The sequence below is a fragment of the Phocoena phocoena genome, chromosome 7, assembly GCF_963924675.1.
Source record: "Phocoena phocoena chromosome 7, mPhoPho1.1, whole genome shotgun sequence".
NCBI classification, from domain to species: domain Eukaryota; kingdom Metazoa; phylum Chordata; class Mammalia; order Artiodactyla; family Phocoenidae; genus Phocoena; species Phocoena phocoena.
The window spans coordinates 11,834,843-11,905,692 of record NC_089225.1 but is presented as its reverse complement, the minus strand read 5'-3'; the positions used below and the strand labels follow the sequence as shown (position 1 = coordinate 11,905,692).

General features: G+C 50.7%; 1 protein-coding gene across 1 annotated transcript; it reads left to right on the top strand.

The window, feature by feature from the left end:
• The first annotated feature begins 21,140 nt into the window (after window positions 1-21,140).
• STEAP3 (STEAP3 metalloreductase) lies at window positions 21,141-66,845 on the top strand. The gene is made up of 5 exons (XM_065880641.1): window positions 21,141-21,267; window positions 49,634-50,133; window positions 52,077-52,604; window positions 57,867-58,031; window positions 66,311-66,845. The coding sequence occupies exons 1-5, from the start codon at window positions 21,168-21,170 to the stop codon at window positions 66,590-66,592; spliced, it is 1,575 nt and encodes a 524-aa protein (XP_065736713.1). The 5' UTR covers window positions 21,141-21,167; the 3' UTR covers window positions 66,593-66,845.
• The last annotated feature ends 4,005 nt before the right edge of the window (window positions 66,846-70,850 follow it).

Genomic DNA, 70,850 nt, shown 5'->3' with positions numbered 1-70,850 from the left:
GTCCTCTTGTAGCCTTGGGATCCTTAGCCACTCACTGCAGAGTCTGGGGGTGGAGAGAGCACCTGTCACTTTGCAGAAGTGCCCTTCTCTCCTGATCAAGATCTTTTTGGTCCTGAAATCTGTGGGATGCCTCAGAGCACAAAGGTCAGAATGTCCACTAAGACGGTCTCTGGAGACGTTGGGCTGTACTGAGCCAGACTCACCTTTCCGGCACTCCTGGAATGTGAGGCCAGTCCTGGGCCCAGGCTGGGGTGTTGTGGATACTCAGTCTCAAGCTGCCTTCTCACGGACCATGAGCTCTTTGAGGCCTGGACCACATCCTACACAGGGTGCGTACAGGGAGGCCAGGAGAGCACAGAACACAGTGTAGGAGGGACCCAGTATCTGGACCACTTCCCCATGTTTCAGGAATGGGCCGCTGAGTGAGTCTTGGAGGAGGTTAGCCCTGCCTGCTCCAGGAAAGCTTAAAAGGCCGTGATTTGCTCTCTTTAGCCTGGACAGCCAGCGATAGCAGGTGCCTGAAGTTCAGACGATGGGATTCCCCCATCAGGGATTTAGGCTAGAGTGAGTGACACCTAGAAGCAGGGCAGGTCACAAGTACTGCTGGGGCTTCCCTGGTGGTGCAGTGGTTGAGAGTCCGCCTGCCAATGCAGGGGACACGGGTTCGAGCCCTGGTCCGGGAAGATCCCACATGCTACAGAGCAACTAAGCCTGTGCGCCACAACTACTGAGCCTGTACACCTAGAGCCTGTGCTCCACAACAAGAGAAGCCACCACAATAAGAAGCCCATGCACTGCAACAGAGAGTAGCCCCCACTTGCCGCAATTAGAGAAAGCCCACACACAGCAGTGAAGACCCACCACAGCCAAAAATAAAATAACTAATTTTTTTTTAAAAAAGACATACTGCTGACCAGGGTGGCAGTGCCGCCCCCAGCTGCAGAAGAAGCAGAGCCAGTAATGACAACTGGTGTCCACACTGATGGCCACAGTGTCCTGTCACATGACCTCTGCTGTCTTTCTGGCCGCCTGTTGTTCCAGCTCATTTCTCTTGTGCCTCTCTAGATTCTGTGAGGGCCCACATCTTGCTCCAGAGACTCAGAGCCCAGGTCCGTTGTGGGCAACCCGGAGCCCTCATGGTCACAGAAGGGGAGGGAGGGACATAGACAGAGAGGGAGGGAAGAAAGAATATGATGCTAGCGGACCCCCTGTGGCATCTGGGGGAATTTAAGACTTTGTCCAGCCCATCCCCCAGAAGCCTAAAGAGACTTCATCAGCCCTCTCATTGTGCGTAGGTTCCCAGCACATATCCCTGCTCTAATGCTTGTCACCTTGTACTAGTTACACATCTGCCTCCTTCGTTTGCTTATAGGTGTTTGGAGGGCAATTGAAATTTTCTCTCCCTGGGACTCAGTTTCCATTTATTTATTTATTTTTACATCTTCATTGGAGTACAATTGCTTTACAATGTTGTGTTAGTTTCTGCTGTATAACAAGGTGAATCAGCTATACATATACATATATTCCCATATCCCCTCCCTCCTCCGTCTCCCTCCCACCCTCCCTATCCCACCCCTCTAGGTGGACACAAAGCACTGAGCTGATCTCCCTGTGCTATGCGGCTGCTTCCCACTAGCTATCTATTTTACGTTTGGTAGTGTATATATGTCCATGCCACTCTCTCACTTCATCCGAGCTTACCCTCCCTCCTCCCAGTGTCCTCAAGTCCATTCTCTACATTTCTGTCTTTATTCCTGTCCTGCCCATAGTTTCTAAATAACCATTTGTGGGTTTTTTTTAGATTCCATATATATGTGTTAGCATACAGTATTTGTTTTTCTCGTTCTGACTTACTTCACTCTGTATGACAGACTCTAGGTCTGTCCACCTCACTATGAATAACTCACTTTCGTTCCTTTTTAGGTGGCTGAGTAATATTCCATTGTACATATGTGCCACAGCTTCTTTATCCATTCATCTGTTGATGGACACTTGGGTTGTTTCCATGTCCTGGCTATTGTAAATAGAGCTGCAATGAATATTGTGGGGCATGACTCTTTTTGAATTGTGGTTTTCTCAAGGTATGTGCCTAGTAGTGGGATTGCTGGGTCATATGGTAGTTCTATTTTTAGTTTTTTAAGGAACCTCCATATTGTTCTCTATAGAGGCTGTATCAATTTACATTCCAACCACCAGTGTAGAAGGGCTCCCTTTTCTCCACACCCTTGCCAGCATTTATTTTTTGTAGATTTTTTGATGATGGCCATTCTGACTGGTGTGAGGTGATACCTCACTGTAGTTTTGATTTGCATTTCTCTAATGATTTGTGATGTTGATTATCCTTTCATGTATTTGTTGACAATCTGTATATCTTCTTTGGAGAAATGTCTGTTTAGGTCTTCTGCTCATTTGTGGATTGGGTGGTTTGGTTTTTTGATATTGAGCTGCATGAACTGCTTGTATATTTTGGAGATTAATCCTTTGTCCGTTGCTTCATTTGAAAATATTTTCTCTCATGCTGAGGGTTGTCTTTTCATCTTGTTTATGGTTTCCTTTGCTCTGCAAAAGCTTTTAAGTTTCATTAGATCCCATTTGTTTATTTTTGTTTTTATTTCTATTTCTCTAGGAGGTGGGTCAAAAAGCATCTTGCTGTGATTTAAGCCATAGAGTATTCTACCTACATTTTCTTCTAAGAGTTTTATAGTGTCTGGCCTTACATATAGGTATTTAATCCCTTTTGAGTTTATTTTTGTGTATGGTGTTAGGGAGTGCTCTAATTTCATTCTTCTACATGTAGCTGTCCAGTTTTCCCAGCACCACTTATTGAAGAAGCTGTCTTTTCTCTATTGTATATTCTTGCTTCATTTATCAAAGATGAGGTGAACATATGTGCACAGCTTTATCTCTGGGCTTTCTATCCTGTTTCTTTGATCTATATTTCTGTACCATACTGTCTTGATGACTGTAGCTTTGTAGAATAGTCTGAAGTCAGGAAGCCTGATTCCTCCAGCTCTGCTTTTCTTTCTCAAGATTGCTTTGGCTATTCGGGGTCTTTTGTGTTTCTATACAAATGTGAAATTTCTTGTTCTAGTTCTGTGAAAAATGCCATTGGATTGCTTTGGGTTGTATAGTCATTTTCACAATGTTGATTCTTCCAATCCAAGAACATGGTATATCTCTCCATCTGTTTGTATCATCTTTAATTTCTTTCATCAGTGTCTTATAGTTTTCTACATACAGGTCTCTTGTCTCCTCAGGTAGGTTTATTCCTAGGTATTTTATTCTTTCTGTTGCAGTGGTAAATGGGAGTGTTTCCTTAATTTCTCTTTCAGATTTTTCATTGTTAGTGTAAATGGATGCAAGAGATTTCTGTGTATTAATTTTGGATCCTGCTACTTTACCAAATTTATTGATGAGCTCTAGTAGTTTTCCAGTCGCATCTTTAGGATGTACAGTATCATGTCATCTGCAAACAGTGACAATTTTACTTCTTCTTTTCCAATTTGGATTCCTTTTATTTCTTTTTCTTCTCTGATTGCTGTGGCTAAAACTTCCAAAAGTATGTTGAATAATAGTGGTGAGAGTGGGCAAACTTGTCTTGTTCCTGATCTTAGTGGAAATGCTTTCAATTTTTCACCATTGAGAATGATATTGGCTGTGGGTTTGTCATATATGTCCTTTATTATGTTGAGGTAAGTTCCTTCTATGCCTATTTATGGAGGGTTTTTATCATAAATGGGTGTTGGATTTTTCAAAATCTTTTTCTGCCTCTATTGAGATGATCATATGGTTTTTCTCCTTCAGTCTGTTAATATGGTTTATCACATTGATTGATTTGCATATATTGAAGAATGCTTGCATTCCTGGGATAAACCCCACTTGATCATTGTGTATGGTCATTTTAATATGCTGTTGGATTCTGTTTGCTAGTATTTTGTTGAGGATTTTTGCATCTATGTTCATCAGTGATATTGGTCTGTAGTTTTCTTTTTTTGTGACATCTTTGTCTGGTTTTGGTATCAGGGTGATGGTGGCCTCATAGGATGAGTTTGGGAGTGTTCCTCCCTCTGCTATATTTTGGAAGAGTTTGAGAAGGATAGGTGTTATCTCTTCTCTAAATGTTTGATAGAATTCGCCTGTAGAGCCATCTGGTCCTGGACTTTTGTTTGTTGGAAGATTTTTAATCACAGTCTCAATTTCAGTACTTGTGATTGGTCTGTTTGTATTTTCTATTTATTCCTGGTTCAGTCTCAGAAGGTTGTGCTTTTCTAAGAATTTGTCCACTTCTTCCAGGTTGCATGTCCATTTTATTGGCATATAGTTGCTTGTAGTAATCTCTCATGATCCTTTGTATTTCTACTGTGTCAGTTGTTACTTCTTTTTCATTTCTCATTCTATTGATTCGAGTCTTCTCCCTTTTTTTCTTGATGAGTCTGGCTCATGGTTTATCAATTTTGTTTATCTTTTCAAAGAACCAGCTCTTAGCTTTATTGATCTTTGCTATCATTTCCTTCATTTCTTTTTCATTTATTTCTGCTCTAATCTTTATGATTTCTTTCCTTCTGCTAACTTTGGCGGTTTTTTGTTCTTCTTTCTCTAATTGCTTTATGTGTAAGGCCAGGTTGTTTATTTGAGATTTTTCTTGTTTCTTGAGGTAGGATTGTATTGCTATAAACTTCCCTCTTAGAACTGCTTTTGCTGCATCCCATAGGTTTTGGGTTGTCGTGTTTTCATTGTCATTTGTTTCTAGGTGTCTTTTGACTTCCTCTTTGATTTCTTCAGTGATCTCTTGGTTATTAAGTAGTGTATTGTTTAGCCTCCATGTGTTTGTAGTTTTTACAGTTTTTTTCCTGTAATCAATACCTAGTCTCATAGTGTTAGGAAAAGATACTTGATATGATTTCAATATTCTTAAATTTACCGAGGCTTGATTTCTGACCCAAGATATGATCTATCCTGGAGAATGTTCCATGAGCACTTGAGGAGAAAGTGTACTCTGTTGTTTTCGGATGGAATGTCCTGTAAATATCAATTAAGTCCACCTGGTCTGACGTGTCATTTAAAGCTTGTGTTTCCTTATTTATTTTCATTTTGGATGATCTATCCATTGGTGTAAATGGGGTGTTAAAGTCCCCCACTGTTATTGTGTTACTGTCAATTTCCCCTTTATGGTTGTTAGCATTTGCCTTATGTATTGAGATGCTCTTATGTTGGGTGCATAAATATTTGCAATTGTTATATCTTCTTCTTGGATTGATCCATTGATCACTATGTAGTGCCTTTCTTTGTCTCTTGTAATAGTCTTTATTTTAAAGTCTATTTTGTCTTATATGAGTATTGCTTCTCCAGCTTTCTTTTGATTTCCATTTGCATGGAATATCTTTTTCCATCCCCTCACTTTCAGTCTGTATGTGTCCCTAGGTCTGAAGTGGGTCTCTTGTAGACAGCATATATATATGGGTCTTCTTTTTGTATCCATTCAGCCAGTCTGTGTCTTTTTGTTGGAGCATTTAATCCATTTACATTTAAGGTAATTATCAATATATATGTTCCTATTACCATTTTCTTAATTGTTTTGGGCTTGTTTTTGTAGGTCTTTCATTTCCTGCCTTGAGAAGTTCCTTTAGCATTTGTTGTAAAGCTGGTTTGGTGGTGCTGAATTCTCTTAACTTTTGCTTGTCTGTAAAGGTTTTAATTTCTCCATCAAATCGAATGAGATCCTTGCTGGGTAATATTGGTTGTAGGTTTTTCCCTTTCATCACTTTAAATATGTCCTGCCACTCCCTTCTGGCTTGCAGAATTTCTGTTGAAAATCAGCTGTTAACCTTATGGGGATTCCCTTGCATGATATTTTTTGCTTTTCCCTTGCTGCTTTTAACATTGTTTCTTTGTATTTAATTTTTGATAGTTTGATTAATATGTGTCTTGACGTGTTTCTCCTTGAATTTATCCTGTATGGGACTCTGCATTTCCTGGACTTTACTGACAATTTCCTTTCCCGTGTTAGGAAAGTTTTTGACTATAATCTCTTTAAATATTTTCTCAGACCCTTTCTTTTTCTCTTCTTCTTCTGGGACCCCTATAATTCGAATATTGGTGCATTTAATGTTGTCCCAGAGGTCTCTGAGACCTCCTCAATTCTTTTCCTTCTTTTTTCTTTATTCTGCTCTGTGGTAGTTATTTCCAATATTTTGTCTTCCAGGTCACTTATCCATTCTTCTGCCTCAGTTATTGTGTTATTGATTCCTTCTAGATAATTTTTAATTGAATTTATTGTGTTGTTCATCATTGTTTGTTTGCTCTTTAATTCTTCTCGGTCCTTGTGACACGTTTCTTGTATTTTCTCCATTCGATTTCCAAGACTTTGGATCATCTTTACTATCATTACTCTGAATTCTTTTCCAGGTAGACTGCCTATTTCCTCTTCATTTGTTTGGTCTGGTGGGTTTTTACCTTGTTCCTTCATCTGCTACATATTTCTCTGTCTTCTCATTTTGTTGAACCTACTGTGTTTGGGGTCTCCTTTTCTCAGACTGCAGGTTCATAGTTCCTCTTAGTTCTGGTGTCTGCCCCCAGTGGATGAGGTTGGTTCAGTGGTTTGTGTAGGCTTCCTGGTTGGGGGGACTGGTGCCTGTGTTCTTGTGGGTGGCACTGGATCTTGTCCCTCTCGTGGGCAAGGCTGTGTCCAGTGGTGTGTTTTGGGGTGTCTGTGAACTTAGTATGACTTTACGCAGCCTGTCTGCTAATGTGTGGGGTTGTGTTCCTGTCTTGCTAGTTGTTTAACATGGGATGTCTAGCACTGGAGCTTGCTGGTCGTTGGGTGGAGCTGGGTCTTAGTGTTGAAACCAAGATCTCTGGGAGAGCTCTTGCTGATTAATATTACATGGGGCCAGGAGGTCTCTGGTGGTCCAGCGTCCTGGACTTGGCTTTCCCACCTCAGAGGCTCAGGCCCGATACCTGGCTGGAACACCAAGATCCTGCCAGCTGTGTGGCATGGAAGAAAAGGAAAAACAAACAAACAAACAGAAAAACAGCAAACAAAACAAACAAAACAGACAGAACCACAAGACAAATGATAAAAGCAAAACTAAACAGACAAAACCACACAAAGAAACATACACACACACACTCACAAAAAGAGGGAAAAAAAGGAAGAGAGTAACCATACCAATAAACAAACCCACAGATGAAAACAAACACTAAAAACTAAACTAAGGACTTCCCTCGTGGCACAGTGGTTAAGAATCCTCCTGCCAATGCAGGGGACATGGGTTTGATCCCCGGTCTGGGAAGATCCCACATGCCGTGGAGTGACTAAGCCCATGCGCCACAACTACTGAGCCTGTACTCTGGAGCCCACAAGTCACAACTACTGAACATGTGTGCCACAACTACTGAAGCCCACACGCCTAGAGCCCATGCTCCACAACGAGAGAATCCACCGCAATGAGAAGCCCACACACCATAATGAAGAGTAGCCCCGCTCACCGCAACTAGAGATAGCCCGTGTGCAGCAACAAAGACCCAACACAGCCAAAAATAAATAAATTGAAAAAAAAAAAAACAACCAAACTAAGATTAACATAAAACCAAAAACAAATCAAATGCAGAAAGCAAACCCCAAGTCCAAAGTTGCCCCCAAAGTCCACCACCCCAGTTTTGGGAACACTTGTTTTCTATTCAGATACTCCACAGATGCAGGGTTTGCCACGCCCGCTGCGGGGATTTAATCAGCTGCTCCTGAGGCTGCACGGAGAGACTTCCTTTTCTCCTCTTTGTTTGCACAGCTCCTGGGGTTCAGCTTCGGTTTTGGCCCTGCCTCTGCTTGTAGGCCACCCTCAGGCATCTGTTCTCTGCCCAGACAGGAGGGGGTTAAAGCAGCAGCTGATTAGGGCTCTCTTGCTCACTCAGGCCGGAGAGAGGGAGGGGTACAGTAGTCATAATTGGGCTGCCGGGAATGCCTGCGTCAGCAGAGGTCAGCATGTAGTTGCAACAGCCTGAGACGTGCCGTGTGTTCTGCGGAGGAAGTTGGCCCTGGATCGCGGCACAGGCTCCCGGGGGCGGGGGGTGGGGGTGGGTAGCGACCTGCATTTGCACACAGGACTCTTGGTGGCAGCCGTGGCACCAGTAGCAGTCTGTGCCCGCCTCTGGTGTCCGAGATGGTAGCCGTGGCTTGCGGCCATCTCTGGAGCTTGCTTAGGTGGCGCTCTGCTGTCTGTGGGCACACGGAACAGGAAGCTCTTCTCCTCGTGTACCCTGAAACAATGGTCTCTTGTCTCTCTAGCAGGTCCAGAATTTTTCCCAGACTCCCTCCCAGATAGCTGTGGCACACTAGCCCCCTTCAGTCTGTCTTCAAACGCCAACTCCGGTCCTCTCCCTGGGGTCTGACCTCCAAAGCCCGAGCCTCAGCTCCCAGCCCCTGCCCGTCCCGGCGGGTGAGCAGACAAGCCTCTTGGGCTGGTGAGTGCCGGTCGGCACCGATCCTCTGTGCGGGAATCTCTCTGCTTTGCCCTCCGCACCCCTGTTGCTGTGCTCTCCTCCACGGCTCTGAAGCTTCCCCCCTCCGCCACCCACAGTCTCCACCAGCGAAGGGGCTTCCTAGTGTGTGGAAACCTTTCCTCCTTCACAGCTCCCTCCCAGAGGTGCAGGACCCATCCTTATTCCTTTGTCTCTTATTTTTCCTTTTTTCTTTTGCCCTACCCAGGTACGTGGGGAGTTTCTTGCCTTTTGGGAGGTCTGAGGTCTTCTGCCAGTGTTCAGTAGGTGTTCTGTAGGAGTTGTTCCACGTGTAGATGTATTTTTGATATATTTGTGGGGAGGAAGGTGATCTCCGCGTCTTACTCCTCTGCCATCTTGAAGGTCTCCTTAGTTTCCCTATCTTTAAACAAGAGATGGGGTAAGATTATCTCCAAGGCTGCTTCCACTGATTGTTTTATGGGTTGGTTCATGCATTCAACAAAGCATGCCTTTCTGGAAAAGCTCTACTGGGTTAAAGACATGGGCAAATTTAGGTTCAGAGAGAGGAAAGATGAATTGCCCAAGGTTAAACAGAACCAGAAGTACAGACACAGAAAGGAGAATCCATATTACTGTAGGACTCCAAATTCTATAAGAACTGATGCTCGCTCTTTAAACAGAGCTCTCATCTCTTGCACTTAAGACTTTGTTTGCAGATCGATACCCATTAACAACTGGGGGAGATGAGCCAAGACTCCACCAAAGGCCAGGTCTTCCTTGATGTGTCCAAAATAACGGGGACTCACCCTCCAGGTGGTGTAGTAAGTCAGTAGAGGCACTCTGAGCTGGCCCTGCCCACCCTCACCCCCTACCCCCCACCCCGCCCAGCTCTCTAGGACTTCATGGTGAATCCCTCATGCACAGGCTGCCTTCTGAAGACACGTAACTTCGCTCTCATTTTACTGTAATAAAATGGGCATAGTTGTTGAACAAATGAATACATGAACCTCAATTTTCCCTGTGAGAAGGTTGAGCTAGAATTAACAAGGGGTCTTTTTTTTTTTTTTTTTTCTTTGCAGTACACGGGCCTCTCACTGTTGTGGCCTCTCCCATTGTGGAACACAGGCTCCGGACACACAGGCTCAGCAGCCATGGCTTACAGGCCCAGCCGCTCCCGCAGCATATGGGATCCTCCCGGACCGGGACATGAACCCGTGTCCCCTGCATCGGCAGGCAGACTCTCAACCACTGCACCACCAGGGAAGCCCTAACAAAGGATCTCTGAAGCTCTTTCCAGTTCTGACATTGTCATCTGTTGCTCACTCATTGTGAAACTGGATTATGTAAAGTCCTGGCCTCACCAGCTGTTTGGAAGGATTTTTCTTTCGTCCCCAGCCAGACAGTGATGTGCCTGAAGGCAGGGCTTATGCCAACACTCACCAGGTATGTGTGTCAATGTCTGCGGATGGTGTGATGGGGGTCTCAGTGCTGGCCCACTGCGTCTGTCCCTTGCTGTACCTCTAGTGCCCCATCTCACACTCCCTGAACATCCCCTCTGACCACAGCGACGCCCAGGCTGCCCCCAGCTCAGAAGTGCAGGATAGCTAAGGATCCATGGAACAGCTCTCAGTGGCCATGAGGCTGGGGCGTCTGCAGAAGAACATAAACTCCCCAGAAGCTTCCAGCAGGATGGAGAGCGTGTCAAACAACATACCCTTGACTTGGCTTTTCCTCCTTCTCCATTTCACTCCCTCAGCCCCTCACTCTGCTCCCTGAGCTTTCCCCGCAAATACACCACATGCACACCAGCCTGAGGTGGCACTCCAGGCTGAGACATGCCCCAGGGATCTGAGCCAGAGCCAGAGAGCAAGAGAGCTGTGGGCTGCAGCTCATGAGGGCTTCCTGGATGTGGCGTAGGATCTTGGGCAGGAGAGAGGGGATGGGACACAAGGAAGGAGAAGAAACACCAAGACAAAAACAACCAAACAAGAGGGCTTCTGACAGGTTCAGAGGGCCTTTGGTTAATCCAGGGTTTTTCAATTTCTTGACTTCTTGGGCTGGACAGTGCTTTGTTGTGGAGTGGCTGTCCTATGCACTGCAGCCTCTCTGGCCTCTACCCACTAGATGCCAGTAGCACCCTCCCAGCTATGACAGCCAAAGATGTCTCCAGACATTGCCAAATGTTCCCTGGGAGGGGGGAAGGGAGTACAATTGGCCCAGATGAGAACCACTGAGTTAATCAGAAATGATTCAAGAGACATACTCCAGTTTGAGAGCTATTCACTAGAGAGAGTGGTGACGTCTATGGCACCGGGGAGTGCCTCAGTTTCCTCATCTATAAAATGAGGGTGATAGTCATGGAGCCCAGTTCATGGGTTGCCCATGAGACTTGATGAAATAATGTATGTCAGGACATATATATGACAGAGTCTCGCACCTGTAAGCGTTGTGTGAATGTGACCTCTCATTACTTGTCTCTTAAGAAGAAAGGACCCTAAAGGCAAAATAAGACAGTAAGTGATTCCTTTAGGGGATCGTGGCTTTTCATTACTGATTTCCCAGCTTAAAGAAAAATAGGTAGAGTTAGCAAACACCCAGCGAAGGACAGTGGTAGGCGAGTCTGGTGGGTGCTGCACAAGGCATGACCACTCTGCAGGGCTGGTGGGAGAGACGGCCATGAAACCCAAACGTTCCGGGACCAGAGCATCTTGAATGTTCAGGGGCTCATGTTGTCCTGACCAGTCGGCACAGCGGCCTGCTCCCAGCCATCAGCGGGGCTTCCACAGCTCTGGCTCCATGTCCCAGGCGCCTGGCATGGACATAGCCTGCTCCCCTTTCCTCAGTCCCCAGAGCCTGCAAACTACACGCAGGTGTTCGAGACACGCGCTCACCGAAGTCTCAGAACACAGCCCATGGAAAACGCTGAGCAGAAAGTCCCACAGCACAGTCTCCAGAAAGAAGCTCCTAGATGCCATCCTGTTTCAGGGACCCTTTTCTCTCTAGGTCTGCCTTCTGCCTGAGTTTGAGCTCTGGCTCCGAACCCTGTCTCCCAGGTTGCCTGAAAGGCAAACTTCCTGTTATTTAAAGTACAAGAAAATGTATCTCCCATGAGTCTGGTCCCTCTTCTCCCAGGTGTGAAGTGAAGGCTTAGAGAGGAGTTTGCCTTTCATGGCAAAGGTGGCATCCCAAAGGAGCAGGCCTCTCTCTCTTTCCCCCCCTGAGAGGAATTCTGCCTTCCTTCTAGCCCAGGACACTCAGATTGTAGCCTGTCTTTAAAAATAATATACTTCTCCTCCATATTAAAGAAACATCCCCCTGTTCCAATACAAAAGAGATGGAATTGCCCACTAAGTGATGAAGAGCTCTGAGAACAGGGTGAGCGGGTCTGAAGCTTGGCTGTGGTGTCTAGGTGTGTAATCGTGACTACGTTCCTAGATGCTGACATCCGAAGGGTTGGAGGAGGCCCAGAAAAGAGGGGCATATCAGGCAGCCTGACTCCCCACCTGCGATGCTTCCTGAGTGCCCAGAACAACAACAGGAGGCCTCAGACCTGGCTGCCAGCCCCCCCAAGGCCTACCCACTTCTCCATCCTTCACCTTTGCCCAACTGCCCCTGCAGTGCTGCCAGCCCCTCTCGGCCCCTGGTGGCTCTTCCCTCAGTGCCTCCAGCCTGAGGGAAGGCAGAACTTTACAGCCTAGAAAGTCAAGTTAAAGTTGGAGCAATCCCAGAACATCCAAGCTGGAGCAGCCCATGGGTGTTATCAACTACAGCTGTCTCAGTGCCCTGATAAGAAACTGAGAACAGAGAGAATGACTAAGTCAAAGCCACCCAGGCAGGTTAGGGAAGCTGGGTCCCTGAGAGATGCAGAGTAGATGCCTCAGACCCCAGGCACTCCCTGGGCTACAGGCTCGAGAGTCACGTGGCTAGGACAGTCTTCCACCTGTTTCTCACCTACACAGGCCCCAGCGTACGGATCCTGAAATGCCACAACCTGCCACCACAGCGACCAGAGCGTGCTGGCGGCACCACTTCCTGACCAGGTGTACGTGGCTGCCTGCCGGTGTTTGCAAATTTCAGTCTACACCTTTATTAGGGGTTGGGTCAACAAGGTTTTTATTTTTAAAAACATTTTTTTTAACATCTTATATTGCAGTATAATTGCTTTACAATGTTGTGTTAGTTTCTGCTGTATAACAAAGTGAATCAGCTATACATACACATATATCCCCATATCCCCTCCCTCTTGTGTCTCCCTCCCACCCTCCCTGTCCCACCCCTCTAGGTGGTCACAGAGCACAAGCTTTTTCTTTAATGAAGCGGAAGAGAATAAAAGTTTAAATATCAGGTCTTATCCCACGTGGTGAGGCTAACTTTTGTCTCCTAACACTTTTTTAAATTAATTAAATTATATTTTTATTCATTTTGGTCGCGTTGGGTCTTCGCTGCTGTGCGCGGGCCCTCTCCAGTTGCAGGGAGCGGTGGGCACTCCTCGCCGGGGCGTGCGGTCTTCTCCCTGCAGTGGCCTCCCCCGTTTGCGGAGCACAGGCATCCAGGCGTGCGGGCTTCCGCAGTTGCCACAGACAGAGCGCAGGCTCAGCAACTACGGCGCACGGGGCCCAGGCACTCCAAGGCCTGTGGGATCCTCCCGGACCAGGGATCGAACCCGCGTCCCCCGCCCTGGCAGGCAGACTCCCAACCACTGCGCCACCAGGGAAGCCCTGTCTGCTAACCCTTTTGTTTCAGGTGTGGATCTATAACCTATATTTGAGTATATATGTACTGGGTGGATTCTACGACCCTGTGAAAGAGCCTGAAAGTCATCGCCTTGTACCCATTTGACAAACCAACCACCCATCAAAAGCTTTCCAATATGAAATCTGTCAACTGAAAGGGGAGAGCTTGAGCCTGGAAGAAACCTCGGGTCTCAGGTGCTGTCTCCCTCAGCAAGGAGAGGGTTGAGGCCAAATTCGCACTCAGTGCAGCCCTGAGCTTGCCTGTTTGTAGCACCATCTGCCACGTGGCTTCTTCAGCTCTCACTGCTGGAGGATCAGTGTTCTTGCTTGAGAAATGGGCAGATGCTGAGGGCCGGCCTAGAAGGGTGCTGAAGACGTTAGAGATAATGAAAGTGGAGCAACCAGCGCACGCACGGGAGAGCTGGCTGGCAGGTGAGGGGACCCAGCGCCAGGCAGAGGGAACACCAGGGCCTCCTGGCCTTTCACCCGGGCTCTCTCCTGCCCCAGCTCAGGTAGGATCTCTGCCCAAGAGAGTTTCCAACCGACTGGACTTCCGCCTTAAGAAAGCACCTTTGGGGGCTGACTGGGGAATGTGGGCCTGCTTAAGAGTGTGTGCCGCAGGGGAACGCCCTCGAGGTGAGAGAACAGAGCCTTGGAGGAGGGTCGAGGATGGCTTCCCAGACCTGAGTCTTAAGTGGGGACCATGAAAGAGATGTCCCAGTCCTCAGGGTCACTGCCTCAACCACACTCCTGGGAAAGGCTCTATGAGGCAGGATCCATGTCTTTCCACTGTCTCTTCTTTTCCAAAAGCCCTGCCCATCACTGGCCCGTCTCTCGGGCCCACGCTGTGCATTGGAGCCCCTGAGGGGATGTTCCTCTGCAAAGTGCATTACCTAGGCCTGTGGTTAATTTTTCAACAGTTGCTCGCCTTGCTAATGGTCTGGGAAACGGACTGGGCCTCCAGCCCTACCTAAGTGCTCAGGCACCTCACTTCTGCCCTGCTTGGGCAAGAAGCCCAGCGCTGCCCCCAAGCCGGGCTCACCACACTGCCAGCCACTGCCGTTTGCCCTCTGCCAAGGACCTGAGCCCCTGCTTTGTGGTTTGGCAGCTTATTTTACCAGTAACTTACCTGGTCCCTGCATGAAAAGCCTGGGAAAGTGAAAAGCTGTGTCTTATTTCACTTGGGGAACCAGTCAGATTCTGAAGTAAATGCTGCTTGAGAGGAGATTCCAGTGCTCAGAGGTTGGCAGTAAAAGGGGGCTGGACGCTGGGCCCAGGGACCCCAGAGCTGCCACCAGTTCTGCCTGGACTCCCCAGCCCCTGCCAGCTCTGGCCACACCTTGTGCCATCATCGCACTGGCCTCCGTGGGTGTCTATCCATGCTGTGTCTGACCAGTCCACAGGGTTTCTGAGCCCATCAGCCTGTGATCCCAAAAAGAAAATACCCTTGCTGTTTAGGCTGAAGTCTTTGTACCACAAGTCTCTACCATCATCTACCCAGAAAGTTATCCCCTCTCAAAGTATACCTGCCATCGCCCCCCATTATTTCTGAGTATTTCCCAGAAAGCTGCCTCCAAGGGCTCCTGCATGAGGCCCTTCCTCCAGCCTCTGGTCTAACCACCACGTTGCAAATGACCTTATGAGATGGCCATGTGTGCACTTGTGTGGGCACAGCTGTCTCACTGGGGACCACTGATGACCCCACTGGCTTTGGAGAAGGAATGGGATCCCTGATTGCCCACGGCACAACTAGGCCCAACCATGACTCTGAGGAAAACATCCCTCAAAGTTTGGAGTTAACCCAAGTCCGGCACTCTTAGCTCACACAGATCTTACAACTCACACGCAGTTCATAACCTTACAATTGACTGACCTTACAACTCCACTCTATTCTTGCCCTTGCCCGTGTGATCCCCTAGCACTGAAGTTGGAATGGGGAGGGGCTGGAGAGGGGACAAGGGAAGTTGCCACTCAACGCCCACTGGCTGGGACCCTTGCCCCTCCTTCTCTGACCATTCAGGTCAACACTCTCCAGCCCCGGGACGGACCTCCTTTGCCCAATTCTGAAGGCCCCTACTTTCCCACAGCTGCTTTGCCCATGACCTGACCAGCTAATAGAAATCCATTCTCTGCAGAAAGAAAACCCCACCCCCAGCTATCCTCCTGGTATGGCCAGGCCTGGACCAGGCTGACTTAAGGGCAACAAATACCTTGAGTAGCTGAACTAGACTCTAAGTACCTACACTAAAGATAAACTTTCAGGCATTCCTGAAAACATTAACTGAGCACCTACTAAGCTCTAGGCTCCGAGTCTGGGAATGGGGACGTGGCCCAGGGCTACCACGTTAGGCGGGCCTGGGTCCCAGTGCAGGGATCTGGAGACTCTACGTGACCCCATTCCCACATGTATGCACACATGGAATAGTATTTAGCTGTCAGGTAGCACAGCACTGTAGACTGCGGTCATGGTGAAGGGGCATGCAGTCAGAATCAGACAGCCTTGGACTGAACTCCAGTCCTGTCACTTCTAGCTGGGTGATGGGGAAATTCACCCCACCTCTCCAAGCCTCACTGTCCTTTTCTATGGAATGAAGACATTGTCCCAAATCAGACTGTCTGCAATCTTCCTCTCCGGTGCCCCCTCGGTGGCCCTGGTGCCTTCCTACACAGTGAGACCTACTCATGGTAGGCACTCCATAGTTGTTTGTCTTTGGCTTAAGCCCACTGAGAAGTGGGATTGTGCAAAGGCAAGGCTATGGGCCTCTCCCTGTGAAGTCCTCAGGGGCCTGAGTCAAAGTCAGAAGTAAAGGGGAGGCACCCCATCCCAGCTGCCATCCCAGGGAACGCAGCCTAAGGCCAGCTTCATACGCGTGTTATTTGCATAAATTTGCGTAAGCACCATATCCTGTGCCTTGTAGCCAATTATTTCATTTCTGCATCTCTGCTTTCCAGGAAAGGGCACCAGCAGAGGTGTGGCCCCCTGGGCTTCATGTCAAGAGGGTACCCAGAGTCTCTGCCCCACCTCCAGCAGAAAATGTCTCCCACGGGCCTGCGCTTCCCCTCCTCGCCCTCACCTACCTGCTGCCCCGAACCCCCATCAGGTCCTACTACCCACTGCCTTTAGCTGTGACCACCAGAAGTTCCCAGTACCTGGGAAAGGCAGGTCTTGGCAACTCCAATCATTCCCCACTGATCAGTAGCCCTAATTTAACCAGATTAGAATCTTAAATGTGGAGGGGACTTTCCAGATGTCTAATCCAAGGTCATTCAACTTGATTTCACAGAGGCAGGTAATGGTAGCCCTGCTCTAGAAGAGGGGTGGGCACAGCCTGGAGTCCCACCCTTGGACTAGTCTCTCACCCCGTAGAGGCATCTGCAGGGACTTCAGGCTCCTCAGAGCATTTGAAACCCACCCTCATTTTATATCTGGACAAACAGAGGCCCAAGGAGGGGAAGAGCCTCAGCCAAGGTCACAGTGGCTGCAGCAGAGCTGGAACCAGAACCAGAGGAGCTGGCATGCCTGTGGTCCCATTGAAACTGAGTCCCCCTAAAGCCCAGTTCCTCTACCAAGTTCATGATTAACCTCTCCATCCAAGACTTCATTCCCTTTCTTGTCTTGCACATGTTCTCCTCAAGATGCAGGAGTATCAAAGAAAAGGGAGGGGGGGCTTCCCTGGTGGCGCAGTGGTTGGGAGTCCGCCTGCCGATGCAGGGAGCGCGGGTTCGTGTCCTGATCCGGGAAGATCCCACATGCTGCGGAGCGGCTGGGCCCGTGAGCCATGGCCGCTGAGCCTGCGCTCTGCAATGGGAGGGGCCGCAACAGTGAGAGGCCCGCGTACCCCCCCAAAAAAAAAAAAAAGAAAGAAAGAAAAGGGAGGATTGAAAATTGAAAAACTGAGCAGGACCCTGCAGGGCCCTCCCACGTACAAAAGCCTTTCCATGTCCTCCATTTCTTATTTGTAGAGAAAGGCTTCAGCCTTCTAGACCTTCTGTGAGTTCCAAAGGGCAGATTCAAACAGTTACTAATTAGAGAAGTAAGGGAATGCAGAATCAGAGGAAAAGCAGTCGAGAAACAACAGTGCAGTGATAAAGCAGAGTCCTAGCTCCTCCTCAAGGGATACCAACCTGATACACATCTTTGAGTGTTCTACAGGAACTAAGCCCTCACCCCTTCCATGTGGAGGATGGTGACTTCATGCTCAGAGCAAGATTCTGGAACACCACCCTGCTACCTCACCGCCAATCAATCAGAAGAAAGTCATGTACCCTGCAGCCCTCACCCCAGTGTTGCCTATAAAAACTACTCCCTGAAAACAATCAGGGAGTTCAGGTCTTCTGAGCATGAGTCCCCGGTCTCCTTGCTCGGCCCTGCAATAAAACTCTCTCTGCTCCAAACTCCGACGTTTTGATTTGCTTGGCCTCACTGTGTGTCGGGCACATGAACTTGGGTTCAACAACTCCAGCAGAGCTGGAGAACATGCCCAGGAGGCTCCAGGCTTCAGAGAGCAGTTCCAGAAGCAGAGTAGCCAGATGAGCCTGGAGCAGAAAGGGGAAAGACGGGTCCCTCCCTGCTTCCCACCCTTGGAGAATGAGGGTTCCTGGAACTTCAGGAAAGATTGTGAGGGGAGAGCTGAGGGAAGACTGGACCTTGCCGCCACCCACTTCAGGCCTTCCAGCCAGGACTGGGCCAGGGCCAAGGGACAGAGTGTACCCTGCGTCCTAGCATCCTCCTCCCATCCCCTCAGGCAATGGAATCCAGGGGATTGATTGAGGCAGAGGAGAATAAGGAACCAAGGAGTGTAGGTGAGGGGAGGTGGGGAATTAACCTGTGTTCAAGCCTAATTGTACCATCTGCGCTTGGTTTACTCCCCTGCTGTCATCGTCTCCATTTTACAGATAAGAAAACTGAGGCTCAGGAATCAAACCTAGATCCTTGTCACTTCAAAAGCCTTGTGTTCTCACCAGGTATCAAAGTCAGTAGGTGGACCACGGGTCCTGCAGTCACTTCCCTTCCTGGACTCCTGAAGGCAAGAGATTTGACCTCGGCTAAATGACCTTTCTGAACCCCCTTTATACCCCCAGCCAGAGGTCTGCTTGGGCAGTTGCTTTGAACTCTGATTAAATGTGCAGCCCTTAGGCCTGGATGAGGGGCTCCCAACACACAAGATTCACTAGACTTATTGTGTCCTCTAAGTAGACTTCAAAACACAGCCCCTCCGAGCCTCTCATGTGCCTTTTATGATCCAGCCCCACGGCTGCCAGAGAGAGAGGAGCTTTGGAAATGAACAGCTTCCGGACAACAGGAAGGTAGTGGTAGGGGGTGGGCACCAAAACACATCCATGGCATTTCAATCCCAGCTCTACCACTATCTGTTTCCCGTTAAGCAGGTGACTTAACCTCCCCATACCTGTTTCCTCATTTGAAAATGGGGAAAATGTACCATGAAGACTGTAGGGCTGCACCCTGCAGGCCTGCAAGCCTTGCAGCTGCCCAGCCTCGAGACCAAAGAAAGAGCCCAGAGACAGCAACAGAGATATCAATAGTTTATTGGACAGGGACTTCCGTGGTGGTCCAGTGGTAAGGAATCTGCCTTCCAATGAAGGGGACGCGGGTTCGATCCCTGGTCAGAGAACTAAGATCCCACATGCCACGGGGCAACTAAGACCGCGTGCCATAACTACTGAGCTCGAGCGCCTCAACTACAGAGCCCATGTGCCCTGGAGCTCACGTGCCACAACTAGAGAGAGGAAACCCACACGCCACAGCTAGATAGAAGCTTACACGCCACAGGGAAGAGCCCATGCCGCGATGAAAGAAACCGCACGCCTCAACGAAGACCCCACGTGCTGCAACTAAGACCCGATGCAGCCAAAAACACAAATTAATTAAATAAATAAATTAAATAAGATAGTTTATTGGACAGGGGGATCTTACACAAAGGGTCCTGGAGTGACACCCCACCACCTGTGGCAGATGGTAGATGGGACATGACAGCAGTCTTTGCTACTCAGGGGAGAAGGAGGCTACCATTTATAGGGGAATTGAAGTCAGGTGGGCTTATCAGTTACCAGGGACTAATTAAGCTCCATAAAAATGATTAGTTAGTCATGTGAGTGGAGCAGGGCCCGGTTGAGGAGGGGACATACAGAGAACAAGAGAACAGCCATCTTGAATGGCCTGACCATACGAGGATTAAATGAGTTAATACAATTAACGTGCTTAGAACAGTGCCTGGTGTACAGGACGCCTCAAAAACCCTTAGCTATTATTATCACACACACTCATGCCTCTTCAAATCTTCCTGGCCCCCCGGGGCCAGCAGGATGAAGCCTCGATTTTCACCCATAGGCAAACCAGGCCTCTCTTCATCTGTCCCCTTCGTCCCCAGCCCCATCTGCTGCAGCACTTTTCAGAGACCCCCCAGATCAGGCACAGGGCAGGGCCTGTTCACAGGACTCTCAAGGCAGTGGGGGAACTTTCAGACACTATGTTTTCAGACACCTCGAGCTGACAGGAGCGGAAGACCCAGGAAGAAGATTCTACAGTCGGCCCGGAGGCTGGCTAGGAGGCCCACAGTGCTTGCTGACCACGGGACGGGGCAGATGTAGCTGGCATTCATTGCTCCCCTGGGGGTCCTTGACATGGGGTCAGAGGAGAGCCAGTTCCCTGAGGGCTTCTCTGAGGCAGGGAGAGTTTAGATCAGGACACAGAAGGAAGACTTTTCGAAGGGGGAAGAGAGGGGCCTGACAATAGGTGCAGTTCTTATGGAAATGGCTCTTTCAGCCATCTGCCCTTCTCACTCTTCCTTAATGGCTGACTACATTTATTGAGCACCTGCTAAGCACGAGGCACTTTGCTAGCAATTTATCACCTCATTCTCACAACCACCTGAGGAGGTATATACTCTTATCTTGCAGCTGAGGAAACCAAGGTTCAGTGGAGAGACCACGTTGGGACCCAGGTCAATGTGGTGCTCTGCCCTGCAGATGCCTCCAAAGACCAAGGCCTGGTCCCTCTCCTCCCTGGAGGCCCCAGTACCTGGCTGACTGTGGCCGTGGCCCTTGGCACATGTACCAGATTTGGCCCACTATCTCCCTTATTTGTCCTGCAGGGACCTGGCTTCTTACATGCTGCCAGGGACCAGCAAACATCTACACATGACTCTGAGATGATGGCTCGCTTGTGCATGTCAATGAAGTCAGGCAGTAGACTGGAAAGAACCAGACTCTTGAAATCCTACCTCACATTCCACAGACCTGCTTCCAGGCTGTGCAGATCTCGGGTAGACACATTGGTGGAGCCGTCACCTCTGAGAGGCCGGGGAGGTATGGCTCATAGGCTCTCACCTAGGTGGGACAGGGCTACAAGCATTTGGGAGTGACCCAGGTTCGTCTCCCCTTTGGTCACGCTGCATGGACCGCCCCTGCTCTCCCCCAACACTGAGCTGGCCCCGGTCCTTGGCGCAAGGTGTGCTGGCCACTGCCCACAGGAGCCATCTACCTCGTGAGGCAGAGGTAGCCTGCCCGGTGGTCAGGCAGACCTGGTTCGAGTCCCAGCTCTACCATTTCCTCACTGCAGGATGCTTTCCTCATCTGAAAATGAGGCTGATTCCATTCACCTCACAACGTCTGGATGGGGCTTAAAGCAGGTGATTTAAACGTGGCACAGTCTTTGGCTCAAGGTGGGTCTTCAAAATTGCCACTTCCCTCCTCCCCTTGGGAGCCAAGATCCAGGAAGCGGAGAATTAAGCCGGTTGAAAACATCCCCAGGGCTGGAGGGAGGGCTTATCTGGGCTGCTGACCACAGTGTGTTTGCAGATAACCCTGAGGTCAGTGACGCCCATCTGGGCTGGGCCGGGCACTGACCCTCCTGCCCTTGAGCAGCCTCAGCTGACTCTCCCCACGCCCCACCCCCCACGCCATGCCTAGTGAGCGCTGGCCACCCAATAGGGGGCCTAGCAGCAGAAGAAGCAGCACATGGAGAGCCTGCCACTGGGGCCCCTGGTGAGCAGGGCCCCTGCCCCGGGCTGGGAAAAGTCGCCTGACATGGAGGACAGCACCTTGCACCCCCAATCAGGTGAGCTGGGAACTGACTGGCAGGGAGAGAGCAGGCAGGAGCACAGGCTGAGTGTCACAATACCCCACCGCCACCTCCCCAGTGTCGCCTAGCTTTTTGGGCTTTCTTTTCTCAGTAACTTTGGGCAGAAGTCCATGGACTCATCCTTCTCCCAAGCCCTCCGTCCTCTTCTCAAAAATCCAGCAGAGGATAGGAATGACCCTGTTCTTGCCATGAAAGGGTAATGGCCACCCAGGGGAAAAAGAATTTGCCACTGTAGCACACAGATGTTGCCTATTTATTTTGCTTAAACAATTGGCTTTTTCCAAAAGCAACTTAGAACACCTTATAACGAAGAGCTTCACGATACAGTTAATAGTAAACTAGACACAGAAAATCATGGGCTGGGGGAAAATAAAGCAGAACTTAAATACATTTAGTAAGGATAATATAGTCATGAATATGGGTCTGACTATCCTAGTCGCCATGGTAAAAAGGGAAATAAGCACCACTGTAAAGCAATTATACCCCAATAAAGATGTTAAAAAAAAAAAAAAAAGGGAAATAAGATCAGCAATTGGAAAGGAATACGCATACTAGTCTTATATTTTTTTCTCAGAGCTTTGTATAATAGGCACTGAGTATTGTGCAGGACAGGTCACTTACTTCATATTTATAAGAATTCAGAAGCGCACGAAATCAGGCTTATTTGGTTCACAAGGACCTTTGAGAAAGCAAAGGGGATGATATTAAAGAACCACCCAGTGCGGGAGAAGGCAGCCCAGTACAGGGTCCTGATGATCTGCCCTGGCCCAGGTATTCAGGGAGTTATCCGTTTTCTCATCTGTGCTGTAGACCCTAATTTCTCAAACTTTAATGTGCATACCATCTCCGGCGGGTCTTGTGAAAATGCATTTCTGATTCAGATCTGGGGTGGGTCTGAGACTCTGCCATTGTAAAAACCTCCCAGGCCCCCACGTGCACCACCCTTGGAGCAAGGGGCTAAAGCCCAGACTTCTCTAGCTGTGCACCTATGCGATCTCCCCCCAACTGAAGGCAACGCAGTGCTACCACAGTTCCCGCTGGCCACGGATGTCCAGTCACAAGCCCAGATGCCTGGTCTCACACAGAGATTAAGTACATACCATGTGCCAGAGCTTCCTTAGCAGAATGGTTGCTGCAGCCCACCCCTCCCCCTGAAAGCACCTGCCTTTCGAACCTTGTCCACACTCGTGCTGACACAGTTAAATCTCTCGTGGAAGCGCAGTTTCTCATCCCACTGAGCTCAGGGAGCTTTTCTTCTGGAGAGAGCTCATGTTTCAATAGAGAACTAGAAGGAGGGCGAGCCTTATGCAAAAGCAGAGTACCAAGCCCTGGGGTGCAGGGGCAGGGGCGGTGCCCGGTGCTCTGTTAGCCATGCCTTATAACGCCTTACAATATTGGCTCGAGGTAAACCGCCACGTGGCAGTCTAAGCTTAAACGCCAGGCCCTGCCTCCCCATCCGGTGCCTGCCCCTCACAGACCATGCCCGTCGCCCGCTGCCCTGCCTCACCTCTGGGTGCCTTAGACGTGGCTTCATCCACTGGGTCTTCAAGGAGGAAGAGACAACCCCTCCATTTTCCCTCAGAATCCCTACCCCAAGCCGCAGCCCCTCTCCATCCTTCACAGGAAGAAGCAGCTCCCTGTGCCCAGACGCTTGGTTGGAGGAGTCTTACCTGGCCTGGGCTGGGCAGTGGAGGCCAGGGCACCTTCCCTGGGCCCACAGCCCGGCCTGGGCAGGGCTAGGTTCAGGTGGCCTGGCTCCCAGCCAGGCTGTCAAAATACATCCAGCACACGGGTTCTTGTGACCATCTTGATTTAGTAGTCATTTATAGTATTTATTTTGTGAAATGGATGTGCTCTGTCTCAGCTTATAAGTGAGGGATCAATCCAAGAAGCGGAGCTTCTGGCCTTCTCTCTGGCCCAAGTAGGAGATGAATCTAGATTCTCTTCCTGAATACTCTCATTTTCTTAGCCAAAGGAGTAGCCTTGTCTTCAGGAAAAAGGGCAATCTCAGGAGACTGACACCCAGGGGCTCCAGGTCTAGATATCCACCAGTGCGTGTACTGAGCGCCTCCTGTATGCCTGCAGTGTGCTAGCTCTGGGGCAAGCAAGGGGGGAGACCAGAGGTGGGCAGGAGCCCTGGGGAAGCTTCCCAGAGATGCTGGGAGATGCAGAAGGTTGAGAATGGCAGTGCATTCATTCAACAACTATTTACAGAGCACCGACTATGTGCCAGGCTCTGATCCACGCACTGGGAACACAGAAGTGAAGGAAGCAGATAAAACTCCCTTCCCTGGGGGAGCTCACATTTCTGTGGGGGCAGACAGTTAATAAACAGCAAACAGAGAAGTTGTGTTTTATAGTGTGTTAGAAGGAAAAAAGGCTAAGTGAAAAGAAAAGAAATAGGGCAGGGTACACAGATGACGGATGGGGATGATTCGGGCATGGGTCCCATGGAGGTGATATTATTCTGCAAGGCTCCAGAGGAGGGAGGGAAAAGGCCAGCACCGCAGGGCTGAGAGAGCAGAGAGAGGGGAACCGGACACAAGGTCCCACTGGGCCTGGTCGCCATTACCAGGACTTTGTTTTGACTCCGAGAGACCAGGGAGCCAGGGCAGGTTTTGAGCCGAGGAGTAACATGATCTGACAAATGTCTCAAAAAGATGGCTCCAACAGCTCTGCCCTTGGCCTGGCCAAGGACACGAGTCTGGCACAGAGGAAGTGCTCAACCAGTGTCAGTGCCACTCTCCCTCCCTGCTCAGCAGAGGGCTCGTCTGCTTCCCAGGAGTTTGGCCCCAGGAAACATGTATTGAGCTCTCACCCTCACCAGGCCCCATGCCAGGCGAGATAGGGAGACAGACAGGCGAAGCACCAAAGCCCAACGGCGTGGGTGGTGCTCTGTCCACCAAGGTGTTTGGCCTTAGCAGGGTGTTCACCTCCCTCCCTCGCTGTGGCTTTCAAGGCCCTGATTGTTCTCTTGCAGAAGTTCATGCTCTACTAGGACATTCCTCGGTGCATCTCTGCCACTCCAGCCTTCAGCTCGCTCTCCAACTCATTGGGAGCCCCTCAGAGGCCCACCAGGTCTCTTTGGAAGGATTCTGGACAGATCCTTTGAGAATGCTGGAAGACCTCTCAGTGTCTCCATTTCCCAAGCTTCATCTCCTTGTGCCTCCCTTTGGAGTTGCAGGAAGGGTGCTCAGAGACTCCCCCATAAGCCAGAGCAGATACTTAAAGAGTACCTACTATGTGCAGGGCACCATGCTAAGGGCACCAAAGAGGGCTAGGTACTCATTCTTGTCTCCCCAAAGTCTACAACCCACTGCAGAGGCAACTTGCTATCCAAGGGCCAGAACCAGGCATGGGGCATCTGTGTCCCCAGCACCTGGAACACTGGTATGGTGGGGTTCCCTGAGTGTTGAATGCATGAAGACCTATGAGAACTGCCACAGGAGCTCAGAGAGGTCCTGGGGCAGGGTGGGGCAGGAGGGTCACCGAAGGAGGTGGGAGCAGACCTGGGCCTTGGGGCCTGGCAGAGCAGCGAGCTGGGGAAGGAAGGTATTTTAGGCAGGAGGAAACCTGTGGAAGTGAGGAAGCATTGGATGCTCATGGGTGGGTCTCCACAGGGTCGGAGGATGGAGGAGAGGCCCCTCACCCCACCACCCCGCCAGGTCTGCCCCTCCCCCATTGTGGTCTAGCTCTGGGGCCATTCCCGAGGCCCAGCCCGCTGCCTCTCTGGTCTCAGGGATCAGATAACCCCTCCCTAGGACTTATCTCTCCAGAACAGGTTGTTATCCTGGAGTAATTTGAAGCTCTTTATCAAGGGCTGGTGGAATATGTACTACAGGAATAATCCAGAAAGAGTCACAGGGCTCAGGTAACCCCCGGTCAGCCTCCCAGAAGATGAGTGACATTGGTGCCCTACAACCATCAGGGTCCCCATGTCCTCACCTGTAAAAGGGGGAGGTAGAGCTGTCAGCAGCACGTGATGTGAAGTTGTAGGTGAGAAAGGGCTTCAGATGAAGGCACACACCTCTAGAAAGGTACCCAAAAGATATCCTTAACTTGCACCTGACTCACTGCTGTGCAGGATGCGACTAGCATGGGGGAGGGGAGGACAGTGCCCAGGGCTGGAGGTCATCTTTCTCAGGGGCAGAGGGGTGGTTTGAAGCCCAGGAAGTCTAGACATAGAGACAAGCTCCTAAGGGCCCTCCACCAGCTCCCAGGACCTGAAACTGAGGACTTCAGGAGGGTCAGAGTTCTGCCCTAAGGGTAGACAAGGGACAGAGGAGAAACAAGGAACCAAAGGCCGGGATGCGGCCTTGTCCAGGAGGGGCCTGTACTGCCTGCTCCCCTCGCAGGAAGGAAGGAAGGAAGGAAGCCAGGTTGACTCTGGTGCCCTGGCCTCTTGCCACCTGTGTGAACTTGGCCTGCCACTCAACCTCGGTTATACAATGGACGTGGATTTGAGATGTCCCTCAGGTGAAGGGAGCGAGTGGGTCCCAGAAGTTACCCTGGCCTCCACACGACCCCCTTGTCCCGGTTAAGAGTTGGTCCGGGAGTTCTGCACCCTTTAAATCGGGGAAGGGGGCGCCGATCAACACGTGTCCGAAGCTCGGGCCAGGGGCTGAGGGGCGGAGGATCGTTGGTGCCTGCCGCCCGAGGACCCTGCGGCTCTCCGATTGTGGCCCCGAGGGAGGCGGCCGAGCCGGATAAGCAGCAGCGGCCTGGCGGGCGGCCACCTCCCCCGCAGGTCCGGCCCCGCGGGCAGGCGGGGCGGGGGGAGAGGAGGAGCCTCCGGGCAGCGCCAGCGCCTCCGCCGCGGACCTTCTGCCGCCGCCGCTGCTCCGAGCGGCGGGCCTGAGAGGTGAGTGACCCGTCGCCCGCTCGCCCCCCGCCCTGGAGCCCGCCCTGGAGCGCCCTCGTCGCGCGCCGCCGCGCGCGTGCCGGAGACCTGGGCCGCTGGCACCGAGCCACGTGTGCCCGGCGGCAGCGAACCTGGGTCCTGGGTCCCCCACTCCGTGGGCGCCTTCCTTCCCCAGGGACGCAAACCTCAGGCGCCACTCTGGCCGGTTAGGCCGGACGCGGCCCGCGCCGGGGGCCGGACTGAAGGGGCCACGCTAAGCCCCCGGGCTGCTGCCTCTCGCGCCCCAGCCCGCGGACCCGCCAAGTCGTCCGGCCCCCGGTTCCCCGCAGCTCCGGGCCCGCGGTCTCCGGGGAGGGCGGGAGCGGTGGGCGGGCTAGGCAGGCGGCAGGGGCGGGGGCTCCCGACCTTGATCGGGAGGCGGCTGGACGCACCAGTGTGCTCTGCCTGCGGAGCCTGGCAGACTTACCCCATTTCCCTTGCCCGTTTCCCCGAAATCGGGGGCAGGCTGCCCTGAGAGGTGTGGTTGAAACTTTGTTCACTCTGGATAGGTGAAGGGGAGGGTACGACAAGCTGATATTTCCTGTGAGGGCCAGGAGGCTGGGTCCACGGGGAAAATGCAGACAGGTCTCGTTGGAGCCCCGGCAGAGGACTCCGCGGAGAGGCCTCGCAGGTTTCCAGGGCCGCCTCTCAAGCTCCAGAAGTAGGGATTCTGGAAATACCCACAGGGAAATATTTCTGTCCATCAGAGTGCAGTGATGATATAATTAATAGCAGACATTTATTGTGCGTTCATCTGTGCCAGACATCTTGCTTTGCGCACAATATCCCAGTTAGTCCTCAGCATAGGAAGGCACCAATTATCTCATTTAAGACGGGGAAACTGAGCCTCAGAGAGCATGGGTATTTTGCAAGGATACCCGGGTAGCAAGTTGCGAAAGTAGGATTTATCTGACTTGAGAGCCCAGAGGAGCCTGCTAGTGGGAGAAGAGACAGGCCATGTTCTCAGAGGATTGTGGCAGCCTGAAGGATGCAGTACTGGGGGTCAGAATATCCACAAGACCAAAGAGTCTCACCTGGGTGTGCCCCTTCAGTCACCTGCATGGTTTCTTAAAAAAAAAACAAAACAAAACAGGTGCCTAGGTCCTACCCACAGCTGGCTGAATCCAATTCTGCAGAGTGAACCCCTCCTACATCCAGTCAGGAGTGCCTGGAGGGCTGGGACTGTATCTAACTCATCTCTATTCCCACTCTATCCCCAGTGGCCGGCAGAGGGGTCACCTTGGAGCAGGTGTTTAATCAATGTCTGATGGATGAATGGACGTAGTGGGGCAGGGGCTATCACTGGGGTAGAAAGGTTTCCCCGAAGGAGGCCTTGAATGGTGGACAGGTAGCCTCAGCCAGGCCTGGGGGAGGAAGGCCTGGAGTTGGCATGGGGTGACCCTGGCCTCAGAGCTCGCAGGGAGCTCAGGCCGGGCCATTTGTTCACTAGAGGGTTGGACAGCCAGCCCCAAGCCCGCTGAGCTCCCCAGGACGAGGCCTGGCCACACTGGGACCATAGGTGTGCCCTCTCCAGCCTAGAGATGCCAAACAGGTAAATTCCTCTCCCCTTCAAGTTTCTTGTCCTTAACTCAGGGCCCTTCCCTCGCTGGACGTCTCAGAGTATTGGGCAGGGCTTCAGGTAGTTAAAAAGGGAAATTTAAGGACTAAAGCCCAAGCCGCACACCTGAGCAGTGGAGAGGCTGACTGCAGGGGAGGGCATCTGGCTTTGCAGTCAGGTGGACCCCCAAGTCTGAATCACAGCTCTTTACCATGTGGCCTTGGCCAAGTCCTCAGTTCTCTGAACCTGCTTCGTCTATGAAACCTTGCTAAGGGCTTGGGACATAATCTTCCTGTAAAACAGGAACAATAATGCCTGCCGGGGGTGGTGTATGTGCACCGTGTGAAGTGCTGGGTTTTAGGAGTGCAGTAAATATCAGATCCCTCCCCCTTCCCCCAGAGTTTGTGTTAAAGTCAACTGGGGACCTTCCAGGCTCATTGCTCTTCTGCTCTGAATCCCTCGGCTCACTAGAGCGTGGCCTCCATGCTCCCCTTCTCTGTTGCAGACCTGACCTCGGGCCCAGGCCTCAATTTAGGAGCTGTGGAGATTACAGAACTTGGAGGTGGGGAGGCAAGGGTTGGGGGGACAGGGCGCTCTAGGTGATTTTCAAGTCTGACTTCCACCTGCCTGCTCACTGCAGCTGGACCCACCTGCCCGTCCAACCTGCCCCGCTGTTCCCAGACCTCTGCATGTCAGCCCTTCACATCCTTGGCGTGCCATGAGCACCTCTTCCTTCACACCTGAAATGGCAATTGTCGTCATCACTGAACGTCCCGCTTCCCACATGCCAAGCATGTTATGTGTGTGAGCACACTTAAACCTTCCGACTCTCTTACGAAGTAGACGGTGCTGTTCTCCCAGCCATGTAACTTGCCCAAGAACACGAGACTCCATTCTTTTGAGGCCAGATTTGTGCTCCTAACCACTAACTATATGCTTGTCCAAGTTCTGCATCATCGTTTATTCTTTCAACATTTACTGAGCACTGACTTGGTGCCAGGCACTCAGGACCTGGCTGAGTCCCACTTCTGGCAGGATGAGTGTCGGTTGCCATTTATCATCCCACGAAAACCCATGCCCTCCACTTATTTCTGAATACAAGTGGGGCAGCTGAGGCCCAGGTCCCACAGCTAATGCAAGTCAGGATTCCAAAGCGGAGACGGCTCCCGCCTAGCTGGAGGTATTGACCACTGTGCCTGCTGTCAGGGTGGGATCGGTGGCTGCTAATTTATGCAGGATCCTAAACCCCTGCATTGGCACTTCAACCCAGAGCAAAATGTTTCCCTCCTCCTCAGGTGTGGAAAACTGTCACTAGAGAATTACTCTTTCCAATCAGTCTGTCCTCATCGGTCACCACAGTCACCGGGCAGAACGTGCAACGGGTGAGCACTGATTGTCCTGCAATCAGGCAGTAACTTACTCCTTGTTCCCTCTTCTACTTAACGAGAGCCAGGTGGGGTCGGAGCACAGCACAGTTTTAAGCCTTTTGGAACTCTCCGATTAGATTAAACTGAAAAATGCAGCCCCAAGACTATCAAATCAGTCACAGGTAAATGTAGAGGAATTTAGGGACTGGTGAATGGGCTTCCTAAGCTTTCCACGGGGAGTGGGCCTAAGCTTTCTTGGTTCATGTGTAGAGAGCAGGTTTCCGGGAGCCGATGTGCTGGGTCTGTGACGGGAAGACCGTTCCCGTTACTGGAGCGTCCGATGCCTATGGTGGCCGTCAGGCTGTGGGAAGGGTAGGCCTGTGATTTGACTGGCGGGCTTGGGAGGGTGACAGCATGCCCTGCAGTCGGGGTGAAGGTCTCTCTGAAGCTGAATGACTCAGGGCTCACAGCTGAGGATGTTAGGGGGCTTCAGGTGGCCCTGTGAGACGGGCCCTCCAGGGGGAGTCTGCGCAAAGACAGGACGGCCAGACACAGGGCCTGTGGAGTCACCCAAACGGGCCTTTTGGGATCCAAGGGGCCTGTGCTGAGCCCGGGCGCCCAGTTGGACGTGTACGTGGGTCGGTAATGCACAGGACGCGGCCTGAGCCGCTGCTGCAGGTCAGGGCACGCCCTTTGCGGCTGGTCTGCGGAGATGGCTCCACTCTGGCTGGAAGTCAGGTGGCGCCTGGAACTGGAAGGGAAGAAAGCAAGACGCGCCGGGCCAGGTGGCCAAGGGTTGTGATGGGGGCTCAGGGCGTTCCATTCGGGGAAGCCCCGCCCTCCTGGTGTTGCTGGATTAGAAGCCTGGAGGCTGGAGACCTGACTGCTTTGTAAGTTCTGGCTTGGCTGCCTTTTGTCCTCCCGTAACTTTTGCTACAACTCTTCTTGAACATTCTGATCTGGCGTGGCTATGTGTGGCAAGCGAGGGGAGAGGGGGCATCCCAAGATTGGGGGGAACTCAGGGAGAACCTCAGGGGACAGGACATCACAGCTGGAGCCATGGGGGTGTGCCAGGACATCCTGTCTGCTCATACCTGGCGGGTTTGCTTTCAGAAGGAAGTGCGGTTTCCTGACTGTGCAGCTTCTCCAAGGGGATAGGAGACCACCCGGTAGCTCTGATGGGAACAGAGCGTGCTGAGCCCACGCCAACCACTGCATCAGGCAGCGGCTCCACACATAGAGCTGCCCAGAAGTCCACTGCCGAAACTCCTGGGCGATTTGGTGTTCACTGTTCTAGAGCACTGCCTGAGAGCCCCCAGCCCGCAGGCGTCTACCAGCCTCGCTGAGGCTGGGGGCTGGGTAGGTACACAGGAGTGGAGAGCCCTCAGGGAGCTTGTAGTCAATTGGGAAGCTGAGTGAGGATACAGAATGCTACCAGGCGGCAGAGGGAGAAGAGTCCAGGGCTGCCTGTGGCCGGTGGCCCACAGTGGAACGCAGGACATGCGTAAGTAAGAGCAATGCTAAGATGTGGGTTTGGGGCTTTCATGTTCGCTGTCTCACTTAACCATCAGAACAGAGGAGGAAAATAGCCTGCCCAAGGTCACACTGCTGGTACACGGCCAAACCTGAATTCACACCTAGATCTGTCTAACTAGATCTCCCACCTGAACAGCTGCCTCTGTATTCAGAGCAGGGGAGAGGGTTGCAGGACTCTGGGGGGGCTGGGAGGTACCCGGCAGGCCCAAGGGCCCAGGCTGGGTCTTTAGGGAAGCGGCATTTGGGTGGCCACAAGGCTGTCAGGACTTCAGGTGGAGGTAGCAGCCCTGGCAGAAGTGGGGGGCAGCGGGGACTGAAGGAGGCAGGGTGAGCTGAGCAGGGGAAAGTCAGTCTGCACGTGCTGGCCTAGGCTGGACTACAGAAGATGCCAGAATGCCCCTGCCCACACGCGGGTGCGCTCGAGTAGAAGTGACAAGTCTTAGGAGCCGCAGCGGAGAACCGTGCAGGCCCTGATCTATTGCTGGTAATAAGAGTAAACCTGTCAGGAGCCTAGGGTGATGTATTCTGGTCATCAAAGGCCCAGATGCCCAGGGTTACTCAGAGCTAGTTTCCCAAGATCGCCAGTTTTCCAACAAGTTGAAAACAATCAAATACACCTGTCGTGAGACTGAACTTGGCATAATTAACTTCAATGATACGAAAGCCTCCAAACCTCTAGCCTCCCTCTGTGCTGTTGGTGTGGCCTCCAGGGTCGCTGGCAGGGCAGGGTCACCGGCACGGGCAGGCCCACCCCATCCATGCTTTGCCCTCCGAACAGGGTTGTCTTTCTGTGGGTCCTCCTGTCTGTCTGTCTTTCTCCCCACCACGGGCACAGACTAGCAAGTAAAGATGACTGTGAAGCCTTTGCTGGCACAAAATGTAAGGAGTTATCACTAAGCCAATGACAGCCACCGTGATTGCAATGCATCACCCACCCAGCAACTGGTAGATTGCCATTTTCTGCAGCCATTACGTTCGGCTTTGTATCCGAGAAGTAAAGGTGTCCCTCTCTTTCTCTTTCTCTTTCTCCTTCTCTCTCTCTCTCTCACACACACATACACACACATACACACAGCCCTGTGGTGAGGCAATCCGCCCTGTAGTGGATGACGTTTATTCATTTTATGTATCCTGGGTTCTGCTGTCTGTCCCGCCTCAGTTCCTGTAGCAAAGAGACTTGACTCTGAGCCACTAATTACCACCAGTGAGGTTTCCTCCCTGAACAGGAAGTATGAAGACAGAGCCACTCTCCCGCAGTGCACTCTGAAACCGAGCATCAGTCACCACCCCGTCCACTCCCTGCAGCCAGGAACTGGAGTGCAGGTTGAGGGGGCCGGCAGCCTGGCCCGTGGCAGGTCCCACGCCTTCTCAGCATCCGCCTGTCTTCAAAACCAAAGTCAGGCTGCTCGCAGGTCAGAGGGAGACCCCAGCAGGAACGGGTGGCCAGATCACAGTGGGGCTGTCAAGGACCCGTGCTTCAGACCCTCACATCAGCCTGTCGTTGGTGAGTCCGGTGAGAGCCAAGGTGGCCTGGGCAGTGTGTGGGCCCCTCCCTCCAGCCCCACGAGCCCCTTGCCTGCTTAAGTGGACCCCGGCACCTCAGGGAGCCCCCGTTTGGCAACTGGCACCAAAGAGCACAGTCTGGTGAAGTTCTTGCCGAAATGGGAGATCTTATCATGTACACATTAAGTCAGGACCCTTTTCCGAATAAGGGGTTTAGGGATTTATCACACACAGTGCCTTCAGTTAATGAGAACAAGAGCTTTGCAGGTTCTGGTGTGTTACAAAAAAAAGACGGTTCATGTTTATGATGTATTTCTGTGGAAGGCAGGTCCATTTGGGAATTGTAAATTTTACTTATCGTTAACCACTTCTGGGTTGGTTTCTCAGAGAACGACTGGTGTAAGTCATCAAACCGGATTTTTCTAGAATGTTTCAAAAATCTAAATGTCTGGATAAAGCCCTAAAAATTATTCATTCACTTCTATTTTGCAAGCGCTGTGGTGATAAACCTCTCTTTTCTGTCCAACCAAATTTGCACATGTGTGTATTTGTGTGTGTACAGGCTTGTATGAGCGTGTACGCACCGTGCTTCTTGTATTCTCTTTTGTAGGAGCTTCTCAGCCTTCTTTTTAAAACTATAATGATTTTTTAATGATGTCTAAATAACGATTCCAGGCAGTATTACAAGAAATGTAACAGTAAAATGTTTGTAAGAGTCCATCAGAAAGGCAAAATGCCCACAGAGAAAATAGAAATGCACCAATTAAGAATGTGTGTGGCTATGACCCAGCTTTTCAACCTGGATTTGAGACTGGCATCTTCTATGCTGTCTCCCCTCAAGTCAGCTGTCGGCGGGGAGGGTGTGTGTGTGTGAGGGGCACCTGGACTCAGGTAGCACCTCCTTCTTGCCCCCTGGACCCATTAACCTGAGATCAGCGAGGGAGGGCCTGCGCTGCCTTGGTTTAGAATCTAGGAGAAGAGGGCAGCCCCAGATTTGCAGATACAGCCTGAGAACGAGAGGCTGGAAAGTATGAGTTTGGGCAGCTCAGCAGGGCAGAGGGAGAGCCACAAGGAAGCCAAGACCACCTCAGAGCCCCATGTAGACCAGGTAACCGGCTATGACTCATGCCCACGGCCACGAGCTGCCCAGCCTCACTGCCCCAGAGGCAGCTTGAATGCAGGGACTGGACGGGACTAGGGCAAGAGCCAACAGTGGGGCCTCAACCTCAGTTTTCTCATTTGTAAAATGGAAGTAATGATCCCCTGAGTGTACAAGTCCACAGTCAGAGTCTCCCCACCGTTTGAGTCAGGCCTCGCCTCACAGTAAGTTCTCTTCTTTGACTCCTGATCGACGGTGATGTGGCAGCTGCCAAGCACTTGTTGGATGCCGGGATGTGACCTCCCAGCTGCATCCCGGTAGGGGAGGGCAGGCGAACCTTAGAGCCCCGGGAAGTCCTGGGATTTCTACATGATGTGGCTTCAGGGGCAGTCATGTGGAGGGAAGGGGGAACTAGGGGACTTCCCTGAAAGCTGCTTCTATTTGCATAGCAAGTAGCCGGCTTTTTACTTCGATTATTTGTTTCAGATCTATAAAATGGGAACGATTTTGTAGGAGGTGTTATTCACTTTACCTGACCGGGAAATGTAAATTATTCATACCAAGGGTATTCGTTCTCATACTAACATTAGCACATGGGGAGGGGTGACGGAGATTAAAGGGGGCTAGGGACCCCACTGCCATCCACCGCTTGGACCTCTAAGTCCAAGTAGGTACTAAGGAAAGTACCTGCCATCGTGTGCTGGTTCCATCCTGTTACCTGTGCTGCAGAGAGCCAAGGGAACTAGGGGAGGGGCATTCATCCTGCCTCGAAGGGGAGGTAGGGTGAGGACTTCACAGAGGAGTGGCCTTTCTGCCTCACTGTGAATTTTGTCCTTTGGAGAAAAAGGAATTTCCAGGCACAGAGATTAAATCTATGACTTGAGCGGGGGGAAAAAAGCATAAGGAGGGATGGCCAGAGTCGAGACTATAGATCAGGTGGGCCTTGGTTGGGAAAAGCCACAGAGGCCATCTGCCAGAAGCTGCAGCTGGGCCTCACCTGCCCCAGATGCTTCTCCCTGATGGAGACCGGGCAGACCGCTCTACCCCCTGGCTCAGAGGCTCACTGGGCCCTGGAGCCATCGACCCAGCATCCCTGAAGCCTCCTTCCCTGGGTATGCACTTACCAGGCTGCACCCTGATGTGCCTCGGGTATGGGGTTTGATTTCCTACTTTTGCCAGCGTTGCATAAGCTAAGCTGCATTTGTGTTATTCTGTTTATTTGCAGTGTTTAAGCACAGCTGTGCATTGGTCTTCTGTGTTACGAAGTTCATCCAATAGTGAAATGTCTGGCCAGTTCTAACAGTATGGCCAGGCTACCGCAGGGACTCGAAACGCATTGTATGATTGAATCCCCACTGGGTGCAGGAGGACCCCAGCTAGGTTCTGGGGATAACAGCCGGGACTCACTCAAGCGCACTCTGCCCTCAGGCACAGAATCTAGCAGTTAAGTCATTCAAGCCACAAACATTGATTGAGCACCTACATGGTGCCAGGCCCCAGGCTGGATGCTAGAGACACAGAAATGAGTTGCAAGTGGCCCCCAGTCTGGCGGGGTGACAGATGAGTGAACCGGTGTGTGCAGTCAATGGTAATGTGACAAGAGTGCGGAGGCCACCTGGAAAAGGTGGCCCATCAGCAGGGCAGAGCTGGGGAAGCATATGCACCCCAGCCCAAGAAACTGGCCGCGTGAGGCAGGCTGAGCTCCTTGGCAGGAGCCCCGGGAGCTGCCTCTCTCTGGCTTGGCTGCCTGCCTCTGCCCCTTTCCCGTCCTCCAGCCTCCCCAGGAGCAGGGTGCCCATTGCTGAATCCGCAGATTTACACCACGGCAAGGGGGGAGGTGGGGGCAGCAACATCCCACGAGACCCATCTGGTCCCAGGGCTTGCAGCAGCGGGTGTCCCTGGAAAGCAAGAAGCCACCCAACCCCAGGTGCTGAGGCTGCAGGTTCAGCGGCCACTGCCGATAGCCTCTAGCCTGGCGGGATTAAGGGGTCCAGGGAGCTGGCTGCTTCCACATGCCAGCGCCCTGACCTCCCTGGGCAGAGACAGGCATTCCTCCCTGGCTGCCACAGAGCTGGGCACGCCCTCTTGCAAGCACTTTTCTCTTGGCTGCGGGGTGTAGCTGGCCTTTCCCCTAAGAGTCCCAAGAGGACAAGCCGTCTTCTAGCCACCTGCCAGAACACCCGCTGGGTACACAGTGGGTACTCAGGGAATAACAAGTGAGGAAATTTTTCAGACGAGCATTGGCAGGACCAACCTTTGCATAAAACGGTACAGGCTGTGCACTGTGCAGCTCCAGAGGGCCCTGTTCACACGGATCACAATGTAAATCACGCCCCTGGGGTTGGGCAGCATGGGGACCCTAGCATCTTCCCGCTTTGCGCCCCTGGTCTTGGCGCTGACCACCGACTCCCTCCCCTTCGCAACCAGCACTGACCACCCTCCTGCCTCTGCGCCCGTGAGCACTTGCTCCGGGCCTGGCTATTAAATCTTAGTGAGAGAAAGTCATGAATATGGTGTCAGGCCGTCTGAATTCTAGGTCATCCAGGAAACTCGTACTCTGGGATAATCACCCCAGTTGTTGTGTTGGGGGCTCCTGGGTCCCCGGGATCTGTGTGGTCTCCCAGTTCTACTACCCTCTTCACCCTCAGCCTGCAGTGGGCCTGGTGACCCACGTACAGGAGGGGAGGGGACCGTGGGAGCGATTCTCCTGGAGGGTTTGCCTCGTTGGCTGAGTGGGCAATGCCGCCACGGCCTGGACCACCTTCTCCTTACCAGAAGGAGCCAGCTTTGGGAGGCCAGGGTGTGCAGCAATGGGGCACACACACCTGACCCTCAAGACCAAGAGGAGCATAAGGGGAGATACTGATACCAGGGGCCCTGTGGGTCAGGGAGGGCTTTATGGAGAGCTGGGCCCGACTATAAGAATTCGAGAAGTGATGCATTAATTCACTCACCCCTCACATAGACCTTTTGTGAACATCTACTGCAGTGATTTTCAGCCGGGGGTCCTATGACCGGCAGCATCAGAAATCCTGGGGAAGGGCTTCCCTGGTGGCGCAGTGGTTGAGAGTCCGCCTGCCGATGCAGGGGACCCGGGTTCGTGCCCCGGTCCGGGAGGATCTCACGTGCCACGGAGCAGCTGGGCCCGTGAGCCATGGCCGCTGAGCCTGCACGTCCGGAGCCTGTGCTCCGCAACAGGAGAGGCCACAACAGCGAGAGGCCCGCGTACCGCAAAAAAAAAAAAAAATCCTGGGGATGCAGCCCAGCAGTATGTTTTAACAGGCCCACCAGATGACTCCAGTGTAGCTCAGGCTTGACCTAATGGCACTGGGCTAAGTGCTGGGATTACAGAAGTGAGTTTTACTCTTTTCTCGCCCTCAAGGAACTTGGAGTCCGGGGAGGAGACAGGCAGGAAGGAGAGAAATACTGTCAGTGGGAAAGGGCTGTTCTCAAGGGGTGGGAAGGCAGAGAGGCAGCTAGTAGGGTTTGATCCAGGAGCTGGAGATGCTGGTGAGGAAGGGTGGCCGGGGACCTCAATGGCATGAGGAGCCATTAGGGAACCCGGCAGGGAGCCTGGTGTTGGGACTAGCAACCCCTAGAGGGCTCGCTGCCCAGTCCCAGACCACCCTGGTGCCCTGCCCCTGACCACCAGCCTCTCCCTACTATACCCCTCCCTGCTCTACTGCCCCCCTCTTCTTACCTCTTCCTGAGTCCCAAAGAGCAGCAAGTCTTTTCCTCCAGTTGTCTTGGTGAGAAATGTGTGCAGATCTCCAGACCATTATCTCAGAGCTTATTTTTAGAAAATTTTAGAGTAAATTTTTCCATTCAGCAGAGAACACCATGTATTGATTTAGGTGCTTCTATTTATGCGTTACACAGACCAAAGGTTTTTAAAAATCCTAGGCAGAAAGGAACATCTTGAAAATTGTGTGACTTTAACAGGCTCAGACCATGGCACTTGGCTTATCTCATCTAATCCTTCCTACATTTCATTCAGGTAAGTAACAGCACTCCATTGTACAGATGAGGAAACTGAGGCTCAGAGAGGTAAAGTGACTTGCCAAAGCCACCCAGCTAATAAGGGGCACAGCTGAAATATGACCCCATAGCTGCCTGGGTTCTTGCTGGCCTATCTCGCAGTTTATGAAGGCGTCTGATCCTGAGTAAATCCAGAGCATCCAGATGTTTTCCTGAGACCACGTTCTGCTGGGCAAGCTTCCCCATGACCAGTGATGGCTCTCGGGGGCTGATCTTCTGCCTCATTAAGGAGGGACTGAGTTTGGTGGCGAAAGACGAATGGATCAGACCTAACGCAAGCAGATTTGCAGTTGTGTGCCAGTTTCTAGCCATATGTCTTTATATAAACCCTCAGCCACTTGGATGAATGACAGATGATGCCTGCCAGTCCCCTCTCACTGGAACACATCTGTCCTATTCACTGACCCACCCTGGGAGCTGGCAGGGTGGGCCGCAGGCCTCAGTACCCTTCCTTGCATGCCGTCCAGCGTGGCTCTAGAACAGCTGTCTGCTGGCATGGGGTGGAGTGCAGAGAAGTAGCTGTGTGGGCAAAAGCTGCAGGGTCCACTCAGTAGCCAAGAGGGCTGTTTAGCCCATGGTACCATCTCCCCTACACCAACATAAGCCTCACTTTGCTAGAGTTCCTGGGGCTTAGAAACCTCAAATTTTGGAAAACAGCTAGGAAATAAATTTGGAAGGTTGCAGAATCACCAGCATTGATGTCACAAAATTCACGCATTAAGCTCACTGAAGAGTCCTTAAACTCTCACCAAAGCATGTTTATAGTTTACACACATTAATAACAGGCTGTGTGGTATCTCAGCTTTTTTTTTTTTTTTTTTTTTTTTTTTTGCGGTACGTGGGCCTCTCACTGTTGTGGCCTCTCCCGTTGCGGAGCACAGGCTCCGGACGCCCAGGCTCAGCGGCCATGGCTCACGGGCCCAGCCGCTCCGCGGCATGTGGGATCCTCCCGGACCAGGGCACGAACCCATGTCCCCTGCATCGGCAGGTGGACTCTCAACCACTGCGCCACCAGGGAAGCTCTCAGCTTTTCTGTAACAACTTTAATGAGCTATAATTCACATGCTATATAATTCATCCATTTAAAGTAAACAACCAGTGGTTTTTCGTGTATGCACAGAGCTGTACAACCATCACTACAGTCAATTTTAGAACATTTTCATCACTTCCAAAAGAAACCCTGTATCATTTTCCCCACCCCTTCTCCCCTTACTCCCTGGCAGCCTCTCTTCTACTTTCTGTCTCTATAGATTTGCCTATTTCTAGGCATTTCATATAAATGGAATCATACAATATGTGACCTTTTGTGACTGGCTCCTTTCATTTAGCATAATATTTTCAGGGTTCATCATGTTGTAGCATGTATCAGTACCTCATTCCTTTTCATTACTGAATATTATTCTATTGTGTGCATAAACTACATGTTGTTGATGCATCCGTCAGCTGATGGTCATTGTGTTGTTTCCACTCTTTGGGTATTGTGAATGTGCTACTAGGAACATTGGTGCACCTATTTTTTTTTTTTTTTAAACTGGGCCAACCTTTTTTTTTTTTTTAACCCCACATTTGTTTATTTATTTATTTTTTGGCTGTGTTTGGTCTTCGTTTCTGTGCGAGGGCTTTCTCTAGTTGTGGCGAGCGGGGGCCGCTCTTCATCGCGGTTCGCGGGCCTCTCACTATCGCGGCCTCTCTTGTTGCGGAGCACAGGCTCCAGACGCGCAGGCTCAGTAGTTGTGGCTCACGGGCCTAGTTGCTCCGCGGCATGTGGGATCTTCCCAGACCAGGGCTCGAAACCGTGTCCCCTGCAGTAGCAGGCAGATTCTCAACCGCTGCGCCACCAGGGAAGCCCGGGTGCACATATTTTTGTCTGTACATGTGCTTTCATTTCTCTAGGTTATATATGTTCCTAGGAGTGGGATTGCTGGGGCATATAGAAACTCTGTGTTTAACTTTTTGAGGAACTTCCAGACTCTTTTCCCTAGTGGCTACACCATTTTTCTTTCCCACTAGCAGTGGATGAGGGTTCTGATTTCTCTACATCCTCACCAACACTTATTTTCTCTGTCTTGTTTTGATTAAGCCATCCTAGTGGGTGTAAAGAGGTAACCCATGGTTTTAATTTGCATTTCCCTGGTGGTTATTATATTGAGCATCCTTTTATGTGCTTATTGACAGCTAGTATATCATTGGAGAAATGTCTACTCAAATCCTTTGCCCATTTTTATATAGGTTGTCTTTTTAATATTGAGTTGTAAGAGTTCTTTATATATTTAGAAACAAGTCCCTTACCAGATATATGATTTGTAAAATTGGTCTCTCATTCTGTGGGTTGTCTTTTCACTTTCTTGATAGTGTGTTATCTGTAATTCTTGTCCACAGCAAATGAGCAGGACCCGGGTGGGCTTTAATTAAGAGGCCAGCAGGCTGACAGCTGTGATAAATATCCCGACAATGAGGGAGGATATAAGGCTATAAAACTTTCCTATGAAAACAAGACGAGACTCAAGAACATCCCTTCTTGCAGCTCAGGTTGATCTCTGGGTTCTGGGTGAGGACCTGACTGCTTTCTCTTGAAATATGCACTGCATTTTGGAAGGATTTCTGCCCCCAAAGGACAAAATAGAGTAAGGTGTGAAGCTGTAAGCTCCCGTGATGTGTATCTCTGGTCACAGATATGCACGGAACTTCTGCAGTGTGCCAGGCACAGAGCTGGGTTTTGGAGTCAGGCCATGGAACGAGCATGGTGATCTCTATCTACCCTCCCAAAGCTGACTGGGAGTGGGGTGGCACAGGGGTGCACAGAGAAGCCAACAGGCAAAGGACGTAGGGAAGCCCCCAACCACAGTCAAAGCCCCAGGCCCTTAACTGCCCCCATGCTCACTGAGCGAAGCCGGGCAGCCCTCGGTCATTTTACAGATGATGAAGCTAGAGGGAAGATGTAACTTGTCCAGTGTCTACTGGTGAGGAAATCGTCGGGATAGAACCCAGAGTTTCAGCCTCTCGGATCCATACTCTTTTCAACCCTATAATTTTTAGGTTTAAAAAAAGTTCTGGGCAAGAATTTGTGTTTTCATTTATGGCTTGCCAACTCCCGGGTGCTGGCTGTAGGCGCACACCAGTTTGCCCCCGGGGCCACAAGCTGTCCGTGGACACCTGCTCTTCGGCCTCTGGGCCTTCGCTCACACAGGCTCTTCTTTCTAGAAGGCTTTTCCAGGCTCCCTCTCACATCCTTCAAGGCTCAGCTCAGACCCACCTCCCGCAGGAAGCCGCCCAGCTGCCCTGCCTGAAGGCAGCGTCCTCTCTCAGGAGACCTTGTTCAGTTGCGTCTTGGCGCCTGTCACTCCGCGGGGACCCAGGTGTCTAGGAGGGTGTGGACCTCCCCAGGTATGGTAAGGGGTCATCCCTGGGAGCAGGAAGAAAGCTCAAAGCTTCTGTCTGTGTTTACATTTTAGCCTTCTCTCTTTACATTTTTATTTGTTTATATACGATTTATTCTGTATATAACGTTATAGTGCACCAGTCATATTTAAATATATTTATAAATAAATAGAGCAGTAATAGGAATGTGTCCCCCCAGATTTAATGTTAAAATCTAAAACTAAAGTTTGAAGATAACTGTAGGCTGCTTGAGGACAAGAACTGGGCCATATTCCTCTGTCAGTCCCCGAGGCCAGAAGTGCTCACTAAGTCAGCCTCTGGCTGGGAGGGGGTGCGCGGCACCCCAGTTGGCTTGTAGACCATCCGGCCGCCGGCTGCCCAGCTGGTCACCCCACCGCCACCTACCCACACCCAACTCCATGGTGATCCCTTCCCGGCCGTGGCCTGCTCCGGCCACTGGGGTCTGAAGGGCTGCGTGCTGCGTGCAGAACAGGCTGCGGGTTTGTCCACGCCCTGCCTGCCTACGTGCCTGGCCCGCTGGCCTGCCCAAGAGCGGATGAGAGCTGGCAGGTAGGCCAGTGGGCCAGGCCTGGCTCCCAGCCACAAACAGCCCATGTCGGGGCCCTGCCAGGAAGGAGGTGAGACCAGGCAAGGTGGGCAGAGACCCAGAGGGGACTGGGAACCGTAGCTGGTGCCAGTGCCTGCACACCCGGGCCTCCGTGCTGTTTCGTCCGCAGCCTGGGAGGGGGAAGGGGAAACGGGCAGGTTTGTGTGTGCAGGCCGCAGGCCCCCCCCAGCCCAGTGGCTGTTGGATTCCTCCCCCCACCCCCAGATCTGTAAATAGAACAGCCAGGGAGCCAGGGCCCAGCCAGGATTAGGCACTCTCACCTTTGGGCCACATGGACAGGCAACAGGGACTCTGTTGGACCTTTGGGGCCTCCAGGACTCTACCACCTGTCCTACCCTCGCCAGCATCACACCAGCAGCAGGCCTTGTGCTGGGCACTGGGAGGGTGGAAGAATTTTGAAAGGCCCGTGAAGCACTTCAGAGAATACACACACACTCACACACACACACACACACACACACACACACACACACACACACACACGTATACACATAGCACCAGCCAGAAAAGGTGGCTCTCGTTAACTAGTTTCATCCTCACAACAAGGCATGGAAGACGTACAATTCGTGTCCCCATTTTAAACATGAGGGGACCAAGGTGCAGAGGCACCTGAGTAGTGAGTGATGGGCGTGGCTATGATTAGAACCCAGCACCTCTGCCCAGGTGGCTGTGTCCCCGTGTCAGAGCTGGAGGGGAAGGAGGCGTCACAACCTGGCATTTTCCTGTCCCAAGGATCGAATTTTGGTAGCAAGAGCACTTTAGAGGTGCTTTACGTTTAATTTCCATTTACCCTGCAGCTAAAAGCAGGGCCCCTTAGGACCATAAGTCTGGGATGTTTAATAGGGTCCCCAGATGCTCCCATGTCCCAGGGCCAGTTTGGGGCAAAGCTGGGACCAGCCCCAGGCCACCAGGCCCATGCCCTTGGCTTCCCTCTGCTGCAGCTGCCTCGTCTGGGCAAAAGGGGACCGAATGAGGTTCTCAGCAATGAGCCTTGAGTGCCAGCCCCAAACCCTTCCTCTCCCCGTCGTGATGCTAAGTCTCGAGATAAACAAGGACAGGATGCAAAGTCCAGGTCTCATTGACTTTCTCTTTGGGCTGGTTCAGGTTTGCCGTGAGGCTGTAAATCATTCGGGGCTCTGCAAGGACCAGCAGATGCTGTGTGTGCCATGAAGCCCTCCCTGGCTGCCCCTTTGGCAGCCCCATCCCTTTCTTCCCTGCATCCACTCATGGGTGGACACGCCACCCAACATGCACATGATTATAAACCATCCGAAAGTGGGAAGCACATCTTGTTCATCCTTATGTTCCTAAGTGTTCAGCACATGGTAGTTGCCCAGGAGATGGGAGGGAGAAGAGAGAGAGAGAGAGCAAAGCCAGAGGAGAGGCTTCTGTCCAGGAGGGGATCTACTTGGGATCCTCCAAATTGCTAGCAAATGTGAAGACGACCTGAAGGCCTCAGCGTGGTGACTCTCCCTCCCCGTAGGGACAAAACCTGCCCCAGGACTGGTGTCTCCAGGTGGCTGAGGCAGGGACTGGGGAAAGCCCTGGGGTATCCGTCCCAGTCATGACTGACCCATAGGGAAGGCTGGAGTCCCCGGGGAGGGATTTACAGTTACCTTGGCCCAAATCCCCGGCGCTGGCCTGAGGCCACCTGCAAGGCCCCTGTCACCACTCGCCCCTCTTCCCCAGGGCTGCAGAGGTGCTGACAGGGTCTCTACATCCTTACTTTGCCTCACCCCCGCTGCTGGGACAGTACTGGCAACCAGTGTCTGCGTCATTGCCGACAGCCATCCACCCAGCGCTTACTATATACCAAGAGAGCTCTGTTCTGAGTGCTATACCCACATTGGCTTCATTCCTACAACCTCCCCATAAGGAAGGTACTGTGATCTCTCCCTTTTATAGCTGAGGAACTGAGGCACTGACAGGCCCAAGGTGGCAGAGTGAGAACTAGAACCCAGGCTTACCCGACGGTAAGTCGGGTGCTAAAGCAGCCCATGGACACACGACTCTAAGCCTGGGCTCTGGGGATCCTCGCGAGACCCATTTGCATCTACAAAGCATAGATCATCACCACTTGGAAAAATATCCTATACCCAGACCAGGCAGAAAACGCTCTTTCCCGTTTTTCAGGGAGTGGCAATCCCCGTCTGAGCCCACAGTCAGCCTGGCCTGAGCAGCGTGGAGGCTCCGGCTGGTGCTTGTATGTCTGTGTGGTCATGGCCCCTCCATTTGTGTGTCCCCCAAAAAATGACCCTGAAGGGGCTTAGCTCAGCCGGTCCCTGGTGTCTGTGATAGAGACAGGACGATGCTCTGAAACCACTTCAGAGGCGTGAGACGCTAGGGGAGTTGCCTGTATTTGGCGGACGCAGGACAGCAACACGTGTCCCTGACTCTCGGTCACTGCGTCTGCTTCCACACTGACCCTCTCTTCTCAGCCAGAGTGGTCCCAGCTCTGCTACTTGCTGGACAGGTCACTGTCCTCCATCTGGGCAGTAAGACTCTTGGGGAAGTTCAGACTACAGAGGCCAACAGACCTGCGTCCCATTCTTCCTTCCCCCCCGCTTCCCCTCTATGCCACCTGAAGCAGGTTTCTCAGCCTCTCTGAGCCTCCATTTCGTCTTCTTTAAGTTGGGAATAATAATGGCCCTACTTCATGGGGTTCTGTGAGGACTGGATGACCGCCACTCATCAACGCATCACACATCACCTAGAGCAGTGTCTGGCACATAGTGGCCATCCCATAGCTAGGAGCTGCTGCTGCCCCCTTGTAAAACATCCAGGTCAGTTTTCAAAGCCTTTTAAGATTGCATTGTCTGCCACCTCGGAGCAGAGATTGTGACCTCCATTTACAAAGGTGGAAGCTGGGGCCCAGAGAGGCACAGGGGCTTGTCCAAGGACACACAGCTGGTTCGTGGGAGAGCCAGGACACAGCCTCCTGGTTCCCCTGTGGCCCCTTGTGTTAGATCTTGTGCCTCCCACCTCACCCGGTGTGTGGCGCGTGCCAGGAGGCTTCTGTGGAAAGTGGGAAGAGGGTGTTAAAAAGCCATCCCTGCAGCTCCACTGGTTCCAGGCAGGGATTCTTAACCCTCCTATGCCGAGGACCCCCAAGAGTTCATAGACTGGTGAAGCCCCTAAACTTCTCAGAATAACGCTCTTCTTCCATACGTAAAATTACATAGGGTTACAAAGAATACCTACTATATTGAAACACAGTCCCTAAAATATATTTTTAAAAGACGTTTAATAGTAACATGCGTGATTCTTTATGTTAAGTAACAAGATCTAGTGACAGAATCTAATATTTACTATAATTTTAGTTTTTAATTTCCCCCCACCCTTATTGAGTTATGAAAGACAAATAAAACTGTGTATATTTAAGGTATACAATGTGATATTTTGATATACATATACATTGTGAACTAACTACCACAATAAAGCTAACTAGCATATCCGTCACCTCACATAGTTTCCATTTGTGTGTGTGTTGGGCACACTTGAGAACTACTCTCTTAGAAAACTTCAGGTATGTAATACAGTATTATCAACTGTAGTCACCATAATACTCATTAGATCTCTCATCTTATAACTGAAAGTTTGTACCCTTTGACCAACATCTCCCCTTTTCTCCTGGTCACCATTCTTTCCACTCTCTGCTTCTAAGTTTGACTTTTTCAGAACCACATGGAAGTGGGATCATGCAGTGTTTGTCTCTCTGTGTTTGGCTTATTCCACTTAGTGTAATGTCCTCCAGGTTCATTATGTTGATGCAAATGTCAGGATTTCCTTCTTTTTTAAGGTTGAATAATATTTCATTGTACGTATGCACCACATTTTCATTACCCATTCATCCATCAACAGACACTGAGGTTGTTTCCATATCTTGTCTACTATGAATTATGCTGCAATAAACACGGGGCGCAGATCTCTTCAAGACAGTGATTTTATCTCCTTTGGGTGAATACCCAGTAGTGGATTGCTGGATCATATGGTAGTTCTATTTTTAATATTTTGAGGAGCCGCCATGCTGTTTTCCATAATGGCTGTACAAATTTACATTCCCACCAGCAATGCACAAGGGTTCCCTTTTCTCTACATGTGTGCTAACACTTATTATCTTTTGGCTTTTTGACACTAGTCATCCTAAAAGGTGTGAGGTTTTGATTTACATTTTCCTGATGATTACTGATGATAAGCATCTTTTTATAATACTTGTTGACCATTTTTATGTCTTCCTTAGAAAAATGTCTGTTCAGTTCCTTTGCATTTTTACTTGGATTATTTGGGTTTTTAACTATTGAGTTATATGATTTCCTTATATATTTTGGAAATTAACCCCTTATTGGATATATGGTTTACAAATATTTGCTCCCATTCTATAGGTTACCTTTTCATGTTGTTGATTATTTCCTTTGCTGTGCAAAAACATTTTAGTTTGACTTAGTCAGACTAGACTTGTTTGCTTTTACTTTTGTTGCCTGTACTTTTGGTGTCAAATCCAAAAAAAGTCATTGATAAGACCAGTGTTTTCTTCTAAGACAGTAATACAGTTTCAGGTCTTACCTTTTTTTTTTTTTTTTTTTTTTTTTGAGTTTAAGTCTTGAATCCATTTTGAGTTGATTTTTGTGTATGATATGAGATGTGGGTCCAGTTTCATTCTTTTCCATGAGGATGTCCAGTTTTCCCAATGCCATTTATTGAAGAGATTGTCATTTCCCCACTGGGTATTCTTGGCACCTGTGCTGAAGATTAATTGACCATATATGCATGGGTTTATTTCTGGGGCTCTCTATTCTGTTCCGTTGGTTTATGTCTGTTTTTATGTCAGTACCATATTGCTTTGATTACTATAGCTTTGTAATACAATTTGAAATTAGGAAGTGTGATGCTTCCAGCTTTGTTCTTCTTGCTCAAGATTGCTTCAGCTCTTTGGGGTCTTTTGTGGTTCTATACAAATCTTAGGATTTTTTTCTATATCTGTGAAAAATGCTATTGGGATTTTTATATAGATTACTTTGAATCTGAATGTCTTTCCATTTATTTATGTCTTCTTCAATTTCTTTCATCAGTGTTCCGTAGTTTTAAGTGTACAGCTCTTTCACCTCCTTGGTTAAACTTATTCCTAAGTATTTTATTCTTTTTGGTGGTATTGTAAATGGGATTGTTTTATTCATTTCTTTTTCAGATAGTTAATTGTTGGTATATAGAAACACAGCCGAATTTTGTATGTTGATTCTTTTTTTTTTTTTTTTTTGGCTGAGTTGGGTCTTTGTTGCCGGGCACAGGCTTTCTCTAGTTGCGGTGAGCGGGGGCTACTCTTCCTTGCTGTGTGCTGGCTTCTCATTGCGGTGGCTTCTCTTATTGCAGAGCACGGGCTCTAGGCATGAGGGCTTCAGTAGTTGTGGCTCGCAGGCTCAGTAGTTGTGGTGCATGGGCTTTGGTGCTCTGCGGCATGTGGGATCTTCCCGGACCAGGGCTCGAAGCCGTGTCCCCTGCATTGGCAGGCAGATTCTTTAAACAGTGTGCCACCAGGGAAGCCCTGTATGTTGATTTTGTATCCTGCAACTTTACTGGATTAATTTCTTAGTTGTAACAGTTTTTTGGTGGAGTCTTTAGAGTTTTCTATATATAAGATCACGTCAACTGCAAACAAAGATAATTTTATTTCTTCCTTACCAATTTGGATGCCTTTGTTCTTTTTCTTGTCTGATTGCTCAAGCTAGGACTTCCAGTACTATGTTGAATAGAAGCGGCAAGAGTGGGCACCCTTGTTCCTGATCTTAGAGGAAAAAGCTTTCAGCTTCTCATCATTGAGTATGATGTTAGGTGTGAGCTTGGCATATATGGCCTTTATTATACTGAAGTACATTCCTAGTTCTGTGTCTAATTTGTTGAGTTTTTGTCATGAAAGTATGTTCAATTCTGGTAAATGTTTTCTTCTGCATCTATTGAGATGATCATATCATTTTCGTCCCTCTTCTGTTAATGTGGTGTTTCACATTTAATGGTTTGCTTATGTTGAACCATCCTTGCATCTCAGAGATAAATCCCACTTTGATCATGGTGTAGGATCCTTTTAATGTGCTGTTGAATTCAGTTTGCTAGTGTTTCATTGAGGATTTTTGCATCTATGTTCATCAGGGATATTGACCTGTAATTTGCTTTTCATGTAGTGTCCTTATCTGTCTTTGATATCAGAGTAATGATGGCCTCATAAAATGAGCTTGGAAGTGTTCCCTCCTCTTCAGTTTTTTGGAAGAGTGGGAGAAGGATTAGCGTTAACTCTTCATGAAATGTTTGGAAGAATTCACCAGTGAAGCCCCCCAGTCCAAGGCCTTTCTTTTTGGGGGGAGTTTTTTACATCACTGATTCAATCTCCTTACTCATTAGTGGCCTGTTCAGATTTTTTATTTCTTCATGAGTCAATCTTGGTAGAATGGTATGTTTTTAGGAATTTATCCATTTCTTCTGGGTTGTCCAGTTTGTTGTCATATAATTGTTCATAATAGTCTCATGATCTTTTGTATTTCTGTGTTATCCATTGTAATGTCTCTCTTTTTTTATCTTATTTGAGTCTTTCTTTTTTCTTTGTGAATCTACCTAAAGGTTTGTCAATGTTATCTTTTCAAAAAACCAGGTCTTAGTTTTATTGATTTTTTTTTCTCTTGTGTTTCTAGCCTTTATTGCAATTGTTTCCACTCTGATCTTTGTTATATCCTTCCTTCTGTTAACTTTGGACTTAGTTTGTTGTTCTTTTCCTAGTTCCTTGAGGTGTAAAGTTAAGTTGTTTGAGATCTTTCTTTTTTTCTTCATTTTGGCATTAAGCTATAAACTTTCCTTTTAGAGCTGCTTTTGCTTCATCCCATACTTTTTGGTATGTTGTACTTCAATTTTTCCTTGTTTCAGATAGTTTTTTTAAATTTCCCTTTTGATTTCTTCTTTGGCTCATTCGTTGTTCAGGAGTGTACTAATTTCCACATATTTGTGAATTATCTAATCTTCCTCCTGTTATTGATTTCTAGTTTCATACTATTGTGGTCAGAATATATACCTGATATGATTTCAGTCTTCTTAAAATTGTTAAGATGTGTTTTATGACCTAACATATGCTGTGTCCTGGAGAATATTCTGTGACACATGAGGAGAATGTGTATTATGCTGCTCTTGGACAGAACGTTCTCTATATGTCTGTTAGGTTCATTTGGTCTAAAGTACAGTTCAAGTTCAATGTTCCCATACTGATTTTTTTTTGTCTGATCCATCCATGGTTGAAAGTGGGGTAGTGAAGTCCCCTACTGTTATTTATAATGTCGTCTATTTTCCCTTCAGATATGTTAATATTTGCTTTCTGTATTGAAGTGTTCCACCTACCATAATTTTAAATTAATGATGAGCTTAAATTGTATTTGGACAGTTCTTTCACAATTAAATTTGCGATGTGACATTGGTCATTACTGGGGACAAACCCACAGGTAGGGTAATACTAGTGTGTTGCTACTTACATTCATACTTGAAGAAAATAGCAACTTTCAGTTAGAAGTTGGTGACCATTAAAACAAATAATTTTCCCACCCAAGTTTACTATAAATTCGTGGCCCAAGTCCAGGGTTTCCTCCATGTCCCCTCATATCTCAGACCTAGTAAAGGAGCTCCCAGGGCACCCACCCAATCCTAGGGTCCCATTCACTGTCATGTCCCACTCCAATCCCACCCTCAGAGAGTAGGATTTCAGTGTTCATTCATTCAGCAAATATTGAACACCAGCTCTGTGCCAGGCCTTGGGACAAATGGTGAGATCCAAAGTCAAATAAGATAAGTGCCTTTAAGCTGCTCATCATCTACTTAAAGAAGAGCATCAGAGACACCATCCCAAAATGCAAAATGTAAACAAGCACAGGAACACGTCTACCCTTCCTGGTAATCGGATAAACCCGGTGATGCTGAGGTTGGGTCACTCCTGGGTAGTAACACCGGCCATTACATAATCCTTTTGAAAAGACGTATGGCACTGCATAGCATCGATCACAGAAATTCCATACCCTTCTTTCTCAGCACTCTCACGCTTGAAAATTTGTACCAAGGAAATAACTCAGGACAAAGGACAGAGTGTGGAGGGCAGAGGTCCTTTCCTCTCCTTTTCTGGAGGCTGTGTCCTCCTCAGGAAGGGGCTGGGTCTTGTTCAGCTTGTGCCCCCGTGCTCGCACATGTTAATACTCATAAAGCCCTGTTGGGTGAATGTTGGACCCCCGTGCAGCTCCAGTGGACAAGAGAGGGAGCTGGTAGGAGGGACAGTCCATAAGCCCTCCACTGATCAAGTTCCTGTTTTCTCTTCTAGCCACCAGAACATCAGGAGAGATGGACAAGCCACTCATCAGCCGCCACCTGGTGGACAGTGACGGCAGTCTTGCCGAGGCCCCCAGGGAGGTTCCCAAAGTGGGCATCCTGGGCAGTGGGGACTTTGCCCGCTCCCTGGCCACACGCCTGGTGGGCTCCGGCTTCAGCGTGGTGGTGGGGAGCCGCAACCCCAAACGCACGGCTGGGCTGTTCCCCTCAGCAGCACAAGTGACTCTCCAGGAGGAGGCAGTGGGGTCCCCAGAGGTCATCTTCGTGGCTATGTTCCGGGAACACTACTCCACACTATGTGGTCTCAGTGACCAGCTGGCCGGCAAGATCCTGGTGGACGTGAGCAACCCCACACAGCAGGAGCACCTTCGGCACCATGAGTCCAATGCTGAGTACCTGGCCTCCCTCTTCCCCACCTGCACAGTGGTCAAGGCCTTCAATGTCATCTCTGCCTGGACCCTGCAGGCTGGCCCGAGGGATGGAAACAGGCAGGTAGGTGCTGGAGGAATGCCAGTCATCATAACAATAAATGTAGATGGCTAACTTCCATTGAGGGCCCTTGGTGTACCAGGCTCTTTATGTACATTATCTCAGCTCATCTCACAGCCCTGCAAAGTCCCATTTTACAGAGCAGGAAACTGAGGCTCAGAGATGTTAATGAACTTACTCACACTAGGTCCCACAGCTTGGTGAGCTGGGATTTGAACCCAGTTCATAGGAACCTGAAATCATGTTCTTTCTTCTATGGTAATTTCATTTGCAAGAAGACAAGGAGGAAAAGGTCGATGGCTTTCTCTTTACTATTTGGAGCCAAGCAGAGGAGAGATTTTGCTTTTAGGATTGCACTTAGAAAGAAGAAGGTAACACACTCATGTACCAGGTCCTAAGGGAGCAGGCATGTCCCAAACTTTCTCTCATTTATTCCACGGGCTTCCAAAAACTGCGTGGATTTCTCAGAATAGTCAACAGCAGGTTTTTCTGAGGGTGGAAAATGGCTCCAGAAAACAGCCATTGCTGCACACTGTTGTTGGCAGGAGGAGCTCTAACCAAGACAAGGTGGTCTTTTTGTTTGTATTTTTGTTTTTTTTTTTTTGCGGTACGCGGGCCTCTCACTGCTGTGGCCTCTCCCATTGCGGAGCACAGGCTCCGGACGTGCAGGCTCAGCGGCCATGGCTCACGGGCCCAGCCGCTCCGCGGCACGTGGGATCTTCCCGGACCGGGGCACGAACCCGTGTCCCCTGCATCGGCAGGCGGACTCCCAACCACTGCGCCACCAGGGAAGCCCGACAAGGTGGTTTTTAATGCCAAGAGGCAACCTGTATTTGCCTCAGGGAAGCATGCCAGGCTCCACATGTGTTTGAGAACTTCCACCAATGAGTCCAGCTCAGATGCCTTCTCTGCCCAGCTCCATGCCAGGCTGTGGGGAGCCCACAGGTACCCAGCCACCCCTGACTGGAGGGCCCTCCATGCAGCCTGCATCTTGGGACTCCTACATTTGGACAGGCAAGGAACAGCGGGGGAGTGTAGGGTAGCAGGGCCTGGGAGGGAGCAGAGCTAGAGGCTGGCTGGGGAAGACTTCGAGATCAGCCTTGGCCTTTGCCCTACCTTACGATGTCAGGCACAGGGAACAGGAAGGGCGTTTCAAGCTGAGGGGACAACCTGCAGAGGCACAGAGGTGAGGAACAGTGTTCCCAAACGATGTTCCCAAATGGGGACAATAGTACCTACTTGCAGGCTTATGACGAGGCTGAGGGTTCACATGTGTAACGCCTGGCACATAGCGGGTGCTGAGTCAGTGTTGGTAGACTACCTGACCACAGCGGTGTCAGGAAGACCCATGGAGTGTTCAGGGATCAGAGGACACCAGTGGGCCTGCGTTGGGGCTTGTGGAGGGGAGCAGCGGGCTACAAGGCTGGGGCTGGCTTGTGGAAGGCCTTGTGTGTTGGCTGCGGGCTGTACGGGGCCAGAGGACATGGTCAAAGGGGACACTTCTGGACTGAGGGATGGAGCTGCAGCCACAGCTGCACCTTCTGGGCCATATGCAAAGCCCAGTTGCTGAATGACCCCCAGGGCAGGCCACAGTCCTTTGAGGCACCTACTCCAAGGGCCCCCGGGGGCTGCCTAGATGGGCGTTTTGCTTGTGGATGCTGATGGCAGTGAACTGGGCGAGATGCTCACTGTTGGATGAGCGTTGGCCGTTTTCCTCGAGAAGTGGGCATTGCTGGGCCAGAGACTAGGAGCCCACGGGGAGCCGAGGAAAGGCCCCGGGCTGGGATTCAGGGCCTCCTTGTGCTCCAACCATACCCTTACCTGGCAGATCGCTGGGCCTCAGTTTCCTCAGCTGCTCCGTGAGGAGCTTGGCCAAGATGCTCTCCGAGGCCCCGCTCAACCCTCCAGGGACCCCACCTGAACCCCCCCCACCTTCCTCCCCGCAGGTGCCCATCTGCAGTGACCAGCCAGAAGCCAAACGCACCGTCTTGGAGCTGGCGCAGGCCATGGGCTTCACCCCCGTGGACATGGGTTCCCTGGCCTCGGCCCGGGAGGTGGAGGCCATGCCCCTGCGCCTCCTCCCAGGCTGGAAGGTGCCTGCTCTCCTGGCCCTGGGGCTCTTCGTCTTCTTCTACACCTACAACTTCATCCGGGATGTGCTGCAGCCCTACCTGCAGGAGGGCAAGAACAAGTTCTACCAGCTGCCCGTGTCCGTGGTCAACACGACGCTACCCTGCGTGGCCTATGTGCTGCTGTCGCTGGTGTACCTGCCCGGCGTGGTGGCGGCGGCCCTGCAGCTGCACCGCGGCACCAAGTACCGCCGCTTCCCCGACTGGCTGGACCACTGGCTGCAGCACCGCAAGCAGATGGGGCTGCTCAGCTTCTTCTGCGCCGCCCTGCACGCGCTCTACAGCTTCTGCCTGCCGCTGCGCCGCTCCCACCGCTACGAGCTGGTCAACCAGGCAGTCAAGCAGGTACGGTGCTCGCCTGCTTCCTGCCAATCACAGCGCCGGGGCGGGGGCGGGGGGCGCCCCTGGGTGCAGCCCGCCAGTTGTCGCCTGCCGATCCTGCCCGGACTGGATCACGCCCACATCCTGCTGTCGGAGGTTTGGCGTATCAGCGAATAGAACGTGAAAAGCGCTCTGCCCCCAAGCCAGGGAGACTTAAAGTGCAGCTGTGAGTTACAGAGGGTATATAGAAGGTAGCGAAGTGCTAAAGAGGAAGATCAAGCGGGGGGTGGGGGGTGCAGTATTAAAGGGTGGTGAGGGAGGCCTGGCTGAGCGGGGGACATGTGAGCCCAGGTCGGAAGGCCAGGAGGACAGGAGCTGTCTGGCACCTTTGAGGATCGGCAAGGAGGCCCTCTTGGTGGAGCCAGGGGACGGGGTGGTGGGCGGGGCCTGGGAGGCGGAAGCCACACCAGAGAGGCCTTAAAGGCTGAGGAAGGGCTTGGGCCTTGGGCTTGAAGCCGAGCAAAGGTTTTGAGTAGAGGAGTGATGCGCCGCCGTCTGGGGTTTTAACTGCCTCACGCTGCTGCCAGGTGGAGAACAGACAATCAAAGATCAAACGCACATGCTGGGAAACCAGTTAGGAGGCTGTGCAGGAACCCGGATGAGAGGCCACAGAGGCTTGGAGTGGGCTGGGAGCAGCAGAGAGGCAAGAAGGTGTTGAAGGCATATTCTGAAGCCAGGGTACACAGAATTGCTGTAATAGACACGGGATTCATGAGGTGGTGGAGGACGACTCTGGGTTTTCAGCCTGAGCACCTGGAGGGATGGAGTTGCCATCCCCTGAGACGGGAAAGGCTGCAGGAGCATGTAGGGGTTTTTGTTTGTTTGTTTGTTTTTCGGTACGCGGGCCTCTCACTGCTGTGGCCTCTCCCGTTGCGGAGCACAGGCTCCGGACGCGCAGGCTCAGCGGCCATGGCTCACGGGCCCAGCCGCTCCCTGGCATGTGGGATCTTCCCGGACCGGGGCACGAACCCTTGTCCCCTGCATCGGCAGGCAGACTCCCAACCACTGCGCCACCAGGGAAGCCCAGCATGTGTATTTTGAGGGGGTGGAAGGGCACAGTAATTATTCATTTAGCAAAGCCATAGGGTGCTATTTTGCCAGCAGGATTCCTGGGAGTGGAGGGCCTTCGGGTCAAGCCAGGTGGTATCACAGGCAGCATCCCCTGGCACCTGTACCCACAGAAATAGTCCCCCCAGATGCTTCCTCTGGGTTTACAAGCTCACGGGGCCTGATTCTGAGTCCCAAGCTCAGGTCTGCAACCAACCCTGCCTTTCTTTATTTTCCCCAACCTGCGTAATTCCACCTCTAGCCCTCAGCCTCTGGCCTGGTGCGAGGGTCCTACCCACTCCAGGACACTCAGGCACCCAATGAGACACTTCTCTTCTACCCCTGGTTCCGGCTGCAGTTTTGTTCTTGCTTGGGAAGCAGGGATCTTACGAAGGCTGGGCCCTCCCCAGGTACACCCACCATGCGGCCATCCCCTCGGAGGCCTGACCACTTCCCAGAGCAGAGCCAGGAGGCAAGGCTCCACAGACCTCAGCCCCTGTTCACTCTAGTTCCTGCTTCCTTGCTGGCAGCTTCTCAAATGCCCTCGTCATTCCCCACCCACGGACACCTGGCACCATTCCATCTGTAGGCTTGGGCTTTCATAAGAGAAAGGAGGAACCCCAGACTTCAGGCAAAGCAGCAAGACACCTGCTGGAAATGAGAGGGGAAGGGAAAAAATAATAGTCGCTAACGCTTAAAAAGCGCTTAGTGTGTTCCAGGTACCATCTAAGAGCTTTACATACCCAGTGTGAATTCATTGAACTCTTATCCCTATAAGGCAGGTGCTGTACTACCCTGAGGCACAGAGAGTTTAAGTAACTTGGTCAAAGTCACTCAGCCAGTAAGTGGCTGAGCTGGGATCCAGGTCCAGCCAATCTCCCCCAAATCCGTGTTCATGCCCGTACTGCTTTCTACGGGGAAAACAAGTCCAAATTAACAGTTGAATGAATGATCCCAGAACTCATTCATTCGCTGAGTTCTACTCTACCGGGCCCTGAGGCCACGGGATGAAATCAGACAGTCTCGTCCCTCACCTTAGCTGGCGTGGGGTGGCGTGGAGGCCTGCAGGCCAGAGCCCTAGACTCTTGTCCTCCAGCATCACTGACTGGAACAAAGATCTTGACCTTAATAAGCAAGTCACAACCCCTCTTTGGTCCTCAGGGCCCTGGTGTAGATGGAGGTCTCACCCAGTGCTGATGTTTTTTGATGCTCTTTCATGATATTTTCTTACTCCTAAGAAGAGTCAGCCTGCTGGGCAGGAAGCTCTGCGTGGCTCCTCGGAGACTGGAACAATGTTTGCTGCCCAGGAGGTGGCGGGTGTTTCAGGCAGTGGATGGGGAAGAAGGTAATGCCCCCTCCCCACTAGAGCGCAAGGCAAAACCCCTGCCCTCTCCTCCCCCTGCCCACCCTCTGACTGCCATTCTCCAAATTCTCCACCCTGCCAAGGCTTTCCTTGATATCACGTTAATATCGTTTTGCCATGATGCAAATACCAGGGCACATTGGGGCCCGTGTGAGGTAATTTTCCCTGAGTTCCAAAGCCCTGTAAGGCTGCAGGCCCCCGTGGAGGTTGCCAGGCAACCATCACTCCCACAGGACAGGATCAGAGACAGACAGCAAGGCCTGTCAGGCAAAGGGGCTGAACCTTGTTCTGCAGAGTTCTGGAGGGCAGAGCCAGGGCTGATGCGGCTTGTCAGGGAGGGGCGTGGAAATGGGGGGGAGGGATTACCAGAGCAGAGCAGCCCAGAAGAGGGGCGGGCGGCCAAAACGCACATCAGTGGTGCCTTGGAAACGCACGTCAAGATCAAAATCCGAAATCAAGATAAAGATGAAAGAAAGTGTTTTACCCACACACTGTGTTCTCCGCCCTGTCACCCCAAATCTAGTCCAGGCTGTCAGAGAGAACCGTCTAAATCTCACATCTGAGCCTCCTGCCCTTGGGCCCTTCAGCTTCGAGCTTGCAACCTACAGGGAAAGGAAACCCCACACGGGGATGGCAGCGTTCCATCTCTTGTTGACGAGCACTGTCCTGGTCGTGCTCGAGGCGGCCAGCTTGATTAGCTCTGAACATGAGAGCATCAGTAGGGGAGTGGAGAGCTGTTTCACCCACGTCCCAGTTTGCCGTCTGTGACGCTGGTCGCTGGGGAGCCCTGGGAACAGCACTGTAGTTCAGTCAGTTGGGTGAGACTCCCACAGGCTACCGAAGGTGGCCGGGAGCCAGGTACTTACGCAGGTTCCTCATCCCACCCCTTCCCAGTGTCGCGGCTGAATGGAAATATTAGAGGAAAAGACGAGACATTTTGCAAGCAGATGTGGTGTGTGTAATCGTCCAAGCTCTGACTTGGGACATTAACTTCCTGATCTTACCAAAATGCAGAAAGGAGCGACTAATGAAGTATATCTGAAGAACAAACAACTTACAACTCGGGGATGACCCACTGAGCGGCCGTCGTTAGTGCAGGGAAGGTACGAGTTAGCCTTCTCTGGGCTCAGTTACGTGGGAGACCCCCCTGCCCCCTGCAGGGTACCGTCGGCCCCGCCTTTCTCGTTAGTGCTGACGTTCGCCTGGCACACAGCGAAATCACAGGATTTTAGACGTGACCTCTTCCAGCTCTGTCAGTGGAGAAGCGGAGGCCCAGAGATGGAGCTGCCCAGAGTCTCACAGGACTCATGGTCAGGGTGAGACTCCTGGTCCTTTCGTGGCTTAAAGGCACCAGTGAGAGCCAGCCTGCCCTGAAATAGAACAGAGGCCCTCGTTTCTCTCAAATTGCAGGAAAAGTACCCAGTGGCTGGCATTTTCTCAGTTCCTTTCAACGTTCTCTCATAAGCCTTTCAACCATTTTTGCTCAGACCACTAGATTCATTTTTAATATTATACCTTCTAACTGCACTTGGGTTATTTTTTTCCCGCTGAAATAGTTTCTCAAAAACCTGTATGAGTCACTCTGTTTTGCAAAGCAGAGACCTACCGACTAAAGCCTAGTCACGTATCCTAATGGAAATGCTGTTCCTTGTTGTGCGGGTAGAATTGAAGCAGCAGCGTTTCCTGGTGTTTCTCAGAAAACATCTTGACGTCCAGGAACTCTGCAATGTGGTCTAGTTCGGAAATGATGGTTCTGACAGAAGGATCTTGATAAAAGCTTTTCCTCGTGTGCACGGTACGAGTGAGCGTTGGCCAGGCTGCGGGGGAAAGGTGGGGCTGAGGTGCAAGGGGTCTCTGAGTGGGGAGGGAGGGGGTAGAAACCTCTGGGCCTGCAGGGGCTCCCCCATTGGTGCGTGCCTGGGGCTCACTGGCGGATTCCAGAACTCTGTGAGGGCAGGTATCTTTGCTCTCTGCAGCCCAGGGCCTAGCACACAGTAGGTGCTTGTGAAGCACCTACTGTGTGCTAGGTGCTTCATAAGTGCTCATGGGCCTGCTTGGCGAATGGATGTTGGACTCTATTGCCTGGCAGTGGTTGACTCAAAGCTACATTCCTCAGACAGAAATGGGCAACTGGGTGGGAAGATGGGAGCTGGGGGCTAGTTAGGAAATATTGAGGGGTTTGGTGTATGTGTGTCTAGAATATGAGCCAGTGACGGGAGCAGCTTGGGGGACCAAGGATCCAGGCTGAGACAGGCTGAAGGTAGTCAGCAGAGGCAGCAGCCTGTCTGGCTGAAGGGATTCTGAATTAAGAGAGCGCCTCCTTCCTGCTGGGGATTTGGGCACCAGAAAACCTTGTGAGATGGTCATATTTGAAGGTTCTTTATGTCTTGTCAGATTCTCTGGCTCCTTACTCTTGGATTGTGACTGTTCTGGTCGACTGGCCCCAGACAGATTTGTGAAAGCCATGGGGAGGGAGGAGCCTCTTCTTCCGAGCCAGCTGCCTGGGTCCTGATCTCAGCTCTGCCATCTCCTAAGCTGTGTGTGACCATGGAAAGGTTACTTGATCTCTGTGCCTCATTTCCCTCATCTGGAAAATGGGTACAATAGTGACATCTGCCTCACGGGGTTGCTGTAAGGCTCAGGTGAGCTGATACCTGAGAAGTGCTTAAAACAGAGGCAGACACACGTTACACGGAGTGGAAATTGGGAATGTTGGTCGTTACTGCGTTTTTCCCGTCCTAAATTCCTTGCTCGCCCAAATCCCAGGGCATCGACCTTGGCCACAGTGTTCATGGTTTCCTTTCCATCCACACCAGGTCTTGACCAATAAAAGTCACCTCTGGATCGAGAAGGAAGTCTGGCGGATGGAGATCTACCTGTCCCTGGGAGTGCTGGCCCTCGGCACGCTGTCTCTGCTGGCTGTCACCTCACTGCCATCCATCTCAAACTCACTCAACTGGAGGGAGTTCAGCTTTGTTCAGGTAAAGTAGTTCTGTCTCTGCTGGTGAGCCTCAGCATGGCCCTGGCCCTGCCTCTCCGGTGCAAGCACCTTCCCACCCACGCGCCGCCTGGGCTTTCGTAATCTGTGTAACAGAACCGCTCACTCAGGTGCCCGGGCCTCCCCAAGCCTGGCAGGCTCACCCAAGTCTCCTGATAAAGGGGCTGCCTGGGATGAGCTCATCCTCGTGACACCGGGAGATGCCAGATTTAGGCATGTGTAAAATTCAGACAGCAGAATGCTGAACCCTGGACTACACATTCCCAGTATCTACAATTCTTGGGCTTCCCAAACAAAATCCCATAATACGTAGTCACTGGACGTGTCACTGATCTGTCTGGGCAGTCAGTGAGCCCTTGGGTGAGCCGAACCGCCCAGCCAGCACCCTCAGCTGAACCCGGCCCTGTTGTTTCCTTTAACCTCTTGATTCATGCAGAGTGGATGGGAGGTGAGATTAGGACCTTCAGTTTATAGGAAATAAAACACAGCATTTCCCAAAGGACACCATTCATATTAAAAAGGACATGTAGAGTCAAACAAATCTGGGAGGGCTTCCCTGGTGGCGCAGTGGTTGAGAGTCCGCCTGCCGATGCAGGGGACACGGGTTCGTGCCCCGGTCCGGGAGGCTCCCACATGCCGCGGAGCGGCTGGGCCCGTGAGCCATGGCCGCTGAGCCCGCGCGTCTGGAGCCTGTGCTCCTCAACGGGAGAGGCCGCAACAGTGAGAGCCCCGCGTACCGCAAAAAATAAAAAAAATAAAATAAATCTGGGAAAAGATTTGCTTCCCGCTCAGCGAGTCACAACGCACTTTCACAAGTCACAAGGAAGCAAACCTCGTTAAGCAGACTTGTTTCAGTGTTGGCGTCCTCCCCCCACCCCCGTTTTTCTTTCACTGTCTACACTCCACAGAACACACTTTGGAAGATGCTACTAGTGGCGAAGGTTCTTCATGCATTTATTCATTCAGTGTTTATTGAACACATACTGCATGCCCAGCGTCCTGCTAGACCTGGGATGCAAGAGGCAACGAGACAGGTAGAGCCACGGTTTAATTATAAGGACCACTGAGGCAGGGACATTTTTTACATTCCTTTGGCATCTCCCACTGTTCTCCACACAGAGCACGTGCTCAGCCCCCAGGTGCTGGCAGGTTAACTCATCCCCTCCATTGATGGGTGCTGACTAATACTGGGTTCTGCCATCCATATGGTATCAGGGCAGGGAACAGATATCACACCCACCCCCGATGTCAACAAAAACTCTGTCCCATATCGTCTCTGTGCAGCAAGGACACAGTATGGGATTCCAAGAGGGACACCAACAGGGCAGCGCTCTTATGTAATCCAAATTAATTATCCCTCATTGGGGATGCATGCGTACCCTAGAACAAAACAGAGTTGTGGGTTTTGGGGGGTTTTTTTTAAGTGTGTCTGTTTCTGAATCTCACTGGCTCTGCTCGTCTCGGAAGGTCTCTGGAGGTGTGCTCAGGCCTGACACATGCCGGCAAAAGGGGGAAGAAAGAATTTTATCTGCCACTAATCCTCACGTGTCGCACCCCCAAATCTGGGATTTTCATGTTCCTGCCTGGAGTATGCTGGGGTGCAGAGTTTATCCACAACTAAAACAGACTGCAGTTCGCTCCCCTCACCGGAAAGTTGCTCCCTTAAGCAGCTGTAGATTACAAGCTCCAGCTCCAGCTGCCGGAGAAAGCCGGGGAATTTGGTTTTGTTAGCAAAAGCTGACCGGGACTCAGCAGCTGTTCTACTTTACATACTGAAGAGTCGAAATACAAATAGGAAAGTCCTTATGCTGCTGCAAGAAAAGGGGGGTGGAAAGCCGAGAGATGGGTAGAAAGACAGGGTTTTACGTGAGGAAATCAAATGCCCATATTCTGTCCACAAATGCTCTATCTCCCTGGAGTGCTGATACAGAGGAGGAGCCGGCACATCCCAGCTCTGTAACCATTAGCAGATCACGTGCGCTCCCCGAGCCTCACTTTACACTCTTGTAAAATGGAGTTAGTTCCCTACAGATGTGTTGTGAGTCACTGTGCAAGATTACGCGTAAAAGAAAAATACAACGCAATTTGCTGTGATTCTCGGGGCATGTAGCCACATTTCCATGACCTCTGACTAAGCCACCCATTTCTGAGTCAGTAGGAGGCAGCAAGAGACAGGCAAGAGACTCCCACCCAGAGCCGCAGAATGGTCTGGGGCAGTGTTTGCAAACTGCAGTTGACACTTGTTGGTGGGTTATGAAATCAATTTTGGGGACCACAACAAGCTTTTTTTGCGATACGCAGGCCTCTCACTGTTGTGGCCTCTCCCGTTGCGGAGCACAGGTTCCGGACGCACAGGCTCAGCGGCCATGGCTCACGGGCCCAGCCGCTCCACGGCACGTGGGATCTTCCCGGACCGGGGCACGAACCCGTGTCCCCTGCATCGGCAGGCGGACTCCCAACCACTGCGCCACCAGGGAAGCCCACGACAAGCTTTTTAAACATGAAATAGAGTAGAACGTCTCCAAAAATGTCAGAGTTCTTTACATTTTCTAAGCATAGACATTTTTTCAGTTGTATCAATTCAGTAGTTATATATACATATGTGGGCATACTTCATTGTGTACTGGGCAGTAATGAAAATGTGATTCTTAATGAGAGCCGCCATCGAAAAGTTTGAAGTCACGGAACTCTTGGAGAAATGCAGATACCCAGGACTACCCTTGACCTGTGGACTCAGATGCCCGGGGTCGGCTCTGGAGTCTATTTTTATAGGCTCCTTGGGTGACTTAAGTGCACGTGATGCAGTATGTGACAATCTCTGGGGTGGGGGATGCAGGCTATGGAGCCAGCAGACCTGGGTTTCAGTCCCAAGACCACCACTTACCAGCCCTGCACCACTAGACAGCTCCTTAGCGTCTCCAAGCACCTGCATCCTGACTTGTCTGTATCCACCTCCTGTAGTCACTGGGAGGATTTGTGCTGAGGACATGTATACATGCACCCAATAGTAGCTGTACAGGTTTTGAGGTGAGCTGCAACCTTCTCCTGTAAGGTGAGCGCTGCTTTAGAACAAGGAACTACCTGGACCCCATTTCCTTTCCCAGCCACGAATGACTGCAACAGGTCACCAGGGCTTAGAAAGTGGCTGTGGAGACACCGTGGTTCTCAGTGGGCCTGGCCTGACCCCTGGGTCTGTAATGATTTATTGAGCTAGAAAGCCATCAAAACAGGGTGTGGATTCCACAGACGTGACTTGTGCTTACGTGTATCCTTTTGTTCCTGAGGCTGTTTTCGAAGTTTTTAATTTGGGGTTTTGTTTGTCTGGGTGTTTTTGTTCCTACTGTTTTGGTTTGGTTTCGGCTGTGCTAACTGCTCCTAATTAAGCCAGTTAAACATTCTTAGATTGCCAACTACCCAGGTCAGTGCAGCTCCGCTGGACAGAGAAATTAGTGTTCGGCTCTTAGCACCTTGGTTCTGCCCCATCGTTAGAGGAGCTTCCTGTGGCCTTGCCCACTCCTACCACCTGCCTGAGATAATAACAGAGCCCTGTTCTGACCCCAGCTTTGTGAGCAAATTGTCCAAAGCCCCTTCCTGCCACGGTAATGGATCACCACCAGCAGCCACCAACAACCTGGCTGCTTCTGTTTTGCTAACAAGCTTACATATAATAAAAATGGCCCTAGCTTGTTGTGGGCGTTATTAATTGCCCCGTGAGGATGCCTCCCTTTCTTTTGGCTTCCTTTGACTGTTCTGGGATTTTTTAAATTGTTCCCAAGGAGAGAGAGTTTTAGGGAAACAAACTTGCTGGACTCATCCAGGCTTCCCATTGGGATTGGAAAGTCAGAAGGCCCTTTGTTACTGGCTGGTCTTTGGGGCCTCCTGCCATCTGGAATCACCATGGGATTCTGGATGGCAAAGGGAAGAGGTTATATGGGCAGGAGAAGGTCTTCATACTCTCCCAGGGCAGGTCTTGTTTGCCCAGCACAATCCATCACTCTCCAGATTAGGGCAGGGGACAGTGGTGAACATGGGCCAAACACTGGAGCCCCAGGGCATGTCACTGAGGGAGGTGCTAAGGCCTTTCTGGGGCCACCAGGACTCAGTTCCCAGGCCTGGGTGGCTTCTCACTGCTGCAGCATCTGGGAGAGCTTCACGATGCAGAGTGTGAGCCCGTTCAGGCCCTCGATGGGTCTTTGTCTGAGGAACAGAAAGGACCGGGTCCACCCCAATCAAATAGCCTGGGCAGAGGGACCTTGAAGACTTCTGAACCTGAAGTTAGAAGGGCTCAGGTGATAAGAGTCTCCTAAATTAGTGGTTCTTAGTCCTGTCTGCATGTCAGCATCATCTCTGAGCTTATAAAAGCTACCACGCCTGAGCTCCAATCCCTATCCAATTTAATCCGATTTTCTGGGACCGGCGCCTGGGCATTAAGATTTTCCCCGTGCTCCCCAGATGATTTTACCACGTAGCCAGATTTGAACACCACGCCTCAGGCCGCTAAACTCTCAGGGGTAAAAAGGCACGTCCCAGCCATCTCAGCAAAGCCCAGTAAATTCGCCTGAGTGAGGGGAGCAACAGTTTGGGACTTGGAAGCTGGTGGGGGAATAGAATAACAAGGTTGTTGTCAGGCTAGTTCAAGATTTACTCCTGATGGTCAACGCTGGGGCCTTTCCTTCCCCCAATTTTTTTTTTTTTTTGCGGTACACGGACCTCTCACTGTTGTGGCCTCTCCCGTTGCGGAGCACAGGCTCCGGACGCGCAGGCTCAGCGGCCGTGGCTCACGGGCCCAGCCGCTCCGCGGCACGTGGGATCTTCCCGGACCGGGGCACGAACCCGTGTCCCCTGCATCGGCAGGCGGACTCTCAACTACTGCGCCACCAGGGAAGCCCCCCAATTTTTTTTTATTGTGGTAAAGTAACATAACAAAAGTTATCCCCTTAACCGTTTTGAAGTGTGTGGTTCAGTAATATTAAGTATATTCACTTTGTCGTGCAATCATCACCACCTTCTATCTCCAGAGCTCTTTTCGTCTTGCAGAACTGAAATGCTGTCCCCGTTAAACACTAACTCCCCATTGCTCTCCTCTCCCAGCCTATGGCAGTTACCATTCTACATTCTGGCCCAGGGATGTTTACTGCCTCCTACAGGCACCTTATATAAGTGGAATTATCCAGTACTTGTCTTTTTGTGACTGGCCTATGTCACTTAGCATGATGCCCTCAAAGTTCATCCATATTGTAGCATGTGACAGAAGTTTATTCTTATTTAAGGCTGAATAGTATTCCATTGTATAGAGATACTACATTTTGCTTATCTATCTGTCAGGGGACACTGGGGTTGCTTCTACATTTGAGCTATTATGAATAATGCTGCTGTGAACATGGGTGTATAAATAACTCTTCAAGACCCTGCTTTCAGTTATTTGGGGTGTATGCCAGAAGTGGGATTGCTGGAGCACATGGTGATTGTATTTTTAATTCACTGAGGATCCTCCATTACCATTTTCCATAGTAGCTGCGCCCTTCTAACATCCCCACTAGCAGTGCATAAGGGTTTTAATTTCTCCACATCTGCGCCAACACTGGTTTTCTTAATAGTAGCCATCCTACTGGGTGTGAAGTGATTTTGATTTGCATTTCCCTAACGACGAGCGATGTTGAGCATCTCTTCATGTGTTTATTGGCCATTCATATATCTTCTTTGGAGAAATTTCTATTCAAGTCCTTTGCCTATTTTTGAGTTGGGTTGTTTGTTTCTGTTGTTGTTGACTTTAAGAGTTCTCTATACAGTCTGGATATTAATCCCCAATATTTTCTCAATGCTGGGGACTTTTTTAACCCCAGTCTTCATTTTCAATAGATCAGAACTTAGAAAAAGTTGGTGTGGTTCAGAAGTTGCTACGAGATTTGGAATCTTGATAGACGCGTCTGGAGGTGACAAGGATTTGGTTACACGTGACTCACAGTCAAAGAGGCTTCCGTTTGGGGGCTGACCGTTTGCACATGACACGTGAAGTAGCCGTGGATAGGAGCATAGAGCCAACCATGGCCTTTCCCTACAGGCTGTGCTGAGCCAGGAAGTTGTTAAGGATGTAATAAACATATCCTTTAAGAGGTCACAAAGCCAAAGAGAACCAGAGATGGCGGCTAGGAAGGATAGAGACTGGGGATCTCTTAGCAGCTAGTATTTTGTTTAGGGCCAAAAATGTTATACTTGTGCCCCTGTCTACGAACTTGTAGGTATAGCCATTACTATTTTTAGTAAAAGCATTACAAACAATTCTTCTGAACCATGTCCTTCCACTTACTGAGGTTCACCACCCTGGTGTTTATACTGGAGAAGGTGTAAGCACCCCCCATGCTAGAGAGGAGTGAGAATGAGACATGGTAGCAGAATCAGACCCACTTAGAGCCGTGTCTGGGGGGAGTGCCAACAAGACAGTGTCCCTCAGCCAAGCCCCTGGATTGATGCTGACAAGCTGGGCTGGAAGGAAATCCAGGAGGCCTGATTACAGTTCCTCTGTGGAAAGCTCAAAACCAACCCGTAAAGAGCACCCCGAGGTATCGTCATGCTGCCACGTTTCAATTAAACCCTTGCAGTGTCTCGTTGGAGAAAATGCAGATGTGTTCATCGCTTGATGGGTCACTGCTATCTTCATTCCTTGTGTAATAAACACAGGTCTCTCCCGCCCGGAATCTCTCGGTGCCCTGTGCCCCTCCTCTCGACCCTCCACGAAGTCCTAACCCTGGCTGCCCTCTGCTCTGCACCGCTGCCTGCCAGGTCTGGGGGCTGGAGAATGCTGCATCTATACAGCACTTTCCCTACAATTCTGACTTTACTTTTGTAATCACTTCCTTCTCACTGAGGCTAATTAAGCAACTTGCCGAGGGTCACAGTGTCAGTTGAGACTAGCGCCAACAGTAGAATCCGGAAGGCATCATTTGTAGTTTGCAAGAAACCCTACGTGCAAAAGATTCCCAGAGGCTAGAGTTACAGATCATCACTTCCTGGCTATTTTCACATCACACTTCCCATAGAAAGTCATGATTGTATAGCACATGGGGTGACAAGGAGCTGCTCATGGCCGGAAGTGACCCACAAAAGCCCACACCTGGCTCAAGGGGCAAGATGCTCTGCCACACGACGGCTTGGACCATTTCCATTTGGATCTGTGATGGTCTTGATCTCCCCAGCATCACTAATCTCCTTCCGGACAGGAGAGTAACCCTGGCGGGGTTTGTACCTGGGGCGTTCACAGCTCAGAGCATGGGCAGGAGGTGAGGGACCAGCACCCACAGAAAGCATCTTTGTGATACTGTGGGCTTGATATACAGTGTCAGGACAACTAGCCTGCAAGCCCTTGTGAGTCACCTTCACTATTGGTGCCAGATCCATGTGCCAAGTAAATTTTTCCTTTGTGCTTATCTTTAAACCAACTTAAGATCTACTCACTTTTTACCTGGCCGTATCTTGTGCCAAATATTATCTGTGAAATTATGATTTTGATATGCTGGCAGACACATTACTCTGTACACATGAAAAGATACACAAAACTAGTAACATGTTTTTAAACTTCTTTAAATTTAATTACATCTTAAGTCCTCTGGCAGCCACCAGAGTTATGAATAATACAGTTTGGGGGAAAGCATTGGGTTTTTTTGTTTCTGTTTTTTAATAAATTTATTTATTTATTTATTTTTGGCTGCGTTGGGTCTCTGTTGCTGCTGGGTCTTTGTTGCTGCGTGCGGGCTTTCTCTAGTTGCGGCGAGCGGGAGCTACTCTTCGTTGAGGTGCACGGGCTTCTCATTGTGGTGGCTTCTCTTGTTGCGGAGCACGGGCTCTAGACACGCGGGCTCAGTAGTTGTGGTACGAGGGCTTAGTAGTTGTGGCACACAGGCTCAGTTGCTCCGTGGCATCCTCCTGGACCAGGGCTCGAACCCGTGTTCCCTGCATTGGCAGGCGGATTCTGCACCACCAGGGAAGTCCCCAAGCATTGTTATTTTATAGAATCCTTATGAATCAATGAATCCTTATATACTTTGACGTATGAGCATTGTTCTCTTGGGGAAACTGAGGCTCAGAGAGTTTAGACAGTAATAAGATCACCCAGAGAGTGAGTGACGGGGCTGGGATTTGAACACAGAGCCCTACTAAAGCTGCCCTCCTTCCTTCCCCTCTGCCAAATAAGCAGGCGAGCCATTGGTAGGATGGCTGTGTCCGTCCCCACCCTGACCCTCATTCTAGCCTTCTTTTCTCCGGCAGTCCACTCTGGGCTTTGTGGGCCTAGTGCTGAGCACCCTGCACACGCTCACCTACGGCTGGACCCGCGCCTTCGAGGAGAGTCGCTACAAGTTCTACCTGCCCCCCACCTTCACACTAACCCTGCTGGTGCCCTGTGTTGTCATCCTGGCCAAAGGCCTGTTTCTCCTGCCCTGCTTCAGCCGCAGACTCTCCAAGATCCGGAGGGGCTGGGAGAAGGATGGCGCCGTCAAGTTCACGCTGCCAGTGGGCTGCGCCCTGGCCCAGAAGACAAGCCACGTGTGAGGTGCCTGCACCCAGCTCCGGAAGCCAGACACAGGCAGGACAGCGCCCAGAGTCTCTCAGGACTTCTCGCCGTGATCATGCAGGACACCAGGATTACACACGGATGGGTGGGTTGAGGTCTGAATTCCTGGGACGTGTGTGGTAATATTCAGAATGACACACCTGTGTGTGATATGTATGTCCATATGTATTTCATATATATAACAGGATTTGCAATTATACTTACTTAGCTAAAAAGTTGTTGAGTCCCTGAGATTTCAACCTGTAGATTTAAAAGCAAGTGTCAGACGTTAGGAGAACAGCAGCTCATACTACTGTGACATTTACAGAGAGATGCACAGACTTTTTGCACAGAAAAGGCAGTGAGAGGCTTGCACTTTGGTGGCTTCCATCCACTTGTGCACCTCCCCGCCTGCCCCTTTTCGCTACTTTCCCAAGGCTTTTGCAGAACTGGGGCTCCAAGGTGGCAGGACAGACAGGAGCTCTGCCTGGAGCCCAATTTGGGTGCACAGGGCTGACGAGTCACCAGTGAGCAGGGGGTGCAGCTCCTTCTTTGGCTGCAGCAGGAGGCCAGGCGGGATTGAGGGCACTGGGGGTGAGCCTGTGTCTGTCCTGGGTGCCGCCTGAAGGTCCATCCTTTGCCAAGGTTGGGGGATCGGAAGGGGGAGGGATTGGACCTGAGCGTGCTCCCCCTAATTCTCCCGGAGCTGGGAGATCTTTTTCTGAAAGTCAGAAGTCACCACGGCAGCTGCAAATTGATCCTCCTGTGGGAGTGTTGAAGTCACCTCCTTGCCAGAACCACTAATGAACCCTGTCTTGAGAACAAGTGTAATTTCTTTCCTTCCTTTAAGTTGGTGATGCCCGTTCTTTAAACCGCTGTGCCTTCTCACCTTGTAAATCATTAGTTTGAATGTCTCCCAGGAAGGCCTAGAGCAGACCCTTTAAAAGTTGGTTCAGGGGGAGGGGAAAACAAGACCCAGAGCGCTGAACGTGACAGCCCCGCCCCCCTTGGGACCCTATCCAGAGGGCTGAAGGATGGATTGTCCTCACTGAACTGGTTCTGTGGAAGGACACTGGGGACCTCTTCAAATACCTTCTGCTGCTACCGGGCAGAGAGCCTGCCTTCCAAGCACCCTGAAAACCACACTGGCTCCAAGTTCCTCCCAATGCAGGGTTATGTTTCAAAATAGCTGGAAGGGTCTTTTCCTCCAAAGCCACAAATTTGAAACACTGCTGCTCCGAAGCACAAGAGGCTGCAGGACGTGTATCCTTGAATCACATGCCATCCCTGACTGATTCATACTGAAACTGTTTTTATTTCCCCTGTAGAGAGAATCAGCTGTTCTCGGCTGAGCCCCCAGCCCATGGCAGAATCAGGATGATGTGTCATCTTTGAACACAGAGGGGCGCGGCCCTGATGGAGGACATCAGTGAGACGTACCCAGGATGGGGGTGTTGGTCACGCTTATATTCTTAGGTCTCCTGGGCCAGAGGCCATCTTAGGATGGAATAGAGTCAGCTGGCAAAAGCTGACCCAAGAGCTCATGGCTGTGAAGCACATTAGGGTCCTTTAGCGAAAAGGGAAAAGAGCCAAGTGCAAGCATATCTCATTGGGCCAGTGACTGATGGAGGCGAGGCAGTGCAGGCAAAGCTGCCTGCTTCCTGCAGATGTGTTCCATCTGCAGCTCAAAGGCTGAGTGGCACAAGCTTGCCTCCCAGGTGGGCCCTGATGGAGTGGCAGCCTTGGCCTCAGAGAGGCTTGCTGGAAAGGAGGCGGGCAAAGCAGACATGTCAGCATTTGCTTGACAAAATGGGGGCCCATCGATTTCCTGCTGATAGGAAGCAGGGAGAACATGGGCAGCTGGGATCCACCAAGGATTATCAACCCCGGTCAGTATTGGCTGCCCTTTTTCTCTGGCCCTCCCCAGGCCCAGGATGTTTCCTTATACCAAAGATGCTGACACAGAGCCAAGTTTAATGTGCTCCTTCCCTTCCCCGCTCACCCGCTGCCGCAGGTGCTCCTCAGGAGGGGACAAGTGCAGCAGACGACCTGGCCACCCCCAAACTGGACAGTCAGCTCATGAGAGGCAGGGTGGGCTGTGTGCTTGGCCTTGACCTGGTGTCTGCTGCTGTCCCCTACCTCACCAGGCAGCCGGCAACAGCACCCCCATGAGAGCAAGTCACTCCCTTACAGCCTGGGAAATTCTATGTGCCTCTGGGTACAAAAGTGCCTGAACCAAAGTGCTCTGGAAACCCTAAATGCCATGGTCTGAGGTTGAACGTTTAAAATCTATGCTATTGGAACTGTTTGTGTATTTTGTTTTTACCTTGTAGAGCTTGTCGGAGAAGCAGCAAAAATAAACACCTAACTTCCCGTGAATTTCAGGCTTTTATTTCTGTTGCACTGATCACCTGCCCATTCATTCGTTTGTTGGCCTGGTGAGCCTTCTGATTGGAGTTTGCTCTGAGTCAGGCAGCGTGCAAAGGGAGCACAGAATGATCTGGGCTAGAGCTCACCTCTGAGGAAGGGACATGCAGACCTGCAGAGACAAGGCCAGTAAGGATATGGACGAGATCCAGGTGACGAAGTGCCAGGATATGTGAAAGGAGTACCAGGAAGGCTTCCTGGAGGGAGCAGTAGTGTCTGTGCTGTGATCTGAAGGCTGTGGCTTTAATGTAGGTTAGAGCAGCAGTGCCTCTCGAACTATCACGGGCACAGGAGTTGCATAAGGATCTTGTTCAAACACAGGTTTGGATTCATGGGTCAGGGATGAGGCCCAGAGACTGTGCATCTCTAATAAGTTCCCAGGTTACACACATGGTATTGATCCTCAGACAGAGTAACAGGGCTTAGACAGCTTCCTTTGTCTCTGCTGTGCTATAGTCTATGGCCCACAGACCAGTGCATCTCTGCCCCATTAAGCTTCCTCTGGACTCTGGTTCCCTGGCTGCCCTGGTGAGATATGCCTCTGTATACTGCTGCTGCTGCTGCAAGCCCCTTGTTCTCTTAAAGGCAGAGGGAGAAGACACTCCACCAGAGCCACAGCCTTGCACTCTGTGTGCTCCATGTAGGATGCCTCCAGGTAGACCCACACATCAGCCCTGGGTCCACCAGGAAAACAGGAACTCTTCACAGAACACCCACCTGTCATGCAGTCAGTTGCTTTTCTACTGAAGCAACCAGAAATGTCGTACTGTACTGGGAAATAAGAAGGAAACCTACATTCAGAAAGCAGTCTAGTGACTAAAAACCATTTCTTGGGAACAATAACCAAAAGATGGCTTTGCCATTTTGAGCCCATGAAAAGAGTTTTCCAAAATAAGAAACATGGCCAGAAAAACACAACAAATAATTTTCAAAAAGAAAAAAACAAATCTTGTGCTTGAAGGTTTGTTTTTCTACTCTGCATCCTCCCACGCATAATGCTGGGAGAGTTAAGTTTAAAAAGAAATGATAAAATCAATGAAAAAGTATCCATTATTTTGGTAGTTCACATAAGAACTAAAGAGCAACCAAAATAACTCATATTAGTTAAAGAGAAGAATTATCATTCAGCTACTTGAAAAGCTGAAGCTGTTTCAAAAGCGATGAAGGGGGACCCTTGGAAGTACAGAAGCCCACCTGCCCTGGATCTCTTTAGAAAGAGGAAGTTGGCATCACTAGAGCAGAAACTCTCAATCCCACCAGACTAGCACCAACTTTTTCTAACAAATATGTTGAAAATTCCTTTCTACTAACCTAAGACGAAATTCAGAAATAATATAACCTACTTATGTGTGTAGTTTTTTTTAATCAATATAAGGTCTTGATTCAAATATAAAGTATAAATAAATCCAAAATCTAATTTACACTAACATGCATATAATACTAATAATGAGTAGTAATTATTATAAGTAATAAACTTACAATAAATAAGTTGGTATTGAGAGAAATACAACGATATTCAACTAAACACTGTTGACCCTCTTTATAAATGACATTTTAAAATAAAGGCTAAAGAAGTGTAAGAGAGTGTGTGTGCGCTCACGTGAGTGTGTGAAACAGTGTTGAATCCTATGGAGAAGTCAAGTAGGGTGAAGACCAGTAAATGTCCACAGAATTTGAAATATGGAAACTTTAGGGTAAGAATTTCAATGGAATGTTGGGGATAAAATCAAGATTGGGAATGAGTGAGAAGTAAGGAAATGGAGGCTAGTTCTAGATACTCTTTTGAGATTTGGCTGTGAAGTGGGGGAAGAGAGGATTGTAGATATAGGG

Excerpts from the sequence above, each read along its gene's own strand:
- STEAP3 (XM_065880641.1), top strand. The coding sequence starts at position 21,168 with ATGGAGAGCCTGCCACTGGGGCCCCTGGTGAGCAGGGCCCCTGCCCCG. Across the intron at positions 50,134-52,076 it reads CGAGGGATGGAAACAGGCAG|GTGCCCATCTGCAGTGACCA; the intron begins GTAGGTGCTGGA and ends TCCTCCCCGCAG. Across the intron at positions 58,032-66,310 it reads GGGAGTTCAGCTTTGTTCAG|TCCACTCTGGGCTTTGTGGG; the intron begins GTAAAGTAGTTC and ends TTTCTCCGGCAG.